At 41.9% G+C, this 72,089-nt stretch overlaps 2 protein-coding genes and 1 long non-coding RNA gene across 4 annotated transcripts; 2 read left to right on the top strand and 1 right to left on the bottom strand.

Annotated features, from left to right (window-relative positions):
* Positions 1-12,352: 12,352 nt before the first annotated feature.
* On the top strand, positions 12,353-28,057 carry MINDY4B (MINDY family member 4B). The gene is made up of 8 exons (XM_050966182.1): positions 12,353-12,361; positions 14,634-14,753; positions 17,246-17,316; position 18,122; positions 18,179-18,250; positions 20,542-20,715; positions 25,873-26,049; positions 27,986-28,057. Exons 1-8 carry the CDS (start codon positions 12,353-12,355, stop codon positions 28,055-28,057), a joined length of 696 nt encoding a protein of 231 aa, XP_050822139.1.
* Positions 28,058-44,052: 15,995 nt separating this feature from the next.
* Positions 44,053-63,256, top strand: SIAH2 (siah E3 ubiquitin protein ligase 2). Its single transcript, XM_050966111.1, has 2 exons — positions 44,053-44,893; positions 61,773-63,256. Exons 1-2 carry the CDS (start codon positions 44,492-44,494, stop codon positions 62,328-62,330), a joined length of 960 nt encoding a protein of 319 aa, XP_050822068.1. The 5' UTR covers positions 44,053-44,491; the 3' UTR covers positions 62,331-63,256.
* Positions 58,575-66,959, bottom strand: LOC127057311 (uncharacterized). 2 transcript variants are annotated; one of them, XR_007776059.1, is made up of 4 exons: positions 66,557-66,959; positions 63,446-63,557; positions 60,362-60,439; positions 58,575-59,790 (listed from the first exon to the last, which is right to left on the bottom strand). It is a non-coding gene; the product is annotated as an uncharacterized LOC127057311 (long non-coding RNA). The 2 variants fall into 2 exon arrangements; XR_007776060.1 differs by having other exon boundaries at positions 60,362-60,432.
* Between the last annotated feature and the right edge of the window lie 5,130 nt (positions 66,960-72,089).

Raw genomic sequence — 72,089 nt, 5'->3', positions numbered from 1 at the left:
AGTCCCTACCTGCAACTGCTCTGTCCATGCTCCTATACCTCTTCCAGCCAGCCAGAACATTATTTATGCTCCTACAGCTCCAGGCAGCAACTGACTTGCTCACATAAGCCCTGCAACTGCTTTTATATGGCCCTGCTGGGCCTGGATTGGCTGCTCCTTGCAGCCTCCCTCTGATTGGCTACTTCCCCCACAGCCGCGGTAGGCAGCCTGGAGGACTTCTCTACTGCTCCTTTCTGGGATGGCATGTGTAGGGCTGTAAGGGCTCCAGCAGGGGGCCTCTGGGCTTAATACATCCTGTCACATTCCCAAACAAACATTCTCATAAGGTGAACCACTTAAAGAGAGTGCTCCAGAGACCACCACCTCTCCTATTCACCGTTGTGAAGACCAACACCATTCCCATTCATAATCATACATCATCCTCATCCCCTTTACAATCACAGCAATTGTTTACTTAGAAACTATTCATGTGTTTTAGCAGTTGAAAGCACAAGTGAGATCCAGCATCATGTGACCAGCTCTTTCTTGCTATGGACCACCAGCAAGTGCTCTGCAAACCACTAGCAGTAAACAGGATTCAGATTGGGAACCTCTGCCCTATGTCATTTTGATATTCACATATTTTGTGATCAGAAAGCATGAAGCAATTGTATGATGGGGGTGAGGGAAATAGAGAAAATATTTTAAAAAGTTTCAACATCATAATTGTATTTGCCTACATGTGTGTGTGTTTGGAATGAGGTTGTAATTTTATGTATCAACATCCAGCTCTCTGGAAGCCCAAACTCTGTAGTATTAACTCCAAGACATACTCAAGATCCTAGCTCCTTGTCAGTGCCCATTGTGCAGGATGGCATTTTCATATGCTGTAGCCCTGATTTTCCTCTCACAACAGTCAGAAGTAATTGCAGTGAAGTCAATGGAGTTCTGGTGGTGTAAAATTGAAGTAAAAGTGTTAGGTTAAAATCTGTTTGTTATGGTTTCCCCATTCACCATCTTCAATTTGTTAAAACAACAACTAGGTCTCCATCTTGGACACCCTCCTTCATGGAGAGTTTGGCACCGTTTTTGCCTTTTTCAAATTAGAGCAGGAAAAGGTTAAGTCATGTAACAGCCTAGTCTGCCCAGCAACTGCAGATTATTTAAGGGTAGTGTAACCATTACTCTGGGCTGTCCATCAGAATGGCACTCAGTCTTCCCCACGAGCAGCCAAGAGGTATTGCCCAGCCAAACCAGGACTTGTTAGTGATTTCAGGTTTCATCTAGCTTCCAGCTTCAAGACTTACCTGCATGCAACCGTTACACATCTAAGAAAGAAGGGTATGCATACCACACACAGGACACCACCTTCAAGAACAGACAATAAAGGAAGAAAATATAGCTCAGTGGTTTGAGCATTGGCCTGCTAAATCCAGCATTGTAAGTTCAATTGCTGAGGGAACCATTTGGGGATTAGTCCTGCTTTGAGCAGGGGGTTGCACTAGATGACCTCCTGAGGTCCCTTCTAATTCTGATATTCTCTGATTTAAGAGGACATCAGCCACTTACCTGAGCAATCACCTATTCATGTGTTCTGGCTTCTGTTCCTGAGTTCCAGTTCCACTTCAGGGAACTGGTCATCATTGTCTTGTCACACCACGGTTCCTCCCTTGGATCAGCAAGCGAGATGGTACTATGATTGCTTTTTATTGTCCCTCAGTTTCCCCTATTGTGTAAGGGTTTGGGGGCTCTGGAATTCATGTCAACATCATCATCATCAACAATCGAACTATTATTATTTGTTTTGTATATGTTTTGGGTCCTTGTTGTTTAAATCTTGTCTAATAAACCTGTTATGTTTTCACCTTATCCTGCTTAAGTCTTTAATCACAGATTATAACCATTGCTAGATGCGGATGGGGTTGGGGTAGAACTTGCAGACTAGCCATCTTCTGTGAAGTTAGAGAAGTAAAATCCATTTAAATCTGTCTCAGGCTAATAGATTTAAAGAAGAATCAGGTGTGTCATATTCCTGGAGTACACAACACCTTCTCATGTCATTCACTTATCTGGGTAAAGTGCTTTGAGATCTTGGGAAGAAAGTTGCTATGGAAATGCAAAGTATTATCTTTATAAAATGATTCATTTTCCAATCACAATGGCCTTCTGTGAAAGCCTGGAGGTGAAAAGCCATTTCCTTGCTGGGGCAGCAGTGTTGACATTTCCACAGAAGCTGTAGAAAGAATGCTAACTGCATATCTGCCAGTCACTGCTGAGAACACTCAGAGTCAGCAGAGCTGTGCTGCGCCCCCAGGCAAGAATGCCTCCTTCCATGGGGAGGCCAGCCTGTGATAGAAAGCCTTTGTAATTTGACCTGACACTTACAGGTAAGAAAGAAGGAAGTTAAAAGGCAAAAGGGAGAGCATGACAGAGAGGAATCATCCCTGAACAGTGGCTGCAGTACATGTGTACTGGGACCTGCTGGCAACCAGCAACACCAGGTGCTAATGAGGAAGAAGCGGGACAATTATAACATTTTCAGATGCATTCAACTAATTTTGGCTGCCCAAACTGAAACACCTGATTTTCTGAGGACTCACAGCTACCACTGGAGCAGAAGAAGGTGCAACATACTATACTCTCTCTTCTTTAGCCAGCCAACTCCACAGGCCAGCATGAAGAGAGGAGCAGAGCCATAACCCCCATCTCCTCCCCACCTTCTTTGGAGTGACTAGAATGCCTCAGGATGCCAACAGGAAGCAGTCCCTGAACTCAGAAGAAAGCAATTGGGCCTAGCTCTTGCATGGGGATGCAAAAGGGAGGAAAAGGCCACTTCCCCCTTCTGCACCTCTGAAAGGGTCAACCACAATAGGGTCCTTTGTGTGACTAAGGGTATGTCAACACAGCAAAAGCTGTGCATGGGCTAGCCCACCTGAGCTAGTTCAGGCTTCAGCGCTAGTAGTACAAGCCCAGCATGGACCCTAGGTATGTTCTTGGCTTGTTTGCTTGTTCTGAAGCTCTCACTCTGCTGACTTGACTGTTATTACCCGCACTAGCTGGATTTAAGCTTGCTCAGATAGACTAGCCTATACACACAACTTTGGCTGGGTAGACATACCCAAACTATAACAGAAACAATGCAAAACCTATTTTCTGTCCCTACCATCTACAATAGAACTGACCAGTATTAAGCTTCCCAGTTAGGATCTCAGACAACCAGACCCTTCACATGGATTGAAAAAATATCCTACCTACTGAACATAAGAATGGCCATACTGGGTCAGACCAAAGGTCCATCCAGCCCAGTATCCTGTCTACTGACAGTGACCAATGCCAGGTGTCCCAGAGGGAGTGAACCTAACAGATAATTATCAAGTGATCTCTCTCCTGCCATCCATTTCCACCCTCTGACAAACAGCGGCTAGGGACACCATTTCTTAATCATCCTGGCTAATAGCCATTAATGGACTTAACCTCCGTGAATTTATCTAGTTCTCTTTTGTACTCTGACTCAGCCCCTTTCCCTGAGCCACTAGATCTGTGCCTAAATTCTACATCTCTCACCCCTGCAGACAAGGAGAAAACCCAGAAGTTGAAGGATAGCAATGAAGAGTCACTTATGGAAAAGATGAGATCTAAACCTACCAGTCACTGCTGCATATAGCATGTTGGAATTACACACACTGGACTGGCTTGTGCTGTCAATTTTTAATCCAAACTCCTCACGGAAATCAATGAGGTGCTCTGCATAGGAACAACTGGGAGAGTATAGTCCAATAAATACACTGGGCAAAGAAGTGCTAACCAGGGATTATAAAACCATATGCATTAATCATAATAGCAGGCATTCTTCCTAAATGACATGTTTTCTAGTAACTGAAGCACACTTTTAATGAAAGGTTACCCACTGAGTGATTTATAACTTGTTTCCCTATATAATGAAAGGTGATTTATTCCAAGTATCATGATACAGGGAAAAGTCCTAACTTTCCATTTATCTTCCAAGTGATTACAGTTCTTATTCTCATAAAAAATATCTACCCCGTGAGCGGAGAAACAGTTAAAAATAAAATTAATTTGCTCCTGTAGCTAACAGGAACAACTTAGCTATTACTGATTGTTATAAATAACAGATGGTGCAAGGTGGGGAAAACAGATTCCTCTTTACATTTTACTGCTGCAGACATTATGAAAAACCCTTAAAACACTAATTCATTGCTCCTGGCATCTGTTAATGTTAAAGTAGTTCTGACTTCACTAGCCAAGGTTTCTTTATTACTCTTAATAATCCACCTGCCTAGGAATTAACTCTGCAGCTTCTTAGCTGCAAAATTTCTATGATGGAAGCTTCATATTGAAACATATATATTCAAAATTAATACATACTATGGCTATATACATGGACAAGATATCCTAATAGATCTCTGCTATCTCAGTTTCAATGATTTTGTGAACTGAGCTGAACTTTTTTTAGGCACCCAATTTAAGGATGTGACTGGCACACAAAAATGTAATGACTTTCATTAGCCTGCTACATCTAAATAATTTTTCCCTTCTACCCATTGGACCATGCTGCCTTTAGAACTCTAGACCTGGAGTCAGAAGACATGCCATTGGCTCAATAAGTGATCTTGGATAGGTCGTATAACCTCTCCATCTTGAAGATGGCGAGAATGACACAGCCTTCTTTGTAAAGCATTTTAAGATCTATCTACAGATGGAATGTATTATTTTAGTGCTAATATTAGTATTAAAACAATTCAAGGCAGGCAAATTGAAAAATGTATAGCAGGATGGGGATTTTTTTAGAATAAAGAAACGTTGCGACTGAAATTCTCTAAACAACATATACTGAGGGAGGCGGGGGCAGCAATTATGCAAAATCCCCACATCTGGGCTGTGTGGTGATGTACAATATATATCATTACTCCGATAAAATGTTTTTGGTACATATTCTTTTAATGTGACAACATTTTTTAAAAATTATACAAATACTGGGCTAAATCTTGCTTAACTACACTCATATATATCTAGAATAACTCCACTGACTTCAATGGAATTACTCTGGATTTACACCAGTGTAACTGAGGACAAAATCTGGCCCAAAGTGTAAAAACACTTTAAATACACTCTTTCTCACTCCCACACAGACACGCACACACTGAAATATAGTTCCTGTTTATGTTTAGGTAAATGATTTTTTCAGAATCTTTTGACTCCTAGAGTTTGCAGATTCTGCTTGAAGAACAACATGCACAGTTCTCAGTTGACACATCGAGCTGTGTGAGCAGGTGCCTTTCACAGTATGTTCAAAACAAAGCCCGAACACTATTGCCTTACTACCATAAGAAAGTTCAGCTCATGCCATCCCCGAGTAGGGCTCCTTCCTCAGGATTGCTCAGCCCACACCCTATATTCTTCCTTTCTAAACAACCACATCCCCTATATCTAGGTGAGTGAGGAGACACCTGTTTCAGTGAATCAGCAGAACCCACTTAACTATTTGGAAAAAAAGTTCGAAATGTAGGACTAATACAGTTCCACTGAACATGAGGGTGGTTGGTGTCACAACTGGTATAAGGGCAGTAGTCAAAGCAGCACTTGGGTATCGGGAGGTCAGAGTCCGAGACAAGCCAGAGAGCAAACTGAGATTCAGACATCAGGAAGCAGGCACGATCAGGTTAGTGGTGGGTCAGAGTCCAAGAGTACATCTACACAGCAGCTAAGCACCCAGGCCTGGCCCATGTCAGCCAGCTGAGGCTCATGGAGCTCAGGCTGCAGGGCTGTTTCATTGCTGTGTAGATGTCTGGGCTTGGGCTGGAGGAGCCTGAGCTCTAGGACCCTGTGAGGTGGGAAGGTCCCAGAACTTGGGTTCCAGCCTGACCCCAGAAGTCTACACAGTAATGAAACAGACCTACAGCCTGAGCCCCAAGAACCTGAGTCAGCTGGCATGGGCCAGCCTCAGGTTTTTCTCTGCCGCATAGACGTACCCCAAGATAAGCTAGAGAGTGAAGCGAGAGTCAGGTAACAAGAGGCAGATAGGATCAGGTTACCAGGAAATCGGGGTTGGGCACCAGGTTACAGACAGCAGTTGAACAGCAAAGTTGAGGACAAACTAGGGACAAAAGTCAGAATATATCACAAGCACGGTCTGGAGCAGAGACAGGCAGGCAGTCTGTGCGGTTGCTCCGAAAGCTCCCTTCTATGGCTTCCTGGTTTAAGTACTGGTATCGCCAAAAAGGAGGCTGTCAGGGGCTGTCACTCAGGTCCTGCTGGGCGGTACTTCCTGCCAAGCCCAGCCTCCAAGGTCCTTCTTTAGGAGCCTGCCCTAAGTCTCCTGAGGTAATGTGAAGGTGTCCGTGGCCCAGAATCCCTATAATCCCAGGTTTCAGACCTGCAGGTTCTAACAGTGGGGTGTGAGGAGGGAGCCCTGGATAAGCAGAGCAGGACATTTCAGGAGCCCCATGTGTCACAAAGCACTACTTCAAACCTGAACTCTCTCTAGGGTATGGGTGGCAACCCCACAAACGACATGGATCCACTAGCCTAAAATCCTTGAGTGGAGGTGCACAATGGCTCTAGTACTAGTGAGCAAGGAGTGAGTGGCTGGATACTGGGTTGAGGTAAAGGAGTCCATGTCTCTCCATAGGTTTTTCCATACTTGGGCTTTGCCCAGAGGATCATAATCTGGCGTAAAGGGTGGTGATACTACACATAGGTGAGCTCTCCCATTCCTTCCTATGTGTCTGAATATATCATAACTACCAGTATCAAGTAAATGTTACTAACCATCCATTTCAATGGAGCAAAACATGTTCTGAACTTTGCTGGGGACATCTATACTGGCCTTTTATAAGGAAGAGATAACTAGTAAGCACATTTAGTGAAGCAATAACACTATTCTTCATTAAAAACTCCAGGCTAATGGATGATGCTCAACTTCACAACAAAACATCTAATATTTCACCAAATGTTTCGAAGCGCGTATGATGTACTCAATAGCACTTTGAATGGTGTAATGGAGAGAGTTCAGTAACAATGGCTAGTTCCTCAGAACCTAACCTTTTACAAAAGGAATCAGCTTTCAGGTGCTGGTAAAGCTTCTTCTTAGATGTCTCTACTTTAATTTTTGTTAAAATGTCTCAGGATGAGCAGTGTGTGCATTATGATGTCTAAAAAATGCCTGCATCCACTGAGCACATCCTCTCAGACAAGTTTTGATGTGTCACAAAGAGGGGTGTGTACAATATGGTGGAATGTTGTAGGGTGTCAAAGTATAATAGTCATTATAGTGCACATAAGCAGCCATTACACTTGACTGTTATGGTTCCTTGATGAAGGCTATTTTACAAACCAAGAGCAACTGTAAGAGGGGGCATATATAAAAACAAAATAACAAGAAATTTTTGTTGTAGAAACTGTTGATTAAGTGTCAATCTCTTCATACCAACATCTCTTTTACATTATTTTGATGCATTTCATTGGTCATTTAAACACTGAATAAAACCCATAACACAAATAAACTGGCCTATAACACATCCTAGAAGTGGGAAAGTCAGTCTCTAGGGCAGATCCACTTTTTATTTATTTATTAAGACCAAGGTCAATAGTGCAGATTATAGAGAAGACAAATACTAAAATGTTCACAACCTTTAGGAGGGAAGGGTTAGGATAAAAGATCATTCTGTTCCTTTACCTGATATGATCTTAGATTGTCCCTTCCTGACCAAACCCCACAGGAAAGGGTTAAGGGGGAGAAAAACTTTGCAAGGATCTCCTCACAATGTTGCTCCCAGATCGTTCGGGGGGGGGGAGCTGGCAGGGATTATTATAAATTATTATTTGTATTGCAGCAGCAATTAGAAGCCCCAGTCAGGATCAGGACTTGCTTGTGTTAGGCACTGTTCAAAGACAGAGGATGACACAAAGCAGGGGAATCCTCTTCCCTTCGCTGAATGGCCATGGGTCTTCTTCACAGAACCCTTGGAATGTGCAGCAAATGAGAGTTATCCATGTATGGCTCTTGTGCCTTTCACTAGCTGTACTGACCCATTGTTTCTGGCTTGTTAGGTAATTGCTCATATTGGACTCAGTCTTTCAAGCCCACTGTAGTTGGGGCTCCCACTGAATCCAATAGGAGTTGTGGAAATACAGACATCTCATTGGACTGGGCCCATTGTATATATCAAAACTGAAAAACAGGGGAGTCACTATTAATTTGTATGAAAAAAAATCAGCTATGGGCACAGGAAATGCCAAACCACCACCTAGAAGGATTTATGCTGTCAACAGCTGAGATTTACACAGATCTTATTACTGATGCCTTAAGCTGAAGTAATTTATTCACCTTCTTTGATTAATTATTCATTTTTTATTATGCATAGCAGACTTGGAAGGTTAAGGAGAAAGGGTGTGCACTAGGCAGTGTCAGGGCTTTGGCTCATGCTGCTGCCTGGCTTTCACAAAGCTAAATTGCATGGCCCTCTACTTACCACAGAGTGCTCAAAACACAGCAGAATCACCCCACTTCCACTGCACCAGGGACAGGCAGGGAATGTGAGGCCTACTTTGTAGCATCGAACTGTGGGGCACCTCTATAAGAGAGAAGTGGGGGGAACCTGAGGCAGAGACAGGAGCAGTTTTAGAGTTACTCTCCCAGATAGTGTCTAATTAGGGCTTGTCTTCACCACAAAATCTAGTCATGACGGAACAAGACCTTGAAGGGTCAAGCTAAAACATGCAATGCTGACACAACTTTGCAGTTGGTGTAGACGAGGGCAAGTTGTGGTGGAGGGAACATAGATTACTTTAAGCTACCTTTGCTCCTTCTAATATCGGAGAGTAGCCCCCAGTAAAATGTAAAGCAGCCTCAAGGAGTTGCACTCTGGCCACATGCCCTCTTGACATACATCTATGCTAGAGACTGCATAGGAGGACAGTGCCAGGCTGTTAGAAGTACCCCACAGTGGGGAGATGTGGTTGGGGTTTGCCATCGGAATGGTGTAAAGAGGCCAGAACATGGCCCTCCTCAGGACTGAAGATTATAATTTCCACCTTCCCAATGGCATTTTCCCACATGAAACTCTTTTACTTGGCTCCTAGAACCAAAATTGGCCTTGTGTAAGTGGCTCTCTGGTTGTATCCGTGGGACAGTTCTGCACTGTCATACTCATTCTCCCCTGCTACATAATATTATAGGATTGTAGACTCTCCGAAGTTGGGGAAATGCAACCCATTTTTTGTCTCTGAACTTGACTTTTGAGATTCTAGAAACCTCTGCATAGAGGCTAGTTTTTGTCAGACACAAGGATTATGGCTTACTTCAGCCTGTCTACCTAAACTGCCCCATTACAGCATGCTTTAAATAAGCCTCAGTATGGGCTGACAACAGAGGTCAGTTTTGGATTACTAATATCAGAAGTCTGCAGAAAAGAAAAAAGTTCCATAACAAATCATTCCTGTGGGAGAAGCCTACAATTATCAGATGCGGAGACACTATATGACCATTGCTCTTTCAACAGTCAACTCTAAACACTGGCAAGTGCGGGGCAAACAAAGACAGGGTATCAGTATTCAGCTTAAATTTTATCTTTTTTACTAGCCTGTCTCCCCCAGTAACATCACTGTGTTGAATGTGTCGGAGTTTATAGACATCTGTTTAGTAAATGCGTTCCTCAGGAAATTTATTCCAGCACCATGCATTCATTAAGGTCCAAATCGTGGTCCCTTTGTAGTCAACGGACATTTAGCCATCAACTTGAATAGAATCAAGATTTGGTCCTCAGGTAGGCTTCCCTACAGTGCTATATGAAAATAATCACTTTGATTACACTCTCTCAAGCCTAGTGCCATCAGGTTAATTATTCAGATTTCTCTGAAACAAACATGTAATTGCAGTTTGTTTTTGTATAAATCTGTGTCTTGGATTAAACATTCATGCTATATATACAGTGAGCAGAAAAAAAACAAACTATGTCCCATTCTAATAAAAGTTTAATCAGGATCTGATAGTATGAGCTAGGACACTTCATATAGGTATATGTGCCAAGAGGGTCACTTTTCTTTTAGACCCAAGGGAGTTTATATCCTGATTTTTAATGTTTGCATCCCTTACTTTAGTGCAGAGTACAGATGGACAAGTCGCGAACACAGCTTACAACAAATGGATATCCAGCAAAATTTCAAATCTAGATAAATGGAGAGAAATTTTTAGTTGCCACAGGTAAGATTTTTATTCTGCTTTGTTCTCACATATTCTTACAACCAGATAGTCTTTCATTAGGGGTTTTACAAATTTTAATGTTTTATTTCTCTGTCTGCATTCTCAAATATATTTTAAAAATGCAAGTATAATTCCTTGGTTTTAAGCTTTTTTTCCCCACTGGTCAAAGAAAATTGTACTAGGTTAATACTGTGTTTATTTTTTTAGCTGAGTTTTATTTTCACTTGCAGGGTGGAAATCAATAATACAATTCACCAGGTAACTGTTTTTCTCAAAGGTAACATTTTTGTATTAGTCTGTTCTTTTTTGTGATTGCATCACTAGGCAATCACATTTAAGAGATTACTCATGTAATATATAGCACATTAGATGCTAGTATTCTCTTCAGAAAATAATAATCAAACTGTGAAAAAGCCTGTTTTAGCAATTTCTTCTTATACATTTTTCCTTTGAGAAGGAAGCCTTCATATATTTGAAAGAGAAATGTTCATAATCAGGTTCAAAGTAACAAAAGAATCTAGGATAATGAACTTTTTTGTCTAACAGTCAAGAGTTTCTTGGTCAATTTTAAAACACAGGAAAGAAGACACAGGTGTTCAGAAATACAAAATGTATGTATTTCTAATCATTACCCAAAACCTTAAATTGGAAGATGTCAAAGTTTAGTCAGAGATTATATATTTTTGTACTGTAGTCATTAGAATGTGCTGAAGTTATTGGCAACCATTGATAAAAAAAAAGTGAGTCAGACAAGTAAACTGCATATTAAGCAATTTAAAACAATAAATATGTACATATAACTCTTTCACCTTCATTAGTATTTAGGCTAATATAATCATTTGTGGCTATAAAACCAATATATGACCTTAAATATCATGCATGTTTAAAATAAACTAACTTGAAATTAAAGGCATCACCTTTATTGACGTCTGTTCTTAAATGGCTTCCTGAACAAATTTATTCTAAAGCAGAAATAGCTCTGGAATTATTATCTTCATTATTGTTCATGTCCTAATAGGGGACAATGAAATAATTTAAATTCTTTAGAAATCCTATTCAAAACTAAGTGTATAAAGCAGAATGAAGACAAAATAAAAAAACATATTAGATAAATAACATTTTGTAGGCAGGAGGGTTGAAAAAACACTCAAAGTGCCTATGTGACAGTTTGTCTTTTTGTTTGCAATAAAGCTTCTCTTTCAGCAGTTGCCTATGACTCAGATGATTTATTCACTAGATAAGAATGACATCTTCTCCTGTTCTTTGGTAATCCAGACAGCTAGGAAGGCAGTTCTCTTGTCCAAGGTTCAGCTGTCACCGGGTAACTTCTCCTGTAACTGCTTTCATTACACTGGAAAACTATCGACATCGGTTCAAAAGTACAGCAAGTCAAAAGACGAGTAGATTCAAAGTTAAGTTATACTGAAATATTGCAGGAAGAGGTAAAGAAAAGCCAAACAGAAAGTAGCAAAGTATTTGTTGTATTCCTTGCCCAACCCCCAAAATAGAAATGCCCTACCTTGTTGGGAATTTGAGTCTTGAAAGTGATTTTGTGTGTGTGTTAGTTACCACAATGCAAAGAACGGAAAATTTTAGGAATTATGTGGCTTGAAACAGCCTTTAGAAAGATAACTGCACACAAAAATTGCACCATTTGAGCAGTGTTGCACAATTACATGTCAGTCTGTTTCTTTAAATATATTGTTGTATGATTTCAAACCTAGAACATTAGTGTACTGATCATTTTATAGTTTCCTTTTAACTATCTGGAATTATATGACAAAGAATATGTATTCTTAATCTTTTACCACTTTTTTTTAATAACTTTAACTTCATCATGTCCATGTTGTTATGAAAAAAGGACACATGGCAGGGTGGGGTGGGATGCAGGGAATAATTTAGTAGGACCTAGCATAGGAATAAGCTATCTTCTAACTGCCGCAGCTGAAAGAATATACAAGTCCTGTTCATTTTGCTCTACAGAAATACCAAGACAATCACAAATCTGACTATTACAACAAGGATGGAACTGGAGCATCTGAGTTTAGAAGTTCCAAAAAGCAGGGACAGTTTCTATCCAATATCCCTTTCTCAATCCCCAAACCGCTTACAGTCTCTTCAAACCTGGGCGGCCTGCCTATCTCCCTAGAAATGGCAATGGTAAGCATATCTTGTCCATTAAGCATGAGCTGTAATTTAACCTCACCAAATAAAGAGAGACCTGGGAACCTTATCTGCTGTTATATGAGGCTTAGATTATTATTGGATTCAAGGATGCAGTTTGTTGGTATTGATAAAAGAAGAATATAATTTTAATTATTTATTTATTATGCTTTTAAAGAACACAGCTGCTGTACAAGCCACAAAACTGATATAATACAATGTTTATTAGGTACTATGAGAAATAATAAAGGATAATGTTTCTTTGCTATTTGGCATTTTTGTTGCCTAGTGCAGTAGTGCTCAAACTTTTCCAGTCACACCGCACCCCTCCCCCCAGCAACAGAATTTGTCTACACACACACAGGCACACTGCCATTACTGCACAGCCAAATTTTCCTCAGCAGCAGAGCTTGGGCTGAAGGTGGAGCTGAGGGCACAACTGGGGATGGGAGAGGAGCTGGAGCAAGAGGCAGAGCCAGGCTGGGACCCAAGCAGAAGGCTCAGTGGAACTGCTGCTGGGCTCAGAGTTAGTCTGGGGGTAGAGCAGGGGGCGTAGTGGAGCTGTGGCTGGAGCTCACATGGGGGCAGAGAAGGAGTGAGGGTGGAGCTGGACCTGGAGGTGGAGCAGGACTGGGGGCTGAACAGGGTTGGAGGCAGAGCTGGTCCGGGGATGGAGCTCCCTCCCTGCTCCCCGTGGGGGCTGGCTCCAGCCTTATGTGCCCTCCGAACATTCCTCTCTGTTCCCCTGAGGGGCACTCCACACTTTGAGAACCACTGGCCTAGGGGGCAGAACACTGGTCATAAATTCAGGAGATTAGGCAAGTTTTTTAAGTCACTAAATATTCTGGGGCATGATCCTGCCAGTCCCTCATATGCAGAGTCTCCATTGGCTTCAATGGGATTTTTGCAGATGGGAAACTTGCAGAATTGGTCTTTGATGCCTACAGGCTGTAAGGATCAATAAAAGTCCCAGTCATCTATCAATGTACAAAACCCATGTAACATAAACCTCAGGCATTTAACATAAAGGGTAAAATTCTGACGAGATCTGCATTGGTGAACACACACAAAATAGAGAGTAAGGGTCAAGTCCTGCAAAGACTTATGTATGTGAACGACTTTGCTTACATGAGTAGTCACACTGACTTCAAATGTATCTCTCACACTGGATAAAACAGCCTGTGTGCATAAATCATTCCATCTCTGACGTGGAGTAGCTTAATCAGAGGCTGTGCACAGAGGGACCAAGATGTTTGTCCAGGACAACTCTACCCTGACTGGTATGGGGAACATGCTCTCTTTTGGATAAACCAAGCTCCTTTTTTCTATGGCACACTCTCACGAGGTGAACACCACAGGCAGGTTTTCCCATTAAATATTTTCTGACTAGAATTGCAGCACAATAAGTGATCAGTGCATAGTGGCTTTTTATCCATTTTGAATGGGCAAACGCATGTACATTGCTTCACTCATGCGAGTACGACTAAAGGGATGAAGGCATTCCATTAGTGAGAGTGAGCAGCCATGCCAGTTCTATGCTTCACCTTACACAGGAGACTTCCCAAGCAGGCAGTTAAACCAGCTGTATGGACCCTTTGCATCTCTGGTGTGAAGTCCTGGCTCCATTCAATTCAGTGGGTCCAGAATTTCATTCCTGGAATTACATAAAAGAGTAACAGCAAATCTGAAAAAGTGGATCCCTTTAAAGTAGTTGTTATAACCTAAAATTAATAATTCAGCCTAGAGCTATATTTTATTGTAATTGAGACCTGAAGTAAGTAATCATGACTAACCAAATATGTTTCCTTTCCTTTCATGTCACAGGGCCTCATTCTCATGAAGGGTACATCTATATATGAGCTGGGAAGTGCAATTCGCAGCTTGAATAGATGTACCCATGCTAGTTCTGCTCGAGCTTGCACTTAAAAATAGCAGAGTGTCATTGGTGGCATTCCCCCACTCCCCCAAGTACAATCCCACCTGGCCCTTTGGGTATGTACTCAGGCAGCTAGCCATGCCCCTGCCTCTGCCACCATGAATGCAAGCTTGCACATGTAAGCAAGCTGGGAATTACATTCCCAGCTTAAATGTAGACGTACCCTATGATCACTTTACACTGTGTTGGCAATGTGAAGGAAGATGCCTTAAAGTGAATGTAAATGTAATTTATTCCTACTTGAAGGCCCCTTTACATTGCCAAAGTGATGTAAATTGGCCTTAGTGTAAATGAGAATCGGACCTAGTCTACCTTTATTCCTCTCATTTTAAGGGGCTTCGAAAGATGTTATTTGGAAACACATTCCATATCTTCAGCTATGAATGGAAAAAATCATATTTCAAGTTCCACGCTCCATATTCTGATCTATTCTATGCTTTGGAGGCAGAAAAGGTAAATTTTTATATGTAATGACTGACCATGTATTTTCAGTATCACAGAGTGAACTGCTGGGATTTGCAAACGTACCCCAATTTTACCCGACTCTAATTCTGCGTGATCACACCTGAACACTGTGCTCTATTCCAGGTATCTAAATACCAGAAATATGGACAAATCAGAATGGGTTCAGAGGTGATAATTCTGGGTCTGGAGAGAATGATTCATGAGGCAAGATTACAAGAGTTGAATATATTGCATGACTAAGCAATGACTGAGGGGGGACAAAGCAGCCTGCAAATGTCTAAAGGCTATAGATACCCAAAAGAGAGAGGATTTATTTATAACAGTACTAGAATTAATGGGGTGAAATAGAGTTTGAGACATTTCTGCACTTTTCCCCCTTTTACGCCTTTGGCGGCCTCTTTAATTTAGAGATTTCCAATGAAGTGCTCTGTTCTTCCTCTAGGCAGTGAAACTGCACATAGGAATCTAACCATAAAGAGAACTCTTCAGTTTACTCCCCTGTCTAGCAGTGGGATTTTCCTTCCTGTTTCTTTTGTCTTGCTTCTTCAAGGTTGTGTTTTTTCTGTAATAACTGTCCAGATAGGATTACTATTGTTCTTCTTTTGTTTGTATTGTTATTTTGCACAGAATTACCAGCTCTGTTTTGCTGGTGTTCAGATCCCTCTTTTCATTTACCTTCTTCTATTTATAAAACTTGTTTCTTCAATTCAATCCCTTCAGATTTCCTCATCCAGTCCACTCTCTAGTTTTTCTCAAAATTTCTGTCATTCCCTGGTCCATAGAGTCAATCCTGAGGTCTGTATTTCCAACTTCTTTTAAACTTTTTAATCATTCATTATTTTTGTTATTTTTCTCCATAAATTGCACTGTAGAGGACTTCAAATCATATGCATGCTCCCCAATATTTTTTCTAAGGGCTATTCAAAATATGTCCTAGAAGGGAAGTCCCAACATGTTTCTAGAACAGGGGTGGGCAAACTTTTTGGCCCAAGGGCCACATCTGGGTGAGGAAATTGCATGCAGGTCCATGAATGTAGGGCTGGGGCAGGAGTGTGGGAGGGAGTGTGGGGTGTACGAGGGGGCTCAGGGCAGGGGTTGGGGTGTGGAGTGCAGGAGGAGGCTCAGGGCAGGGGGTTGGGGTGCAGGAGGGGTGCGGCAAGGTTTTGAGGTACGGGCTCTGGCCCAGCGCTGCTTACTTTGAGTGGGGCGCAGTTGGGTTAAGGCAGGCTCCCTGCCTGCCTTGGCCCAGCGCCGCTCCCGGAAAAGGCTCGCACCACGTCTCTGTGGCCCCTGGGGGAGGGGCATAGAGGGTTCTGCGTGCTGCCCTCACCTGTGGGTACTTCCCCCAAAGCTCCCATTGGCTGTGGTTCCCTGTTCCCGGCCAATGGGAGCTGCAGGGGGTAGTGCCTGCAGGCAAAGGCAGCACACAGAGCCCTCTGCCCCACCACTGCTCCGCCAGGGACTGCAGCGATGTGGTGCTGACCACTTCTGGGAGTGGTGTAGGGCCTACAGCACCATGGAGATGCCAATTCTGTGGGCCAGATCCAAAGCCCTGATCCAGTCTGTGGGCTGTAGTTTGCCCACCCCTGTTCTAGATCCACATAAGGAACAAATGTGATAACGTTTCACTTTAATCCAGGTGACATGTACCTAAATTTGAAAACATGAGCAGTCCCAATGTAACTTCAATGTAATTACTAATGTGCTTAAAGTTATACACATGCTAAGTGCTTTGCTGGGTCAGGGCTTTAAAAGAAAAGCAAGACACCTGCAGTAAGCAATTAGTGTTGTGAATGTCCACAATCCACTATTTATGTAGCAATTCTTTCTAGCAATTCCATTTAACTGCACTGAAATACTTTTAGCAAGTCCAGCCGAAACTTTCTAATCTTGAAGGATCTGTTATTGCTTAATTTACTAATTTAGGCCTCAGTTGCACTTTGCAACAAGCCCTGGATAAGGAGCTATTTGTGCTACTCTAGAAGCAGATCAGGAATCAGATTGCAATTCAGAGAATCTGGTCCCTCTGGTGCTCTGGGAGGCTGTTGGGGAGGGGGAGAAAGCATGGGATCAGGATATTCTCTACTCTATGTAATCAGGAGCTAAATTTTATGTTAATGAAAAAGTGGTTTGTAAAAATACAAAAAAAATTGTAAAGTCACTAAAATCATTTGTTAAAATCTGCATACAAAGAAAACAACAAATGGGAATGTAGTTTGTTCTGTGAAATAATAGAAATTATATGAAAAATTTCTATCACCCTTTTTGACCTGATCCTACTGTGCTTAATAAGTCAGTGGCAAAGTTCCCATTGACTGCAGTAGCAGCTCATGCATTTCGTCCAGTATTTTCATCTAATTTTCATCTAGATTGTAGCAGAAGGTGCAAGGGAAACAAATCTTAAGAGTTAACAGAGGAGACATCTCAACCAATCATGGGTAACTGCCATAATTCCTTCTTTGTTGTTGTTTTTTAATCAGTTCAAAGATGAAGGAAGCCACGGCGTGATCTTATTTCTATATAGCTTGCTTTTCTCTAGGACATTGGAAAGGTAAATTATGGCTTTTAAAAATCTTCTGTACATGTTTAGCAATATCTTATGACGTGATCTATTTCCTTATGACACTGGGAGAAATTAGGAGAGGGAAGCCAAATTACACCTGTATTGTACCAACTCTTATCACCTAGATAGTGATGATAGTGACTGAAAGTCAATGAGACTTAGACACCTAAATCACTAAGGGGTTTGTATACACTCAAAAATTATCATTTTAACTATACTAATATAGGTAAGTTGTACAACCTCTATCCCCACCCTAAGAACAGATGCAATTATATTGGTGTAAAGGTGTTTTATACTAGTACAGTTATTCCTGTGTAGGACAGGGAATAAGCTGTATTGATATAAGGCACTATTATACCAATATAGCTGCATCCACACCGGAGTTGTATCAGTATTTTAGTTTAAAAAAATTATACCCCTAACCAAAATAGATATAGCCATACAAAATAGATGTGTAGTCCAGCTTTTAGGCACTTTTCAAAATGTTACCCAGTAACATTTTGGTTCAATTCCTAAAGACAGGTATTGGAATTGTTAATAACAGTTATTAGAAAATGCTAGAGATCACCCAGAACCAAAACTTGTGAACCAAACATACATCAATTTTGGGAAGTTTGGGTCTGGGTCTAAATTTGAATTTTGCATCTCATATCCAAATCTAATAAAAGTTAAACCTGGGTGTAAAAATATAGCTAGATCACCACTGCCATGCCTGTAATAAAGGGAAACAAAAGAACCCTGAGGAACATATTGCCATTTTAATTTTTCTTGACAATCATACACTGATGTACAGAGTCATTCCTATCATGCAGCTGACACCACAATAATACTTTGTTTTTGGTTGCACAAGCTCCAAAAAGACCTAGACTTCACAACATCTCATCTGTTACAACTCAGTCTTGGAAACTTCATCTGTAGACAGGTAGGACTATGTGACTTTTTCCTAAATGGTTCTTATCAAATATGCGTAATCAGTTTACCGAACATTCACAATTGTTAGTAAGATCCATCTAAAAGTAGATGGATCCACTTCCAGATATGGTCAAAAGGTATTTCTGAAGCTTTAGAATCGTATTGACTGTCTTAACATTGGTGTATGCATTTTAGGTCAATTTCCATTATTGCTTCTAGTCTTTTCAATTTCAGGAAGAATCCATCAAGGTGTTCCCAATTACAAAAATATTTTTATTATTTCTTAATTTCAATGTAAAATATAAAAAAGGACATCTGTACACAAACTCTGGATGTCCTGGCCACAATTAAATTTGTCACAAAAAATACCACCACAAACCAAAATTCAATGAGAAATAGAACAAACCAGCCAACAGAGAGTAGATGCCATGGTTTGGCACAATAGATCAACCCATCAGGGTTGGAAGGGACCTCAGGAGGTCATCTAGTCCAACCCCCTGCTTAAAGCAGTACCAATCCCTAAGTAAATCCTCAAACCTCTAAATGGCCCCCTCAAGGTTTGAGCTCACAACCCTGGATATAGCAGGCCAATGCTCCCTCCCCCTTCAAAAGTCCATTGCCTCTGCCTCTACACATGCCCTATCAAACAGATGAGTTTTACAGTTCATGGTTCATACAACTACCATAGCTGAGTGTTGGTCTCCGAGAATTTGAATCACTAATGTTACCCAGGATGAAGATGATTTCCTACATCATTTGGTGGCTGAGGTAGAAAAACAGCCATTAACTTTTACTATGGTTTTGTTAAAAGGCAAATGTTAGGCCATAAAGTCAAATGTTATGGGCCAGATCCTCATTCAATGGACATAACATGAGTTTCCACCAGCTGAGGATCTGGCACCTATTATTTGCAGAGAAGAAAGCAGATTTACTGTGTGTTGGATGTCTATGTCCAGAAATGATAATAAGGATTGAGAGTCATCATTATGGCATTTACTGTCGTAGGGTGCTGTGTTTTATTGCCAACGGTATTGCTGGACTGTGTAAAGCTGCAGGCATTCTCCTGATATCTGCTATAGTGGCTTCATTAGTCATTTTTCTAACTCCCAAAATTATGTGGCTTTGGGGGCAAAAGATTATAAAAACAGGAAAATAAGTCTAAAACCCTGCAAAATTAGAAAGATTCACAAGGGGCTTGTTTAAGTTTGGTATTTTTTCAAAAATAGGGCCAGTTTTGGATTTTTGACAAAATGCAAAAATGCTCACATGGCAAGCATTACAAATATATCTGCAAATATTTTCCTGCCTCTCGTTGCTTGAATCAAAAGGCATCAGAAGGTACAGATCGCCTACCTGGATCGATCTTCAAGTCACGCTAAAGGATAATACAGAAGTACAAGCAGGAGTTAGGGGAAAGTGAATAGATATATGTGCTTGCACAGCATAAAATAAGCCTCAGTTATTCAGGGATGCTGAAACAGTTTTTATAGTGGAGGTGCTGAGAGCCATTGAACCAAACTGTAAACCCTGTATATGATGGAAACCACTTCAAGCCAGGGGTGTTGCAGCACCCTCTACACCCCCAGTTCCAGCACCTATGTAGTTATTTGTGGGAGACATTAGTGACAAGCAAGATTTCAGTGCCTAGAGTTCAGAATCATAGCAATTGCTTTTCCTCTCTGAGGACACTTGCAAAACAAGTGGAAATGGGAAGAGAACAGCAAGCACATCTTAGTGAAGTAATGGACGACAACCTGCTGTAAGTAGAAGTCTGAGTTTAGTTTTGCTGCCTGCCCATATTTTCATTAATTAATATAATGAATCCATCCCCACATTCCCATAGACACAATGGGGTTTTTACTCCTGATTATACAATTTTGAAACTTCCATCAACACAAGCATGGTCTAGCAAAGTGAGCACTGGGTTCAGAGACAAAGCTTCTGGTTCTAGTCCTGGCAATGCCACTGACTCACTATGTGAGCATGGGAAAGCCACTTAACCTCTCTGTATCAGTTTCTCCATCTCTAAAATTGAGTTCATAATACTTATCTTTGTCAGAGGGAAGTGTGATGTCTGGAACGCCCTATGTAATGGCAAGTATTATTGGCATGTAGATACCAGGGTGACAGGTGTCCTGGAAATGCCTAAGACAGATGTGTATGAAATCATGCTTTTGTGCCACTTATTCTATATAGAGGGGAAAAATGAGCTATAGGAAAGATGAACAACAGCAAGCAATTCTACAGCGTAGTTTCTGCTCCGCTGCCTGAAAGTGTAATTGTAGGTCATTCCCCCTCTAGGCAATTCTCAACATCATTTTAACAGGCAGAGCAAGTCCACATGTGTTTAATGTGTTCCAGAAATTTGACAGTGAAGATGGAGTGCAAGAACTATTGCATGGAGTCCTGGCCCGCAGTGATGTGGGCTATTTACACTGGAACAAGGAGGAAGTGGAGCATTACAGACCCCGCCAGGTGAAAGCATATGCAAATCACAGAGCTGCACTGACATTCCTACACTCAGATCCCCTGGCTTTAGACTGTTACTGTTAGTACACTATATATCATCAGCTTTCCCCCTGAAAATTCATTTATCCTCTGTAGACTGGTGGCTTACCTTCACTGAAGAATAAAGTGTGTTCTTAATTGAAGTTCGGTAACTCATGGTAAAATACTAATGAAGACAAGTGATGTGAAACCTGCAAACTGCCTTAGAAAGGTTCCTGTTGAGCAATATACTGAAAGCACAAGGGTTGCAGAGTGTGGGGACCACATCATGGCATTTGAAAAAGGCAGTGGAATGGAGGAATAGACAATGAGTGATGAAATAAAGAGTTTGAAGGCTGAGTAGTTACAGGATTGTTGTCTCAATGCCATTGTGCCATGTAGTTAAAATGTGCCAATAGTGACACATACAAAACAAGCATAAAAATAGATCATAGGCACATAATCCGAGTGTAGCTGGGCAGAAAGTAGGTGGAGTCAGTGGGAGGAGGGACAGGGGAAAATGAGGATCATGCAAAGAAAACATGGAAATACATTCATAGAAAGCCATCTGAACTAATGCTGACAATGTCTGCATTAAGCCAAAATGCAGCCAGGCACAGTTAGCCAGGCCCCCACACACATTCTCATCATATAAGTCACACTCCACTCACTGCCAATACAAAAGGGCAATGGATGGCCACACATGTATGGTTACTGCTGGACACAGACATACGCATTCTCAGTCTACAGCTCCCACATTTTCCCACCTGCCTCCCACACTCAATCCCCACCGCTGGGTGCCTATATGCTGAAGCTTTAAGACATACTCCTGCCCTCTCCTTGTGTCCAATCCCTGGCCTGCTGCAACACAGGAGCTTCCACGTATATGGCTAAAACAACCACACTTTGCTCAGGTGCCCATACCACGAGCAGATCCAAGGAGCTGCTGTATAGGTTCCAGTGCTTCCTATTCTTTTCCTTTGTTCCCTAAGGGTTTTTCAGCGCCCTTGTTCATGCCACAGGAGAACAACCCCAGTGCTCAACATGTGGCCTTGCAAACTCCAGGGCTTCAAAGCTACAGCCCTCAGAGTAACACATCAAACACAGTAAAAAATTGGCTGAAGAAAGTATCACTGATGAGAAGAGTGAAGACAATGAAACACTTTGATGTACATCTAAAGTGTGGTCTCATGGATAGTGTATCAGACTCAGAGTAATGATCCTCGTGGCTCTAATCCAGTTCACATACCCTGTCAGTGCCTCCATTTCCCTTTCTGTAAAATAAAGATAAGATTTACCTACCTCCCGGAGGCGTTGTGAAGTTTAGTTGGTCACTATTTGCTTTAAAGATTCAAACACACTTCTAGACCATCAATGCTGGGAAACTGCTACTTCCATCTGCTTTTTGCTTACTCCCATGGGAGTTTAAAACAACACAATCTTCCCTTTATGAAGATGGGATTTAAGCTACTTGAAGAGTCTTCTAGTGTCTTGGGACATTATTTTAAGGCCTCGAGGTACTAGGGCCCAGATTCAAATTTTGAATCCTAAATATCTTTGTGGACCTGAGCCAAGGTTTTCTTATATTAGTTCCCTTTTTAAGACTGAAATATTTTCACAGATCTATTTAATGCAGAACGAATGCAAAGATGACCCTCTGGGGTTAATTTCGCTTATCCAGAGAAGACTCAATACATGTTGTTCTTTCTTTCTTTCCATGTGTTACTGTCAGTGTCATGCTCTTGAGGCTTATGTACATCAATAGCATAGTGATCATTTGAAACGTGATTTACAAGACATTGTTGTCCAATTCACTTTTTTCAGCTGACTTGCATTACTTTCTAGATAGGATCCTTTTCCTCCTCCCCAAACAAGAGAGATTATACAATAATGCAAAACATAAAGCTTCTTTTCTTCTTTTACGTATGAGGGATTATTTACACCATCAAATGCTAGAGTTAATCTTACCTGTCTTTCCTAATAAACCACTACTGTATGGATATGTCTAGGGACCAGAGTCTATAAACTGTTTAGGGATTTCTTTCTTCTTCAGTACTTAATTCTGCCTGACAGATTTTGTTCTCAAAGTGAGGAATAACTCCGTCTCTAGATTGGTCATATCTCATTTCACCTTGGTAAATCACCTTTACACACCAGACTTACTGTTAATGGCCATTGGATGCATGCTGTTTGTTGATGAAGCACTGGTCTGAGACTGCCAAATATATATCGTATGACATCAGAGTCCAAACATAATGGAAAAACGATAAAAACAAGGTTCAAAGGCCACATCCAGAGACATGAAATTTGCATTTCCCCAAGTGACCCTCACAATAGCCTGCCAAAAGAGATAGAACACCTTTCATGAGAGGCCAATTCAACCCTGTTGTAAGCAGACACAACTCCATCTAAGTCTATAGACTTATGTTCTCTTAAACCAGGGCTGAATTTGGCCTGTTCTCTCTAACAGCAGTAGTTACTACATTTTGTACCATTTAGAGAGTACCCCCATTATTTTTCTGCTTTAAGTTATGGGGGCACATTCTGATTTCACTTATCCCTGTACAAATCCAAAGCAACTTGAGTGGTGTTACATCACTATAAAACCTATTAGGGCTGTCAAACGATTAAAAAAATTGATCGTGCAATTAATCACACTGTTAAACAATAATAGAATACCATTTATTTAACTATTTTTGGATGTTTTCTAAATTTTCAAATATATTGATTTCAATTACAACACTGAATACAAAGTGGACAGTGCTCACTATATTTATTTTTATTACAAATATCTGCATTATAAAAATAAAAGAAATAGTATAATTCAATTCACTTAATACAAGTATTGTAGTGCAAGCTCTTTATCATGAAAGTTGAACTTACAAATGTAGAATTATGTACAAAAAATAACTGCATTCAAAAATTAAACAATGTAAAACCTTAGAGTCTACAAGTCCACTCAGTCCTTCTTCTTGTTCAGACAATTGCTCAGACAAACAAGTCTGGTTACAATTTGCAGGAGATAATCCTGCCCGTTTCTTGTGAGAACAGACATTCACATGGCACTGTTGTAGATATTTACGTGCCAGATGCGTTAAACTTTCATATGTCACTACATGCTTCAACCACCATTCCAGAGGACTTGCGTACATGCTGATGACGGGTTCTGCTCAATAACGATCCAAAGCAGAGCGGTCTGACACATGTTCATTTTCATCATTGGAGTCAGATGCCACAAGCAGAAGGTTGATTTTCATTTTTGGTGGTTTGGGTTCTGTAGTTTCCGCATCGGAGTGTTACTCTTTAAGACATCGAAAAGCATGCTCCACACCTCGTCCCTCTCAGAATTTGGAAGGCACTTCAGATTCTTAAACCTTGGGTCAAGTGCTGTATCTATCTTTAGAAATCTCACATTGATACCTTCTTTGCATTTTGTCGAATCTGCCATTAAAGTGTTCTTAAAATGAACATGTGCTGGGTCAACATCTGAGATTGCTATAACATGAAATATATGGCAGAATGCGGGTAAAACAGAACAGGACACATACAATTCTCCCCCAAGGAGTTCGGTCACAAATTTAATTAATGCATTCTTTTTCTTAAGGAGCATCATCAGCATGGGCTCATGTCTCTGGAATGGTGGCCAAAGCATGAAGGGGCATATGAATGTTTAGCATATCTGGCACATAAATACCTTGCGACGGCAGCTACAAAAGTGCCATGCGAACACCTGTTCTCACTTTCAGGTGACTGTGTAAATAAGAAGCAGTCAGCAGTATCTCCCATATATGTAAACAAACTTATTTGTCCTAGCGATTGGCTGAACAAGAAGTAGGACTGAGTGGGCTTGTAGGCTCTAAAGTTTTACATTGTTTCGTTTTTGAGTGCAGTTATGTAACAAAAAAAATCTACATTTTTAAGTTACACTTTCACAATGAAGAGACTTCACTATAGTACTTGTATGAGGTGAACTGAAAAATACATTTCTGTTTATCATTTTTACAGTGCAAACATTTGTAATAAAAAATAATAATATAAAGTGAGCAGTGTACACTTTGTATTGTGTTGTAAAATAAATCAATATATTTGAAAATGTAGAAAAATATCCAAAAATATTTAATAAATTTCAATTGGTATTCTATTGTTTAATAGCGCGATTAATCGTTATTAATTTTTTTAATCGCAGTTAATTTTTTTGAGTTAACTGCGATTAATTGACAGCCCTAAAACCTAAATAAGTAAGCGAAATGAGAATTATGCCCAGGAGAGTTCCTGTGTATTTACACCAGTGTAACTGAGATGAGAACTAGCCCAGAGGACTGAGGTTGCTATGAAGAGACATTCTGAAGTAGGTCCTGGAGGATACTGCAATGCTCAGACTAACTGTAAACATACTGAACTGGGAGAGTTCACTGCTACTCGTGCAGAGAAATAGATTACATACATTTAGAAAGACTTCCTTGTTGCAGTGTTCAGCCCTTCAAACCCCGCTGAATACACCTTCCTCTCCACGGTCACGCCACATCATACCACTGTTTGTTTTCTACATTTTCAGATGCTGATGTTAGCTACTTACATTACCACACAGAACTACTGGCAGAATAGCACCAATGTTCACTAGCAATTGCACAAATGCACTTTAGAATGTACGAAGGACTGTGGAATTGGGTCTACAATTTGTTGAACTGGCCACAACCCGTTCATTATCTGACCCTTTCTTAGACCATTTGGAACCCTATTCTGTCAGTGTTATTTTTAAAAGCTGATTCCCATAAATATATTCCCAGGCTTAGGATTTACTGGAGGTTTTTTATTACACTATCCATAAAGCAAAGTGCACTTCTCAAGTTAAAACATAGGGAGTGAGATCCTCAGTGGCTGTAAATCAATAGACATGAAGGCACAGGTGAGGATTTCATCAGAGCTGGAGTTCAACTTGCGACATATATCATTCATACCACCTTGACTTATTTACTCATTTCCTGATTAAAAGGTATCTGTAGAGATATTACTAGAGGAAATGGACAGTAATACCTCACAGTAACTCTGTATTCAGAGCAGTAAAACTAATGTTCCTTTAAAGCAACACAGACATAAGTGCCTATTAATAATGAAAGTATATTTGAAATACCCTTTTCCCCCTAGGTTGGAAGCATGCTGAAGACTCCTAAATTACCCATCTGGCTGTGCAACATCAATGGAACATACAGTGTTCTTTTCAGCACAAACAGGCTGCTCTTATCTGACTGGAAAATGGAACACATCTTTGATCTCTACTTATATAATGGGCAGCCATCACAGAAGAAAACAGTACATCTAACAGTAGGTAGGCATTTAAGTTTATCAAAGGAAGGTGTTTAAATGTATATCATTGTCAGTGTCTAGTATTAGTCTGTTCGTGTTGTCTAGGGAAGATACAGTAAACAATGCATAAGAAAATGCTCAGATCAAAAGATGATTTGAAGAGACATAACCAGTTGGGTGGGAATAATATTCTTGAGCAGAAGCTTTATTATTGGGGCGATATCAAGGGTGACCAGACGTCCCGATAAAATTGTGACCATCTCGCTATTTAGGTGTTTGTCCTGCATCCCGACCAATCTTTGGTCGAGAGGCAATTTGTCCCATATTTTGCTCCACCGGCAGCACTCTTTTTTTTTTCTTTGCTCCGCCGGCAGACCCTGCCCCCCATGTGTCCCAATATTTTTGTCCTCTCATCTGGTCACCCTAGCAATATCTAAGAATATTGTCAATAGAATTGACCATTTTTGAATCTATATATGAATATCAAGAATCCTTTGAGATGCTGAGCATCCTCGATACCGACTGATATTAATAGGAATTGAGAGCACAGCACCATGCAGGACTGGGATCATATTATTATTATATGTATTACAGTAGTGTCTTGAGGCTCCAACAAAGATCAGGGCCTAACTGTACCAAGTGTTGTACAGACATCTAGTGTGAGACACCCCCTGCCCTACAGAGTTCAAATCTCAACAGACAAGGGTGGAAAAGAGGAAGTGCTATTATCCACATTTACAGATGGGAGACTGAGGCACAGAGAGATTAAATGACTTGCTCAAGGTTAGTGGCAGAGCAAGGAATTGAATCCAGATCTCCTGAGTCCCAGTCCAGTGACTTAATCACAAAACTGTCCTCCCCTAATGTAACAATGGCACAGATACATCATGAAGTTGCAAACCATGGGCCACATCATCCATTTGTGTCTAACAGGTACAGAAAGAGAGGAGTGTGCCATGACTGCCAGTCTGCTGCTACTCTACTTCACTGTACGCTGCTGAGGCCAGGTCTTTTGGGGCACAGCAGTTTAATTGGGCCAGGAACTAGATCTGCAGGAGGAGGCTCAGTGACTGCCATTCTGGTTGGATGGCCCCTAGAACTGTGACTCAAAGATTATTCTTTCATTCCATGCACTACATTGTAACCCTGCCTGCAGCCTTCCCATCATCCCATGCCCATCACTGCTATATAAAAGCCACTAGGGGAAGTTATGGCTGCTCTGATTTAATAAACTGTATATCCTGAGCTTTGCATGCTGCTGCAGGTGCAGACTTTGGTTTATTTTCAGTAACAGCCTTCTAAACAGCTAATGGCTGGCACAATAACCCATGGGAAAGCAAGACTTCATTCTGAACCGTTTCATTGAGTTCATAATCTAGTAATAACAACTGATGGGAAGGGCTTCTCCAGCCTATTTATGATCAAGGGGAAGAATTGAGAGCTCAAAGCCTTTAACATAGCTGGTCTTAAACTGCCAGGAAGTGTACCACCCAGAGATCATTACTGCTATTGTAAACTAGTGTCAGATTTTTAGGATGTGAGGTCCTTGTTCATTTTTACACCAACAGTTCATTCCAGTTGCATGCCCATATGCTTGTAATGCTCACAGACTTCAAGCCTCACTTTCTGAAATTCTGACCCCAAAAACTGAACATTTAAAATAGTTGCCTTTGAAATTATAAACTGTTGGAAAGAAATCAGTGCCAACTATGTTAAATTTAAACTGCACATTGCCATGAGTCTAGAGTTTCATCTGCAATAGCTGCATTTGCCTAGCAGTTCTAGACCAGCACTGCATTTAGAAGAGCAGAATATCAGCACACAGGCCCATTAGGCTTCTAATGTGGAATTTTAAAATCTGATGAGCAATTGAACAGAATAGCCAGTGGAGCTATAGCAATTAGACTCATGTTGCTGGGGGGTTTTCACTGAATTTGGGGCATTGCTCTTTCAGACACTCATTCTCATCATTGGGAAAAGAATCACTGTGAAGAAAGTGATCCAGAAAAGAAATTTCCTTTTGTAGAGATGGCAATCAGAACTAAGCGGGAGGGGGCAGCCATCAACTGGAATGGGGCTGTCCCATTTTTCCGAAGAATGAGACTGCACAAATGTGACATCCACTGCCCTGTGACTGGCTCTGTAAAGTACTGAAGGCCACTGAGAAAAAGAATGCTTTCTTACCATTAGAACAATCTTTGATATCTTAACAGGACCCAGCTTAGACTAATATTATGTCTACAATGAATCACTTTGCATTTAGTTATAAATTATCATTTATCACAGGATATCAGGGTTGGAAGGGACCTCATCTAGTCCAATCCCTTGCTCAAACCAGGACTAATCCCCAGACAAATTTTTACCCCAGTTCCTTAAATGGCCCCCTCAAGGCTTGAACTCACAATGCTAGATTTAGCAGGCCAATGCTCAAACCACTGAGCTATTCATCCCCCTGCATGAGACAGAAGAATTCATTTTTCAACTATTTCAATCTATACAAGACTTCTGGGAGGGAGTATAGTTTATGATACACACGCACACTTCTCACAGCTGCAGGCTCAAAAAAGAGTAAGGAGAAAAGTGGAGCATGGCAACTTTATCTGGGAGATGAAGGGGTCACACCAACACCATTTTCTCTCAGGGCAAGCAGTGATGTTAATTGAATAATAGTATCTCCTGTAGGTGCTGTACATGGTGGAAATAAAATCAGAGTCAATAAAGTGAGGATAGTATAAATGACCATTATGTTCATCTGATGTGTATGAAACACAGGCTGCTCAACATGTTTCAAATTCTTTGCATGTCTGACTTGTCACTTAATTAATGTATTTTTTTTTTAAAATCTTCTACTGTAAGTAAAGAAAGTGTCCCAGTGGAGTGAGCGTAGGATTCAAAGCCGAGAACTAGAAACAGCTCACTTTTGAGTCATTTTTGGTTGCAAGGTACAATAGTATGTGATTTTTCAAATACACTCAGCATTGGCCTAACTTTGCTCCCACTGGGAGCAAATATGAGGCAACTCTGAGCACTTACGAAAGTCCCACCCGAAGACTTTAAATGTGAGAATGTAGCCCTGCTTCAAATATTGGATGACATTCATCCCTGGAGTTTCAGAGTGGTGGGGAATAAAACTGCACTGTGCTCACTGGAGTTGTACCCTCGTGTCAGGACTCAGTTTCACACAGAGATACATCTGGCCTAGTGCAGGGGTCCCCAACGCAGTGCCTGCAGGTACCATGGTGCCTGCCGGGGCGTCTAAGTGCACCTGCGTAGTGGCTGGCAGATGAGCATTTGCTGAAATGCCGCCGACAAGCTGCGCCATCCAGAGGCATTGCTGCCAAAATGCCGCCGATTTTTGGCTGCGATGCCTCTGGATGATGCTACTTGTCAGCAGCATTTTGGCGGCAACGCCTATTGACATTGCCACTTGTCTGTGGCATTTTGGCGGCAACACCTCTTGACGTTGCTGCTTGTCGGCGGAATTTTGGCAGATGCTTGTCTGCCGCCACGGTTCTCCATGGCTCGTTGTCTGGCGCCCGCCAGACAAAAAAGGTTGGAAACCACTGGCCTAGTGATTACTACAAGGTCTTTTGTGGACAGCTGTCCCTTCCCTGTGTGCATTCCACATATAGGGCAACCATTTTTTCAAAAGACAAAAGTGGGACATATGCAGGAGCCCTGCACCTCTGCTGTGGCCCCACCTCCTGCTTCTCCTCCTCTTCCACTGAGGCCCCGCCCTCTGCTCCTCCTCTTCCCCCTCCCCCAGCCAGTGTCCCTGCCCCCCACCCTGAGGCACGCCACCCAGGACAGGTGGAGAGTCCCAGGCTCCCCCCAGCAGCCTGGGCTACCTGAGCAGCTCTTATTACTGTCTGACTCCAGCTTCTGGCCTGAAGAGGGGAAGAGGCCTTGGTGGGGGAGAAGAGGAGCAGGGGGTGAGGCCTCGTGGCAAGTTGGGAGTTAAGGCCCACCTAAGGACCACCCCGTCCCGGAAGAGGCTGGTGCCACCTCTGAGCCTTGGGCAAGTGCAGAGCAGTGCCAGAGGGATTCTGAGACAAATGCTGTCCCAGAGTCATTCAGCCTGGGACCAGGATTTGAACTCTGCATTTCAGGACTGTCCCACCCAACTCGGGAGAGGTGGTCACCCTAGCCATATACTGCACACACCAACTTAACCTGTAAGCAGAATCTCTACCACTTTGCTAGTAAAAAGTTAAACTATTACTATGGAATATCGATTTCTGGAACAACAGAGCCCTGGCAACTAACCAACTGAGTGCTACCATAATAGGTATGGAGGAAACAGAAGCTGGTAGTCCATTCAAATGAAACTGTAACAGGGAATTAATTTCCACTGTAAGTTAATTCTTACTATAAATTCTTGAAATTCCCCTTCGGACTTTTCTGACAAAACAATTTAACTAGACCAATTTATTTATAACTTTGGTGAAATATAGTGATGAGAAAAAACACACCCCTTAAAGGCAGTGGGTCTGAAGCCCTGACTGTGAGCACCAGTCCTTTAGCAGTCTGCCTCAGGAATGTGCAGCTCAAGGCACTAAAAGGTTAGTTTCATCCAACCCTTTTGAAAACTGCATTTTAATTTGAATGAGAGGAAAAACAACATCATGTCAACAAGTCAGTGGTAAGGCTCTGCTATAGAACTGGTGACTGATTCCTGCCTCAGATACCCAGACACAATGAAAAAACAAGGAATAGAGTATTCTAGTGACTGCATTTTACAATACATTTCCTCTCAGTTTTCTTGTCATTCTTTGTATCTTTTTCTCTGTACAACACATACAAATATTCTGTTTATATGTATAAGCATGTAAACGTTATGTAACATGACATACCTGAAAATCTAAAAGTAAAAAGTCATATGATATTAACTGTTCCATGAAATAAATAAAAAAATGATCTTATCAGAATGGTGTCCTTTGATTGTGTGCAGAGACAGATATACAGTACAGTATAAAAGCATAAAGAAATTGGTACTGAGAACAATTTGCATCTATTGCACACAAAAAACCCATGTAAATTAAACATTTTTAGCAATAAACAACATCTTAAAACACCTGCTCTAAATAAAATCTCTTGCATTAAATGTTATTTAAACTCTCCACAAGGTGGTGCTGCTATAGCTATTAATTTACCGTTTACTTTAGCAAAAATGGTACAAAAACTCACACAGGGGAATCTGAGTATTTTGCCAAAAGCAATCTCTTCAAATTTTTGTCAGGTGAATTCAGTGATTTTAGTGACCATGAGACTACATAATGTAGGCAAGCTCTGTGCAATATTCCCATGTAAACTTGGGCAATGCACATGACTTGTGATTTGCAAACAACTCACTACTTCCATTTTGGGCCTGGAGCACCTTCCCAAACTCTGCTCATCAAACCACCTCCTTCATCTCATTCAAATCTCCCCTGCCCCGCCACATCATCTCTGCCGTAGTACTTAAAAGAAGTAAGAAAAGGAAAAAAAAGGGAACAGAAACATCAAGATGTGCACATGCCTCATTGAGCTGGGAAACCACCTGATCTCACTGTTTCCCTTTGATTTCCTCTCTTCTGCCCCTCCCCTCCCCACATCCTTGCCTGCCGTCTGTTTATATCCCCCCCCCTCCCCCGTTGCATCATGTCTAATCTAGGCTGTACTTTCCTCTGAGCAGGGACTGTGTCTTCATTCATTTCTCTGAGGCTGCTTAATTTTTGGGTGCTCTAAAAATAACTAACAAACCACAAGATATGGTGAGACCAGTGGCTATTAGTTAAGCCTGTTTAAAAAAAAAAAAAACAGATGTGGAGATTAAACAGCTTTGACTGCTCAGGGAAATTCTGCATTCAAGAGTTTAATCACAATTAAAATAACTGTGACTTTCCACCTTTAACACAGAAATTTCTTCTCAGAAGACAGGCTCAGGCTCCAGACCTGCAGAGACTTACACACCTACTTAACTTTACCCATGAGTAGTCTAGGCAGGCCATTCTTCCATTTTTAAGCCAGACAGTCTGCTTTTCCAAGGTTTTTCCCTCTGGCCAGTACAAAGACAAAATCAGGCATGGACTTGTCTGGTGTCTGATGGGGGAGGCATTCTGAAGAGCGCACTGGGGCACCCCTGCTGGCATGATCTTGCATGCACAATGTGTGAGGTCATGCTGGCAGGGACAGGGTGGTATACTCCTCAAAACAGAGTCCCCCATGTGACATCACGCAGGGAAGGACCACTGATATTCTGGGGATGTATGAATGGCTACTCTAGAGTAGTCCCAATGACTTAATGGAAGACATGCTTACTGCAATGGGATTTCTCATGCCCTTAAAGTTAAGTAAGTGTGTAAGTCTTTGCAGGATCAGGGCCCAATTCAGTAAGTTTGAAGCCATGACAAAGTATTTCACAAATAAATCCAGTCAATGTAAACAATGAAACTCACAACTCATTTTGGTATTTCACCTGAGCCAGCCTCAATATTCAAACAATGTTTAACTCCTTGAAAACTCCTGGATGAACTGGAAAGTTTATTACTCCAAGAGCAGTCAAACAGTGATGAAGATTATTACAAAATGGCTTTCAAGAGCTGGACAGGAATTCAACTTTCTGACTACCTATGGTTGGTGGCACACCTCATGTCAGAGCCCCATACAATATGAGTGGGTACATTTTCCTGACTGTTCTTTATAAATTGTGTTTCATAATAGCAGCTAGCCACCTCACACATTGCATTTCTAGGGGATGTTGCATGGTTTAGATGAGTGAAGTCACTTGGGGTGAAATCCTGCTTCACTGAAGAGAATAGAAGTTTTGCTATTGGCTTCAATGGGACCAGGATTTTACCCCTAGCATTCAATCTGTGCTTTATTATAAAGATAGTTTACACAAGCCGAAGGAGAGGAAATAGCATCCAGAAAAGCACAACACTGGGAGTCTGGGTTTCCATCTCTGTCACAGACTTGCTCGTGGATATTTAGCATCTCCATGCCATTTGTAACATAGGGGGTAATAAATATTAGGGTGACCAGATAGCAAGTATGAAAAATCGGGACAGAGTGTTGGGGGGTAATAGGCACCTATATAAGAAAAATCCCCAAATATCGGGACTATCCCTATAAAATCAGGACATTTGGTCACCCTAGGTAATATGTCTACTTCATAAAGGTGTTGTGGGGCTAATGTTTGCTAGGAATTTTGACATCCTTGGTCAGGAGGCACTAGGGGTGTGCCAAGCACTTTTTATAGGATACCTAGCATTGTAACTTCCCACAAGCAATTCTTTTCCAATGCCCCTCCTCACACACCTACACCCACGCCTCATTAGCTTACCACACAACTCCTATTTTTAAAAAAGACTAAATGCTGCCATCTCCTCAGGCATCTTGAAAAATGAAGTAATTGTGAACAACCTTTATCAGAGGCTAGAGGAGGGAATGAACCAGAGCAGATATCTTTCCATATCACCAAGCTGTGCAGCTTCAATATCCAACAATTACCCACAGACTAGGAATAGGAAAGTAATTTAGAAAACAAGAACAGTCATCATCCAGCCGGGAGAGGTACACACATCATTAATTATTATTAATAATACAGAACTTTCACCCACACTCTCACTCTCATGTTCTACAAAGCATGAGTATCATTTTTCTCTTTTTCAGATGAGGAAATGATGTCATGGAGAAACCAAGTGATTTGCCCACAGAGTCTGAATAAGTGGCATGGCTGAGACTAGAATTCAGGCCTTCTAACGCCTACTTCTGTACCCTGTTAACTAGGCCACTGCACAACCAAAGATACAAAGATTATGGCTCAATATTAACAGCCCAGCTTTAATACATGAGAAAGTGCTAAAGCTCTTCAAAGCACAATGGACACTATCTCCTGTGTCTGTCTCTGCACATACAAGCCGACCTCCCTGCAATCTAAAACAACCACCTCCTTTTTTGGACTCTTATGTCTTTGTAAAGAAATACTAGTGGACAAAAAAGCACTTAAAGCCACAAAACAGGAGTTTGAAAGCAGTTTCAAGTACGAGGCCTCCTGCCAATTCCTGTGGTTTTATAACCAGGGTGTTGTTTTTGTTTGGTTGGGTTTTTTTGGGGGGGGGGGGGGCACTTGTTTGTTTGCTTTTTAACTATTTTTCTCTTCTCTATTGCTGTGTGAAAGATCCACACAAACAAATGGGAAACCTGACTAACTATCCATAGGAATAATAGAACTGACTAAACTGCTGTCAAATGCACAACGTAAGCAAACGGAGAAAACTTTCCCCCTTATAGTCATAGTCACATTCACTTACACTGACCTTAGGTAACAATGGCAGGTAAAAACATTCAGAGAATGGTCAATTTTTAAATTAGAAACATAGGAATTGCCTGACCAGCTCAGACCCAAGGTCCATCTAGTCCAGTATCCTGTCTCTGGCAGTGAACAGCACCAGATGCTTCAGAAGAGCCCTGCAGTAGGCAGATGTGGCATAATCTGCCCACCACATAGGCCTCATCCTTCTCTCTGATTGTTAGGCTTAAACCTGACGCACTAGGATTAATATCCATGGGTGGCGGATATAATAGGCCAGGGGCACCTCTGCCTCCCCTGGCACTTGCTGCCTGATGCCTAGTTGCAGGTTTGACAGCGTAAGCTTTTGCTTTATTATGCCCCATGCAGGTTCTGGGGTGGCTGAGGAGGGGGAGTGTGCTAGTCAGCTTCCTGGGCTCATCAGTAATCTCCCTGGACTCCAGAGAGATTACTGATGAACTGAGGAAGCTGAGTGACACATTCTGCCTCCTCAGCCACCCCAGAATCTGCATGGGGCACAGCAAAAGCTCAGATTCTCCTCCGGGAAGAGACCCTGTCATGCTGCAGCTTTTCCTGGGTGGCTTGGGGTCTGGGGACAGGAGGGGAGGGGCAGCCCGGGGCTCCTCCAGGCAGGCCCGTGGGCTCGGGGCTCTGGCCCAGAGGAGGGGCAAGGGCAGAAGAGGCAGTGCTGGGGACTAGCCTCCCCAAAGGGGGGGCTCCACCTGCCGCCCATGTTAATATCCCTTCTGAAATTTCTGCATAATTAATTATGATAATTGAAATTGATGATGTCTCTTTTAAACTCACTCATATGATCCTTCTGAGAGCCATGCTGGTCTGAAGACCCTCTACAACAGTGGTCCCCAACCTTTTCGTGGCCAGTAGCACATTCATGTTTTCAGAAGAGTGTGGCGGGCGCCAACAATTTTTCAAGGCTTATTTTGTATTTGTACATTAAATAATACGAAAAACATATTTAATATACATAATATATGAATCCATAAGATAAAAAGGGTAATTTTATATGTAAAAGGCATTAATTAAATTATTTGGCAATTACTCTTTCACCTTACCATGTGAATTTGCTCTTTTTTATCTACCTGTAAGAAAAATTAAGGAATTTTTAAAAAATAAATATCATAAACAGTTTTCATCTTATTTTAAAAAAGTTAAACATTGTTGAACTGCTGGTCCAAATATATTTATTGTTCTTACCTTAACATAGAATGAAGCCTGCAGCCCCAGAGTTCTCTGTCCGTGGCAGGTGCGGGGCCACGGCTTCTCTCCAGCTTCAAAGCCTGCCACGGACAGAGAACACCGGCACCTGCAGACCTGGAAAAGCCAGAGAGAAGCCGCAGCCCTACACCTGCCAGGGACAGAGAACTCTGGTGCCCGAGCCTGCAGCCCTGGAGTTCTCTGTGCCCGGCAGGCGTGGAGCTGCGGTTTCTCTCCAGCTTAAGCCATGGCCCCGTGCCTGCCAGGGACCGAGAACACTGGCACCCACAGCCCCAGAGTTCTCTGTCCCCGGCAGAGGCCGGGCCACAGCTTCTCTCCGGCTTCGAAGCCAGAGAGAAGCCGCAGCCTGGCGCCTGCTGGGGACAGAGAACACTGGCGCTCGCAGCCTGCAGCTACAGAGAAGCCGGAGAGAAGCCGCAGCCCCATGTCTGCCAGGGACAGAGAACACCAGCACCCACAGTCTGCAGCCCTGGAGTTCTCTGTCCTCAGCAGGCGCAAGGCCGCGGCTTCTCTTCCCTGCTGGCCACTAGGCAGGCACACATAAATACCCCGGCGGGTGCCATGGCACCCGCGGGCACCGCAATGGGGACCACTGTGATAGAGAGCTATAAAATCATGATCCGTGTGGAGAAAGTGAATAAGAAAGTGTTAAAGCAGCAAAGAATCCTGTGGCACCTTATAGACTAACAGACGTTTTGGAGCATGAGCTTTCGTGGGTGAATACCCACTTCCTCAGATGCATGTGAGGAAGTGGGTATTCACCCATGAAAGCTCATGCTCCAAAACGTCTGTTAGTCTATAAGGTGCCACAGGATTCTTTGCTGCTTTTACAGATCCAGACTAACACGGCTACCCTCTGATAAGAAAGTGTTAATTACCCCTTCACATTACACAAGAACCAGAGGTCAGCCAATGAAATTAATAGGCTGTAGGTTTAAAACAAACAAGGAAATACTTCTTCACACAACCTACAGTCAATCTGTGGAACTTGTTGCCAGGGGATGTTGTGAAGGTCAAAAATACAACTGGGTTCAAAAAAGAATTAGATGAGTTCATGGCGGAGAGATCCATCAATGGCTGTTAGGCAAGACAGTCAGGGAGGCTCTGGGTGCCCCTGTCATGGTATAATTCCCACTCTGAACCTTAGCGTCCAAAAGATGGGGTACCAGCATGAATTCCTCTAAGCTTAATTACCAGCTTAGAACCTGTAGCGCTGCCACTAACAGGAATTCCAGTGCCTGGTACACTCTGGTCCCCCCAAGACCTTGTCCAGGGAACCCCAAGACCCAGACCCTCTGGATCTTAACACAAGGAAAGTAAACCCTTTCCCTCACCGTTGCCTCTCCCAGGCTTCCCCTCCCTGGGTTACCCTGGAAGATCACTGTGATTCAAACTCCTTGAATCTTAAAACAGAGAGGAAAATCCACCTTCCCCCCCTCCTTCTCTCTTCCCCCTCCCAGACTCTCCCTGAGAGAGAGAGTAATCCTAACAATCAGGTTCTTAAACAAGAAACTTTTAATTAAAGAGGGAAAAACAGTAAAAATTATCTTTGTAAATTTAAAAAAATGGAATAGGTACAGGGTCTTTCAGCTATAGACACTGGGAATACCCTCCCCAGCCTAAGTATACAAGTACAAATTAAAATCCTTTCAGCAAAATACAAATTTGAACTCCTTCCAGCCAATACACATTTGCAAATAAAGAAAACAACCATAAGACTAACTCACTTTATCTACCTAGTACTTACTATTTTGAACTTATAAGAGCCTGTATCGGAGAGATTGGAGAGAAACCTGGTTGCATGTCTGGTCCCTCTGAGCCCCCAGAGTGAACAACAACCAAACACTAACAGCACACACAAAAACTTCCCTCCCTCAAGATTTGAAAGTATCCTGTCCTCTGATTGGTCCTCTGGTCAGGTGACAGCCAGGCTCACTGAACTTAACCTTTTCCAGGCAAAAGAGACATGAAGTACTTCTGTTCTATTAACCCTTGACTATCTGTTTATGACAGCCCCTAACCTGTGAATGCCAGAACCTGGGACTGGACAACAAGGGATGAATCACTCGATAAATTGTCTTGTTCTTTTCATTCCCTGTGAAGCATCTGGCATTGGCTACTGTTGGAAGACAGGATCCTGGGGTAGATGGACCATTGGTCTAACCCAGTAAGGCCATTCTTATGTTTTTATGTCATAGAGTTAAATAAGAAAGGATCAGGTTCCTTTTTGGAATATCTTTTGCGCCGGAACTGTTTTAAAATTAAGCATAACACTTCAGCATAATAGGAGAGCATGGGAATGCAGCTTTATGGAGTGTTCAGATGGCTTTAATTTTATATCTCAAATTAAATTTGAGCTGTAACTTTACATTTTAAGTGTCCATCCAGAAAAATGTTATATATTATAAAAGTTTGCTTGTTTTTTAGAATTCACTTGCAAAATATTTTTCATTATTTCAAAACAGTGTATTTTTGCTTGTGGTTGGATCTCTCTTCTTACCAGAATATTTTTCCTTATTTGGGTATACACACTGAATTGTTGTTGTAGAGTTGTGCCTGACTGAATTGATGTGTATTTGTTTGTTTGTGGTTTTTGCATCTTCATTTATTTTAATTTTGAATAGAAGCATTTGTTTGGAAACACCCTCATTTGTTACAAAGACACAGATTTGTGTGTGTGTATATTTGTAATGTGTGTATATGGTATATAATTTAGGGCCTACTAACCATAGCAGTGAGACTCAAGTTTTGTGGCTTTTAAATGCTTTTCTGTGCTTTCATAATCAAAACAATGCCTAGTTAGTTTATAAATTGAAATGGTCTGTGTTGCTACACTGCTATAGCTGCAGGCTGTCAACAGTGCCAGCAGTGTAAAAACATAGTTTAGCTTCTGTGCAAGTAACTCTTAAAGATTTTTAACAGGCCTTGATACTCAAGTGTGACACCCCAGGGCTGATAGGAATTAGTGTGTAATGGATCACACACTAGATAGGATTTTACAGTGTAATCAATAATAGCTGAGAAGAAAAGGTTAGTGTTGTCAGTAGTTGGCTGCCTGTGTGTTCTGTCTATGTGCTGTCCTGGCTCTGGCCAAGTTGCTGGCCAAGCAGTCCTCGATCAAACTGTCCAGAAAGATTACAGACTTGGTTCAGTGGCGAAGGCCCTCGGCCAGGTTTACTGCTGACAAAGCATGGTACCAGTACCCCATAGACTCTACAGGGAGACTAACACATGTATGCTCGTGACAGTGGACCAATTCAGTCAGTGGCAGGATCTTCCACTGCTCTTTGGTCACACAAAGACATTCCTCCTTTAACTCCTTTTATACATTGATACTAACAAGTTAATTAATACCCTTCTGATGTGGTTAGTGATCACCTGTTGGTTCAAACAAAACATCTCCATCCATTATCCTGTCCTTATCTTTAGGAGGGGTCAGTGTGTCCTTGAACCATCTTCGGGCAGTGTGTTTATACCATAACTTTGTATCGGGCTGATGGAGTACTACTCTTCCCGAATGTGTTTATGTGAATGCCTACTGCCTAGCCCACCTTAGGAGTGCCATCTTAGGAGTGCCTGTGTTTTATCCACACCAGCCATGTACTTGCCAACTCCATGTACTGGATAGTGATCTTGTAAGCAGGTGTTTGCTTTATAGCAGGGCCTAGGGCAGGGGCAGGCAAACTTTTTGGCCTGAGGGCTACATCAGGTTTCCAAAACTGAATGTAATTGTAAAGTCGTAGAGTTTTAAATGGATTGAAAAATTCGGAGAAAGAATACTAGTGTAGTCACAGACATGAAACTGCAAGATCTGGACTATTGACAGTCTTTTTTACTGTTACAGTAATGGCAAGCACTGGCATCAATGGCTTGCAGCAAAGGGACCTCTCATCTGATGGAGTCAAGCACAGTGAACTTTCAAAAGCCTTAGCCACGTATTTCAAAAACTACCTTATTTCAATTTAAATCTCACTGATCCTGTGTAATGTGAGGTTGAGTGACATTTTGAGAACATACAGACAATGATCCTTGTAAAAGGTAAAGCCTCTTGACTAAAAAAAGAGAGTGAATAATTGCTACTGCCTACCTTGCCCTCTTCGCATTCTTGAGATGATTTCACTAAAAGTATGGCTACACTATGAAGACTATACCAGAAAAACTATGCCAGCCTGGCCCTGCAGCCTACACCAATGGAAGGGGTTTTACTGTCAGTATAGCAACACCACCTCCCTGCATGACTTAAGCTACATCGACAAGGCATTCTTCCACCAACATTACCATGTCTACACTGGAAGTTATGGTGGCATATTTACGTCAGTCAGGGGTGTAATTTTTTCCCTACCCCCAACCATCATAGCTTTGCCAATATAGCTTTCAAATGAAGATCAAGCCTGAGAAAACATACATCAGAGAAACACTGTGATGATCTGAGAATGTCCTGTGGCGATTCTAGCAACCACTGACACCAAGACTAAGGCCATGTCTACACTACCACTACGCGACATTAGTTTTGCCGGCTCCAGTTATTTTACTTGTAGTACTTCAGTGTCTGAACTTTCTGTGCTGACTGCCTTTTATTTTTCTTGCTGTGCAGTAATCATCTATTCCTGATACTGTTTAAATGAAAGTTTCATAATTATCTAAATTATTCTAATATTTGGTCAGTCTTTTCTATATTTCTAATAATCAGTGGCTCACCTTAGATCATCTGTGACTATAATATAATATTAGCTATTATCTAATAATATATTGATTATTTCAGAGTTTTATCATCACAGATGCACAGGACAGAGAGGGGACAAAATACAGTAGTAAGAAAGACATTTTGTTCTCTCTTCATATACCGGGTTATTTTCCTCTCTTGTTAGCTACTGTATGGGAAGCTATGAATTTAGCCAATAAAGGCCTCAGAATCAAATCCATGACTTCTTTAGTCACTTTTACAGCCACACTTAAGAATATTCTTCAAGCTATTATACTTCTTAGAAGTTTGATTTGACTCTTTTGAGGAAAAAAAATGACTAAAAAACTGTTCAGAAAATCAATCAGGAAAATTTTGAAGCTCGGAAAAGATCTGCAAAGGCACAAATGGGAATTGGATATCCAACTTCCATTAAAATTCAGTTGGTGTTTTGATACCTGTTTCCTATTTCTGCCTTTAAAAATTTCCCCCTACATGGTTTTCCCCTATGATATTATTAATGAATGTCAGATGAAATGCAAGCTCTTTTCACTATGTCTTACTGAATTATGCATTATTGAACAGTTTACTGAAATGTTTAAAAAAGTTGTAAAGCGCTGTATTGACACTAGAAATGCATGTACTAATGCCAAAAACATGTTTTCTTCTTATCAATTATATGATGTTGTGATTTTACAGGGCAGCTCAGGATTCTCTAGGCCCATGGCAAAAAAAAATCATCTCCAATGCTTGGAACTATGACAATTTCCTTTTACTCTACGTTCTATACACACACTAACTTAATTAAGAATCTTGCTAGTGGCTAAAGTCAAGAATGAATCATGCAGCTGCTCATACCATAGCAACCTTTCTAATTATACCATTACACTGAAGGCCTACTAAAAAAAAACTCAAAAAAACAAAACAAAACAACCATGTAAGCTTCCATGAGGTAAGGAACTGTTCCTTTAAGCACAGGTAATCTCAGAGTCAAGTTACAACAACTCTCTGGAAGCTAGTCTCACTTTGCTGACAAGGCAATGCACACTAGTTATACCACTCCTTCAGAACTAACTGATTGTTATGATGGGTTATGCTGAACATGGGCACTTGTACATAGGAAGTAGTTCAGTCTTATTTTTAACCTCTACACATGGTCATTGAACAAAAAGACAAACAGACCCATCCTTAAATTTGACTCTTACTATCTATGTATTCCTTCTTTGTCCTCTATTTCACTCAAATTTTAAAGAGGCACTGTAAGATTATTTCTCCCCACAACTAACATTTCCTCACTTCTGTAATATTATTAAAACGGAAGGAATTTTGAAAATATTAAATTTGATTGTCTAACTTCACTCAGCATGGACAATGAAAACAATCAAATCAGGTCCACTTTCTGATTCTTTTGCACTATAGGAAAATATTAAACGTAAAGCAAAACAACAAAACATTGCACCATCACAAAACTCTGTTTTGTCATTAGTTCTTTTTAGATTTCATGAAAATAGGCCCCAATCCTGAAAACATTAATGTATATAAACAATCCTGTTTATATTTACACGTGAGTAATCCCATTGAAATTTGGGTTACAGCCTCATTTGATGTATTTTTAATTTATTCACACGTGGGCAGTTTTTGCTGCATCTACTCCTGAGAATGGATTTCATACAAACAATTTAATTTCAAGCATCAAAATCACAGAGATAACAGTAACAAGCTGCCTACTATATTCTTCTACTGGTGTCACAAGGTGTTGCACGCTACAGTCAATACTATACAGCATTTTTCATTCTGGTATGCAGATGATAGAAGTCTATTCTTTTTCTATCCTTCCAGGAATAGCAGCTATTGACTTCTAGAACTAGACTATAACAGACTTGTTCATTATCAGCTGATGCATTACATGGTTAATCAGAATATATAATAGAAGGATTTTAAAGTACCTTTTGCTGAATTGTGGCTTAAAGAACCAATTGATATAGCTGCAATGGCTAAATGGATACAGGAGGAAATGCAGGAGTCTGCAGCTCTCAAAATAATGGGAGAGCCTTAGCTTGTAGACAGGGAAATCTTGAGACAATCCAAAGACATCAGCAAAAGTCAATTTCTAAAAAGCACCAAAGATGCATTTCATCCTTTTTAGCATTACCGTGGCTAAGTGCTTTTAGGTCTTTACCCAGAGTTCCAGGGTAACAATAGTCCATAGCCCAGGGAATACTTAAGAGTCACTCTCCTTTAGGCAAGTAAGATCTTTTGATCCCATTTTAAAGAGAGGAGATATGCTCTGAAAGGATGCTGTGTAAACAAGATGCAATCAAATAAAATATGTGTAATTTCATTAGGCAGTCTTCTTCAGTAATGTCAGAGTCAGTTGGTTTTATGTTCACTGGTTGGACAGAACAAGCAATCTTCCAGCATTTACCTCACCACTGGATAATACTTAATTACACTTGCTTTGGCCCTGGTCCTGCAAACTCTTAGGCATGTGCATAACTTTAGTCAAGTGATTAGTATCAAAATTATGTATATATGTTAGTGTTTGCAAAATAAGGGTTTCTAACTTTCACATCCCTGATGTTAACTGCAGAAAATATTGAAAAAGCACTCTGAATTTCATATTATCTTAAAATCTGCCAAAGGAATTTTTGAAGTGATTACATCATGTGTTCTTGTAAAATTATAATATATGGTGTGACTGCTATTCATAAAAGACTTGTGTAACATGATTTGAGATTAACTTAAATTTTAAGTGTGTTAAATGTGTCAGGGTGCATAGCAACAATAATCCATTATGGGGGAGGACGCCTTTACTCTTATTTGCCCTCTCTCTCTCTCTCTCTCACACACACACACACACACACACACACACACACACACACACACACACACACACACACACACACTTGCAATTCCAGAATCATAGAGCCCATAGGTTAGAAGGGACTGCAAGGGTCATCCAGTCTAATCCCCGCCCTTCCCAAGATGCAGGATTTGTGGTGTCTAAAGCCACATGCCTCACACACGGTCGTCATCTACGAGCGAAGGGAATGCAAGGGAAACATCTAGCCTCCGCCCCCACCTACGTAGGCAGTGTGCACTCCAGCAAAGCAGTAAGACGTGGCTTTTACAGGAAGCCGGCCAGCTGATGAGTCACACGAGTGGATCTGTTGAACTGCAATCACATTTCACCTAAAAATGAATTCGATCTCCCACAACGTGCGCTCCTTAGCAGGATCAGTCTCTCTCTCTCACGCTACATGTTTCAACGCAAAGCATGGGTGGCTGAAATCATTAAAAACATGCCGTCGGACTAAATGCATCCCACAGCATGCACGAGATTCCGAAGAGACGGAGACTCGTCACAAAGAAGCCCTTATGCAGCAGGAGCTTTGGTGTATCCTTACTCCCACGGCCACGGGACATTTTTTTAGACTAACTACCATAACAGTGCGGTGCAAAAACACTAGCTCCGCCTGCCACAGTGTATCGCAATTAGTCACCCTACCCATGAACATCACCCACGTGGCTGCCCCTCCACCACCCTTTAGTCCTGCACAGTGCTATAGTGATGGATGCATAATAGATCACAGCTCCCTGGGTGAAAACTCGGTGCCTGCTGGTGCTTTCTGTGCCGTTCCCCCCACTGGATTGCCCCAGCCATGTTAGCAGCCACGCAGTCCCGTGGAGACAGGCAAAGGCGGCCCTCCCCCCACCACCCCCGGGCGGGGGAAAGGGGCCCCTCCACGTCAGACACGCCAGTGTGGGCCTGCCTCCCCCGGTGGAGTGTCAGCAAACGCCTTCCTCTTCTGCTCGTGCAACTCCTACCCCATTTCCTCGCCCACCCCCGTGCCGCCTCTGCCTTCGGCGCCGCGCCGGGCTGACCCGAGAGCACGGCAGCCTGGGCATGCGGCTGGGGCATGCTCAGTAAGAGCCGGGCGCTGGGAGCAGGCTGGGGCGCTACACCCTCTTCCTGCCTCTCTCGCTTGCGTCAGATCAATGTTGCCGACGCCTGGCTGAGGACCGCGCGTGGCGCGCTCGGCGGTTGGCGGGGCCCCTCTCGGGCTGGTGGCCGAAGCTCCCCTCAGAACGCGGGACACTTCGGAACGTCCGCGGCGTCCAATCGGCTGCTGGCGGCGGCCCGCTCCCGAGAGCGGCCCCGCAGCCGGTTTGCTGCGCGCGCGGGTCCCGCCGGGTTTCGGTGAGTGGCCACCCAGGTGCCCGCAGTTCGATGGTTGGTTCGGACCGCGATGAGCCGCCCGTCCTCCGCCGGACCCAGTGCTAACAAACCCTGCGGCAAGCAGCAGCACGCGCCGTCCCCCGCTGCTGCCCCCACCGCCGCCGCCACCATCTCGGCTGCCGGCCCCGGCTCCTCCGCGCTACCCGCCGCGGCGATCTCAGGCCCGGGAGGCGGCGGCGGCGGCGGCGGGCCGGTCTCGCCTCAGCACCACGAGCTGACCTCGCTGTTCGAGTGCCCCGTCTGCTTCGACTATGTGCTGCCCCCGATCCTGCAGTGCCAGGCCGGGCATCTGGTGTGCAATCAATGCCGGCAGAAACTGAGCTGCTGCCCCACGTGCAGGGGATCCCTGACCCCCAGCATCAGGAACCTGGCCATGGAGAAAGTGGCCTCGGCTGTCCTCTTTCCCTGCAAGGTAAGAGCATCCTCCAAGCCCCTTTCCTGCTCTGGCCGACACGGTCCCAGGGGGGACTGGATGGAGCTAAACTCCTTGCGCCTCTCTTCATGCCCGGATCGGAATGCTGCTGTCACTTCTGTAGAGCGGCAAAGCAAAGGCTCCTCCAGGAGCTGCCAGTAGGGACCCCTGTTCCCCGGGTCACTGCCCTCTCAACTCCCCAGATGTCAGAATTTTGCAGAGAGGCGAGATCGTGAAAGTTTCGCTTCTCCTTTCCAGGTTCCAGTCAACAGGAACATTCTGCACCTCCCCGCCATACCAGAGGGAGGCTCCTGTCCTAGTTATTTATATGGCTATTAAACAAATCCCTGCCTCCTTTCCCAGCAGAAACAGGAGAAGCTTCCCACATTAGTATGAGCCCGAGGAACCCTAGTAATAGCCTATCACCCATTCCAGCAGAAACACAGAGGGGCTTTCATTCCCAGCCCTGTCAGTAGACATACGGCCTCGTCTAGGAGCACAGTGCCTTTCACGAGAAGGGTGGGGGGAACATGAGCAATAAGAGTACAGAGAATATATATCCTATTGTTCTTTGTCTTAAAGATACCGACAGCGTGGCTCTTCTGCATACCTGTTTACAAATTAGTGCTGCTGCCTTGCCTTAATCCTGTTTGATAGCCCTGCTGCTCCACAGTGGCATTATGCATAACTACACCATTAAGGCTTAAACAATCAACTATTAAAATTACATAAGCATCTAATTTTTAAAAATAATATCTCACACACTTAGATTCTTGTGGAGACCTGTTTCACATTGCAGAGGGTTTAGACCATCCTACTGCGTATTCTTCATGCAATATACTTCTTTTGTAGGACAAATGCCCATCTCTAATTAAATCACTGGAAAGAAGTAGGGGGTTAAGGTTTATATAAGTAGGCCTGTGATTTAATTTGGTGACTAAGAGGGATACAATAGATCTTAAAAGTCATGATCATGGAATACATTTTCCCTATTTGTTTAGAACACTATTATAATTCCAAGAGATCAGAGAGAGAAAAAATCTGTCCTCTCATTTTCAGTTTGCTTACTTTATGCCTATAAACAGCACTTTGGTATTTAATCAGTTTCACATCTTTCCCTGGGCATGGTCCTCTGTACTTTGGGTGGGTCTTTCTTACAGTAACAAGGGTATATTTTAAAAAATAGGTAACGTGATAGACCAAGGGAATCAGGGACAGATGTAGTACCTGAGACTACTGTTCACTCACATCTGTAATTGATTACATTGCAAATTCACAGTGTTCTTTTAAATAAAGTGTTTGGGGGAGGGATAGCTCTCAGTGGTTTGGGCATTGGCCTGCTAAACCCAAGGTTGTGAGTTCAATCTGGGGCAAAAATCTGTCTGGGGATTGGTCCTGCTTTGAACAGAGGACCTCCTGAGGTCCCTTCCAACTCTGATATTCTGTGATTCTCTCCTCCAACCACAATAAGCTCCAAAGAATATTTAGAAAAGTTTCATTTGAATTTAAGAGCTTTGATTTTCTTTGATGTGGCTGTTCCTTGAAAATAGATTGTATAAAATATATCTTAAAATATTTCCTTAGGGAAATAAGCATACAAGGCATATTATACTTCGATTTTTATAAACAACCGCAGATCCTGCAGTTAGGCTGCACGCAAGCGCAGGAATTCATATTATCACATCAACTTGAAGAACTGGGGCAATAGGAAATATTACAAAAGAAATAGACCGTTTTACTCTATTGTATTAGTCTAGAGACTTGACTGGAGTTGATGCTTATAGTGAATTTTCCTTCTGGTTGGAAAACGTGACAGCAGGCGATAATGGCTGCTCATTTTCCACCACCTTTTATGTCCTGTGTTCTACAGCTAAGAGTATTTTTGCTCACTCTGATTTTCCAAAGTGAGGCTTGTTCTTAAAACTCCAGTTTGTTTTACATATTTCTTTGTAAGTATTTATTTTTCTCATGCCCTGCCATTATTTAAGGTTCTGTAGTTTTATAGGGTCACATGTCACTATCAGCCAACAGCAGCACTCCAGGAATGATATTTACCTCAGTTCTTAGTGTCTGTCATCATCTGTTTTTTAAAATATTTTATTCTTACCTAGAATTCTTACTCATTGTGCTCAAGTTCTAATGCATAATGTGTCCAATCTAAAGTATGCCACCCATCCTCCAAAAAAGTGAGAGCTTTATTAGACAAGGACCTGGGACTTGATAGCAAGGTACATAAATAAGTGTTACCGATGTTTTCTTTCTCTAGAGGAGTTAAGTCAGTGCTGGGTGGAAAGTCACTAACTCCTGTTCCACCTATTCACTGGTCTCAGTGTAAAATCTGAGGTGGATTCTGTGATCACAATCTGTTAGGGTGTGCTTAAATCCTGGTTGGGAACATTGAGGGGATATCGCCAGAACATTAGCTGTTACAGCATAAAAGTTGCCTTGTGCTGAGAATTCTTTCAGGCCAGCCTTGTTGCCTTGTGCTGAGAAGTCTTTCAGGCCAGGTCAGACCTTCTCTTGGCCAGTGTCTTGCCAGTCAATTTCAAAAAGCTATTAAACAGCTAGAGAAGCTGTGAGGAAGTTGGGATTTTCTGTAATATTTTTATGAAACGTGTACTTTGCATTGCTACCCAGAGGAGGAAAAAGAGTTAAGCCTGCTCTTGGGAGCAGCACACAGGTCATGAGGTGTGGGTGTTGCATCTCTGTCTGGGCTGCAATGAATAGGGTTGTTGAGGAACTGGTTGGATCCTGCTGAAAGCAACCCCTATTAATGCAGAGTCCAGAAGAGACAATGGAAAGCCTCAGGGGCCAGAACATTGACACCTAGGAAACAATGACCAAGAGGAAGGTTTCAGAATGGCAGCCCTGTTAGTCTGTATCCGCAAAAAGAACAGGAGTACTTATGGCATCTTAGAGACTAACTATTTGAGCATAAACTTTTGTGGTCTACAGCCCACTTCATCGGATGCATGCAGTGGAAAATACAGTAGGAAGATAGATAGATATACACACACACACACACACCACACAGAGAACATGAAACAATGGGTGTTACCATACACACTCTAACAAGAGTGATCAGTTAAGGTGAGCTATTACCATCAGAGAGAGAAACTTTTTTAAAAAAAACTTCAAAAGCAGACTCCAACGAGAGACTGCTGAATTGGAATTAACTTGCAAAATGGACATCATTAAATTAGGCTTGAATAAAGACTGGGAGTGGATGGGTCATTACACAAAGTAAAACTATTTCCCCCATGTCCCCCCCCCCTCCTCACACCTTCTTGTCAACTGCTGCACATGGACCATTTTGATTACCACTACAAAAAGTTTTTTCTCTCTCCTGCTGGTAATAGCTTACCTTAACTGATCACTCTCATTAGATAAGTGAATTTACATTAAATTCCATTGCTAGCAAGACTGAGAGACGTGATGGTTTGCAGTTATGGGAGAATTTCCAGGATTTTTCTGAGATTAATAAAAAATAAACGATGGCAAGTTTGTTTGGCAGTTTGTAGGGGCAGATGCTTTGTTGGTTTTCAACTTAAATAATATTTACTGTGAGCTTTTCTTTCTTTCAAGGCCTCCTGAAGTTGTGGGCTTCTGGCTGCTGCTCAATGCAATGCCCCAGTGTACACTAAGGAGGTGATGTAATTCTCACAGTGGATCTCCACTGCTGTACCTGTGAAGAGTCTGGTAATTGCCCTTTGTAGTACAGTGTATGTATGGCTCTGCTAAGTCTCCAGTTCGTATTTTTAAAGCTTTACAAACAGAACACGCACTGTACTAAGAAAAGGGCACTTACCTGACACTCGATAGGCCAGCTACGTGCTTCAGCAATGTGGAGTGTCATCCATCACCAGCATTAAATGAATTTCACTGAATTTTTTTTTAAATATTGATTATTGTCGTTCTAGTTTGCAGTAAATTGGATGCAGAATGTCTCTCGTTCTTAATATTTGGCACAGTCATCTGCAGTTATGAAGTTAGAAGTGTTTTGCGAGGTATCTTAGTTCTGTTTTTAAAAGAACGATTTAACCATGGGAATGGGGCATCAGTCACATCTCTTCAGCCAATTTTCTGCAGTCCTGGGGCGGGGGGGGGGGGGGGGGCGGGAAGCAGTGGGTTGAACAAGCTATCCTGTCACTAATTATAGTTGACATGTTTAGATTTAATATGGAACTTCACAGTTTTTCATGTAGGCAGATTAAATATTTAAATCTTACTGCGTTTTTAAACTTTTTTTTTTTTAATTTAGTGAACTGAAGTACATATCTTTTCCAATATAGGTTTTGGAGATGCAATTCTAATTCAATTATTCTTGAAAGTTCAGCTAGAGATCCTGTAACTCTTTATACTTCCATAATGTCTCTGACAGACAGCTAAGCCTCACAACAATACAATAATGGCTGAAGCCAATAGTGGTTGTGACACCAAAAGGTGTTGATGTGCTTTGCTGTTGAATGTAACTTCATGACAAGACCTGTGAGAGAATGCTTGATAACAGAAGCAGGCAGAACATAATGACTGAGGTTGAACAGAACACTTGTTAAAATCAGTATTCTGATGAAGGGTGCCATGGGATATTTATGGTCATTAGAAAAACAAACTGTTGAGCAATAGTCAACATGGTTTATGTAAAGGGAAATCATGTTTTACTAGAGTTCTTTGAAGGGGTCAACAAACATGTGGACAAGGGGGATCCAGTGGACATAGTGTACTTAGATTTCCAGAAAGCCTTTGACAACGTCCCTCACCAAAGGCTTTTACGTAAATTAAGCTGTCATGGGATAAAAGGCAAGATCCTTTAATGGACTGAGAACTGGTTAAAAGACAGGGAACAAAGGGTAGGAATTAATGGTAAATTCTCAGAATAGAGAGGAATAACTAGTGGTGTTCCCCAAGGGTCAATCCTCAGACCAATCCTATTCAGCGTATTCATAAATGATCTGGAGAAAGGGGTAAACAGTGAGGTGGCAAAGTTTGTAGACAATACTAAACTGCTCAAGATAGTTAAAACCAAAGCAGATTGTGAAGAACTTAAAAAAGATCTCACAAAACTAAGTGATTGGGCAACAAAATGGCAAATGAAATTTAATGTGGATAAATGTAAAGTAATGCACATTCGAAAACATAACCCCAACTATACATACAATATGATGGGGGCTAATTTAGCTACGAGTCAGGAAAAAGATCTTGGAGTCATCTTGAATAGCTCTCTGAAGATGTCAATGCAGTGTGCAGAGGCGGTCAAAAAAGCAAACAGGATGTTAGGAATCATTAAAAAGGGGACAGAATAAGACTGAGAATATATTATTGCCCTTATATAAATTGATGGTAGGCCCACATCTCGAATACTGCATACATATGTGGTCTCCTCATCTCAAAAAAGATATACTGGCACTAGAAAAGGTTCAGAAAAGGGCAACTAAAATGATTAGGGGTTTGGAGAGGGTCCCATATGAGGAAAGATTAAAGAGGCTAGGACTTTTCAGCTTGGAAAAGAGGAGACTAAGGGGGGGATATGATAGAGGTATATAAAATCATGAGTGATGTGGAGAAAGTGGATAAGGAAAAGTTATTTACTTATTCCCATAATACAAGAACTAGGGGTCACCAAATGAAATTAATAGGCAGCAGGTTCAAAGCAAATAAAAGGAAGTTCTTCTTCATGCAGTGCACAGTCAACTTGTGGAACTCCTTACTTGAGGAGGTTGTGGAGGCTAGGACTATAACAGCATTTAAAAGAGAACTGAATAAATTCATGGTAGTAAAGTCCATAAATGGCTATTAGCCAGGACGGGTAAGGAATGGTGTCCCTAGCCTCTGTTTGTCAGAGGATGGAGATGGATGGCAGGAGAGAGATCACTTGATCATTGCCTGTTAGGTTCACTCCCTCTGGGGCATCTGGCATTGGCTACTGTCAGTAGACAGGATACTGGGCTAGATGGACCTTTGGTCTGACCCGGTACGGCCATTCTTATGTTATTAATCTGTATAACTTCTGAAAGCCAGTCCATAGCTGTATAGTGCCCATAACAATCTACAAGATTCATTACTGACTCAGAGGGAAGAATGACACCTCCTGAATGAATCATCAATGCCACTTACTGCAACATTTTAAGTTCTGTGACAGTCATTGGTTGGGACACCTATTTAAGCTTGTGAACTAGATCACAGGACAAGGTGGGATGACTTTAAGTGTTTTATTGAGTTTTTAAGAACTTAGGAGTTTGTTTCTCTCTGTTCAGTTTTCAAATGAGAATTAATCTCATGATTGTAATAACATGGAATGTAGAACTAAAACACAGCTTTTCTTTTTAAATCCAATATAGGAAGAAGTTCAGAGAGTCAGATGCCTCGCTGTGATGCATTCTTGGCCTAAAAAGAACAAAACATTCCATGCATTCTTTTCAGATATGCTTGCTTGCCCAGTTCTCATTTTTTTAAAGTGTCCTGTCTTAATCTTCCATGACAGTTAGTATTTCCTAGTTGCCCTTAATGAAATCAATGCATCACCCCCCAAAGCAACTATTCTTATCACAATATTACAGTTCATTTTGTATTGAAACTGACTAGAGGTCCATCTAGGTTGAAAACCTGTCTGACAGTGGCCATTGCCAGATTGGACTTAATGCTTTATTATTATTATTGTATTTAATTTATTTATTGCTGCTTTATGATTAAAGAAGACCTGAAAGGGGTGCATGAATGTAGATGTTAAGTACTGGAAATGTCAAGCCTTGTCTTCTGTTGTTGGAGAGCATCATGGATGACTCAAAAATGGGCACAGAAAGCTTAACTGAAAGTGTGATTTTTTTTTTTTTCCCCCCAAGTTCAAAAACATTTACTTACATGTCTCCTAGCCTCACTGCTAGTGGTAGGAAATACTGATAAGCGATTACAAATCTTGATGAAAACAGCTCCCTCTACTCAGGCTTTCCTTTAATCAAGCTATTTTCTCTATTTTATAGTGATATTTTTAGCAAAACAAATACATTTAACCAGTTCACTTTACAGGATAAAACAAAAGATGGGCTTGTTGATTCTTTAACCAAGTTCTTTTCTCTCCTGTTCTTTAAATAAAAAGGTGTAACCAATAAAACCTAACAAGATTTTAAACAGTCTGAATAAAAAGCACCTCATCTCTTTCTGAGTCAAGTTTCTCCTCTGTTATATCTGTTATTAACCTATCAGTTCTCCAGTTGGCCAGAAGCTCCCAGCACAGACAAACCCTGACTGACTCATGTAAATAAAACCAAGCAGAATTTTTTTTTTTTGCACCTTCTTTAAACATCATAAAGAAGCAAGAAAATGTACACACACACCCTTCTCCACCCCACTCCCTTTTGCTGCTCAGGTATCTTGCTTTGGATAGGATTATTGGAAACATTAAGTACGTGGGCTTTAATAGTTCAATTGAAAAAAAAAAACTTTCCTGCAAACTATCACTAATTGTGAGACAGAGACAATATAAAATACGGAGTGGAAGGAAACAAGTAGAACTCTTTTTACTTTCTATTGAGCACTTATATCCTTCCCCTCTTCTCTAAAATTGTCTCCGACTTTCACTTTGGTCTATTTCTGGGCAATGAGTCCCAGCAGATCCACTGTTGATCTTCAGTGCAGATGCAAGGCAATTCAATTCACAGGAAGTTTCAACCTAATAGTTTAAGTGCTGTGTCAGTATAAATTTGGGAAGGATGCCAGCTATAGTGATTTGAGTCCACATATTCTGTAAAGTGTTTCAGTCCTTGCTTGAAACATATGTGGATGTGTAGATAGCACAAAGTTAATTACAAAGCTTAACTTTGCATTTTGGAGCCTTTACTTCTGTTGCAGTTGGGAGAACTTTGGAAAAATGTTTTCCTCAATATTACCTTTGCAATTAACTTATCTTGCTTGGTATGTTCTGACCTGCAGAGCTGCTCTGATACCATTAACACTGACTGGGGAAAGGGAGGGATGTAGCTTAGACTGGAAGATGAAATAATTGAGGGTGGGTGGGGGAGGCATGGGGACTGCATAGGTCAGAGACTTACTTGGTGATGGGATTTGGAGCTTTTCATCTCTGGCTTATGAGTTCAAATGTAGTCTGAGTGACTGAAAGCTGTTAAAGCTGATAGTTCAGTGGGAAATAGGCTGGGACCTGATCCTGCATTTCTTTATGCATCCAAATCTCCTGCAGGAGGCCTGCAGGAAACATAGAATTTGGTCATTGCCATATATATGCATCAGTTAGTACAGGGTCTGAAGAGCATGCCAGAGGTGGATACAAAAGATGGAGTGGCAAGTAATAATTGGAAATATACCAATCTCCTAGAACTGGAAGGGACCTTGAAAGGTCATCGAGCAGCCCCCTGTCTTCTCTAGCTGTTGGAGAACAGGGAGAGTGCTGGGGTTTTCCCAGGCTGATGTTTCTGCTCTTTGCATAGGAGCTCCATCCTTCGCCCCACCCTCTGGCTGGTAGGAATCTGCTAAATTGGAAATCCTACTTCCTACTAGCTATTGGAAAGTAGAAGGAGATTTCTGCCTGTGAATGATGGAAAAGGGGTGGAAGTAGTAAGAATATCTCCTACTTTCTACTCCTCTCTCAACCTCTCTTTGAATGTGGGAAAGGGGGTGTCTTTCTTTACTATGAGTAATTTCTGTGCTGCTGCACATACTTCTCCCAAAGAGCAACAAAGTGAAATTAACCAGGGTATTTTCCACTGGCATTTGTCTTCCATGCTTAGAAAGCATCTATTTACTGTTTTTACAGTGCCCCAAAGTGTACAATAGAGAAAACAGCAAGGTTTATAGGAATAGGGTCATGTGATTTCTTAGTTATGGCCTGTGCCCATCCGTATGGGTTACAAAGGCTTTTAGAAAATATATATAGCATTATATAATTATCTGCTTGCTTCTTATGGACATTATGAAAGAAGTGAGTCTTAGAGAACTTACAGTGTTAAGTCACTGAAATTTTAAAATACTTACAGAATGCTCTAGGCATGCTTTTCAAAACTTGAAAAGCACATCATCCTCTGAGTCAAAATCCTTGTTAAAGACATACTAAAATGTCATCTTGCTATCTTTCCTCTTTTAAATAAATATGGAATTGAAATGGTTAGCTGTAGAAAAGTGCTGTTTAGTCCGCAAGGCTATATTTTTTTAACTATGGATTTAGCTTCTCTTGTGGTCTCAGGTGACTTTGTAATGATGCTGTAGATTGGAGAAAATAAACCTTGTGAACTTACAGCTGTATGAATGGCTATTAAAATTATATAGTACTTGTGTAATTGCACAAGTAATTAACTATACAGTACTTGTGTGAGATTGCAGTAGTTCAGTTGCTTAGGAAGCTGAAACTTGGCAATGTGGCCTAGCTAACTGAGGGATGCAATGTGCTTTTTTAGATGAACTACTTATTCAAAAATGTGCAGTGAAATAATTAGAGTTTTAAATGCTGCTGTTTACTTTGAGCTATAAAACCACAGTGACTTCATATAATTACACGACAACCAATACTTGTGTCTTCTACAATATTTTAGCATTACCTTTCATGATAGTACTTCACAAAGTACTTCATGCCTGAGTGATTATTGCTGTGGCCATAGAAATGACATAACCCTGTGCAGAACTGCACTCCTGATAGTGTTAAAACTCATGCTACTTCCTGCTTGTGTTTTAGTTTTGATAGAATTTGCTTCAGATTTACACAGCCACAAACTTAGGGTACGTCTACACTATGGGATTTGTCCGATTTTACATAAACCGGTTTTGTAAAACAGATTGTATAAAGTCGAGTGCACACGGCCACACTAAGCACATTAATTCAGCGGTGTGCGTCCATGGTCTGAGGCTAGCGTCGATTTCTGGAGCGTTGCACTGTGGGTAGCTATTCCATAGCTATCCCATAGTTCCCGCAGTCTCCCTCGCCCCTTGGAATTCTGGGATGAGATCCCAGTGCCTGATGGGGCAAAAATCATTGTCGCAGGTGGTTCTGGGTAGATGTCAGTCATTCCTTCCTCCGGGAAAAACAACGGCAGACAATCATTTCGCGCCCTTTTTCCCCGGATTGCCCTGGCAGACGCAATAGCACGGCAACCATGGAGCCCGTTCAGCTTTTTTTTTTTACTGTCACCGTTTGTGTACTGGATGCCGCTGACAGAGGCGTTACTGCGGCGCTACACAGCAGCATTCGTTTGCTTTTGCATGATAGCAGAGATGGTTATCATTCTGTTCTGTCTGCTGCCATTGTAAATTGGCAATAAGATGACGGTTATCAGTCATTCTGTACTGTCTGCCGCTATCGTGGGTGCCCCTGGCTGAGGTCGGCTGGAGGCGCAAAGACAAAAATGGGAATGACTCCCCGAGTCAATCCCTCCTTTATGGTATCTAAAAATAGAGTCAGTCCTGCCTAGAATATGGGGCAAGTGTACAAGAGAACCAGTGTATCAGAGAGCACAGCGGCTCCATGTCAGATCCTGCAGAAATGACGAGCTGCATGTCATTCACAGGATTTGCCCCTGCAACAACCCCACCCGTTGATTCCCTCCTCCCCAACCTTCCTGGGTTACCGTGGCAGTGTCCCCCCCATTTGTGTCATGAAATTATAAAGAATGCAGGAATAAGAAACAGTGACTTGTTAGTGAGATAAAATGAGGGGGAGGCAGCCTCCCAGTGCTATGACAGTCCAGACAGGACATTAAGTGGTGCAGAGGAGAGGAGCCCAGCATCCCGCTGCTATGATAGTCCAGGCAGTACAGAATCTTTCTTTACACAGGAAAGGGAGGGGGCTGATGGAGCTCAGCCCCCAGTTGCTATGATGAGGACGGTTACCAGCCGTTCTGTACCATCTACTGGGAATGACCAGGAATCATTCCTATTTTTACCTAGGCGCCCCCGGCCAGCCTCACCTGAGGCCAGCCAGAAGCACTCACGGGCTGATGGTGACGACGGATAGCAGTCATATTGTACTGTCTGCCACCGGGGAGCGGAGAAGAGCAGATACTGCTCTTCACTGCTGCAGCATCATGTCTACCACCCACATTCAGTAGACATAGGGTGACATTGAAAAAAGTCAAGGAACGATTTCTTTCTCTTTTCTTTCACGTGGTGGGGGGAGGGAGTAAATTGACGAGCTATACCCTGAACCACGCCGGACAATGTGTTTGAACCTACAGGCCCTGGGAGCTCAGCCAAGAATGCAAATAGTTTTCGGAGACTGCTGTGGACTGTGGGAGTCCTCAGTACCCCCTACCTCCCTCCATGAGCGTCCATTTGATTCTTTGGCTTTCCGTTACACTTGTCACGCAGCACTGTGTAGCCTGGAGATTTTTTTCAAACACTTTGGCATTTCATCTTCTGTAATGGAGCTCTGATAGAACAGATTTGTCTTCCCATACAGCGATCAGATCCAGTATCTCGCGTACGGTCCATGCTGGAGCTCTTTTTGGATTTGGGACTGCATCGCCACCCGTGCTGATCAGAGCTCCATGCTGGGCAAACAGGAAATGTAATAATTCAAAAGTTCGCAGGGCTTTTCCTGTTTACCTGGCCACTGCATCCGAGTTCAGATTGCTGTCCAGAGCGGTCACAGTGGTGCACTGTGGGATACTGCCCGGAGGCCAATACCATCGATTTGTGGCCACACTAACCCTAATCCAATATGGTAATACTGATTTTAGCGCTACTCCTCTCGTTGGGAGGAGTACAGACACTGATTTAAAGAGCCCTTTATATCGATATAAAGGGCCTCGTAGTGTGGACGGGTGCGCCGTTAAATCGGTTTAACGCTGCTAAAATTGGTTTAAACGCATAATGTAGACCAGGCCTTAGTTCCCTTGTATTAGCTTTGAGGACTCCACTGGGGGGAATGTCTGGAACACATTTGTAGCAAACTTGCTAATGGGCAACTACATGGAATGGGCCCAGTTACATTTAATACGAATATATATTTGAAAACATTTTAGGATTTCCTCCCATTGCCACACGATTGGGTTCTTAGTGATTAGGATGACCAGATGTCTTGATTTTATAGGGACAGTCCAGATTTTTGGGTCTTTTTCTTATATAGGCTCCTGTTACCTCCCACTCCCATCCCAATTTTTCACATTTGCTGTCTGGTCACCCTATTAGTGATATGAGTAATTTGATTTAAGAATACATTTTGTAAATTAGGAAGGAAATAGTCAAATTTCTGTATTTTTCGTTATTGCATATATTCCAGGAGTCTCAGGGAAGTAAGTGGCTTGATTTTTTTTCAGGGGTTTTTAAACCCACATTTCCTGACATCACTGGGAATGGTGGTGCTCGGCCCTTTATGAATTTAGACCACAGGTACATTAGATATAGAGATGTGTTTCAAGAGATATGCCAGTTGCAGATCTTGCCTTCCAGCTAACTCTGCTAGATAATCTGATGCTTCTAAGCCCTCTAAAGACAAGTGTACTCATTACAACAAAACCTAATAAACTCGCAGTATTGTGTAATTAACTTTTGACTTGAGAAAAAATTTGAATTTCCCTCTGTGCTTCCTGGTTGCCTCACAACTTTATCAGAAGTTTACATAAACAAGGCAAACTAAGTCTGACTGTTAACATACATAGAAAAATTAATCTTTCATTGGTAGAAAAATATGCGACCCTTAATTTTAATTGTCCATACAAAAATAAACACATCACATAGGGAGGTAGAATGACAGCTTTCCTAGTCAGGTAAATATGCCAGCTGTTTGGCATTTCATATTTATGTGATGTATATTTACTCTCTACCTGGTGATCTAGCACGGATTCTGTGTCCCTTGACTTCAGACCTTATTTTAAATCTTTCAAAACTAGAAAGGTAAAACAAGCATTCTCTCACTCTCAAGTGCATGGTTGGCTGGTTCTTGCTCACATGCGCAGGGTCTAACTGATAAGCATATGCGGGTGAGGTCAGACAGGAATTTCCACCAGGTCAGATTGGCAGTGACCTTAGGGATGGGGGCGGGTGGGGTTGGCTTCCGCTGCAGCATGTGGGTATGGGGCACTTGCCAGGATTATCTCAATCATTTTACTGCCATTGTAGGTGTCTCAGGCAATAGTGCATGTCACTCCCTTCTATTTTCTCACTGTGCTGCATAGTACTTTAGTGTCTTGTGGGCTGTAATACTTAGGTCTAATTTCAATTGTTGAGGTAGCGTGCAGGGTGGTGTTGGTGGCCTATGATATAGATGACTTGATGGTCCCTTCTGTTCCTACGCTTTATAATTCTAATCAGAATCATAACTTATTACATTTGCCCAAGATCTAAGAAGAGTAACATCAGATTATACTTTCTAATTTTGAGGCACAACAGGTTCTTTTAAGGCTTGCAGGACACAAGGGTGTGAAAGAAGTAGATCAAGGGTAGGCAACCTATGGCACGCATGCCGAAGGCAGCACATGAGCTGATTTTCAGTGGCACTCTCACTGCCCGAGTCCTGGCCTCCAGTCCAAGGGGCTCTGCATTTTAATTTAATTTTAAATGAAGCTTCTTAAACATTTTAAAAACCTTATTTACTCTACATACAATAAAAGTTTAGTTATATATTATAGATTTATAGAAAGAGACCTTCTAAAAACGTTAATATTTATTACGGGCACGCGAAACCTTAAATGAGAGTGAATAAATGAAGACTCGGCACACCACTTCTGAAAGGTTGCCACCCCTGACGTAGATGATGATTTGACATTTTTATTAATAGTTCCAATTCTGCTTTCATTCTCTCTCTTTTCCTGATAGATGTTTATTTTCCCAGTATTTACCCTTCTGATATTTTCTTGTTCTCATGTTTTGTTTTTTAATGTGTAGACCTCCTCTCTCTAGTGAAGACCCTCCTGCATTGTTTTCACTGTGCTGAATTGACATTGATTGTTCTGAATGAAGTTACTCGCTCGGTTTTACATAAAATTGTTTTGCCTCTGCCTAGTTTAACAGTAGCAGAAAATGCAGCTTTGCTAGAGAAGCAGAGGTTTGCTAAGGGTGCTGTAGAGCTAGCTGCTTCTAACCTAAGAAGCCTGCTAATAAATGGAAGGTACTGGAGCATACAGGAGACTTGGGATTCAGGGCAGTGACACCCTATTTAACAGGCTTTGCTCACCTACGGTGAGAAAAATATCATTGTGGGTTGGGCATTGAAATCTATATTTAACTGAATGCTTCACGTGGCAGGGATGAGGTCAGAAGCTAAAGCAGCACTCTCACATACCATATAATTTTGGGCAAGGCTTATCCACATCACCAGAGCTCACACTTTTCAAATACTGAACATTCATCCAGAAACTCCTATTTAACCCTTTGGGGGACTGTCCTTAAATGACAAGTAAGAGAGTTATGCCACGAGAGCAGCTTTCCAGCAATAAAGCACAGTGTTTGAGGGCTGTTCAAAGTTGGTTTTTAAAAAAACATGGTAAGTGAGAGGCTTTGTTTTTTAAAAGAAATGTAAAGTACTTACAGTGATGGTTCTTCTAACAAAATCACTGCCCCTTCACTGGTCTCTCTCTAAAATAGTGCCTTGAATACAAATATAACTGAACTTCACTTCTCTCTTGCATTCTGTTTTGTTTTAACTTCCAAACAAGTGTGTCACTATCTTAAAGACTTATTTGCAACATGAGCCGCAATCAGGCTAAAATCTTTTCCTGGGAAGAATGCTTAGGCTAAAGACTGACTTGTTTCATGTCTGCCTGCAGCTAACACTGTGTGTCTGGAACAATCTGCTGTTTTATGTATGCGTGCGCAAACAGCAGTGCAGCAATCCTGACAAATTGCAGCATTTGGCCTCAATTGTGGCTGCGCCCTTTGATGCAAGGACCCCTTCTTTCTGTTGTCGCTGTGGTGGTGCAGAACTCATGGCTTGTCTGCTCACTGGGCACACCTAAACAAATCTGTTAGCAGAGGATTAAACAGTGGGGGGAGGGGCAGATACAGTAAATGCAGAGCTTCATTAACTGTTTAGTGACATCTGAAACAGAAGTCTGTACTCTGGTGTTCTTCCACTATACATGTTAGCAGCATGACAGATATAATAACTGAGATGACATTGAATCTAAGCCCTTGTTTCTCAGGCATTTAACCCTCGGAACTGAAATTCCTTTTGCGTGTCCTGACTCAGAAATAGCTGTTTATTTTTTAAACATTTGGAAAAACTGCATTTAACCTTGATTTTTTTTTAAACTGGTCAGATAATTATTAAGAAACAACCCTTTTTTATTTGTTCATATCACCAGAAACACTTTCCAGACGTGTTGGTATTTTTGTATTTGGTATTTAATTCAGCTTCTAGATCACTGAATTTGCCATTCTTACACCTAAAGCTGGTAGCTTACTCCTCTGTCCCATTCCTTGGGAAAGAGACTTTTGTTGTTTTTTTTTTTGCTTCATTTTGGAATCACCTCTTAACTCCAATGATCAGGAAACATTTTGGATAAAGGGTATTGTGGTAAATATTCAACTCACCTGTCCTGTTAGCATGTAAGATCTTCCAATCAACATCTAAGGTCCTCCATCAAATCTTGACATTCCTGATCCTGTTAACTTAAATAAAAATATCGTTTGGGGCCTTCTTTGTATAACGTATAAACAAAGGGTGCAAACCCAATTTAAAAAACAAACTTTTGCAGATCAGCATTAACCTTGTTCACTGTGAATGTTCTCTGATCAGCTATTTCTATTCCTTATGTGAAGTTCCTCTTACCATGTGTCTTTGAATGTATGATTTCTACAGTTCTGACTGCATAGCCAGGTATATTTTTCTCTTCCTTCTGAAGGAAGTGTAACCATTCCCCCTCCACACACACACATACAAAAACCACCCCACCAGCACATCAGTGGAAACACTAGATGATACAAAGTCAGGAAACTCCAAGATGCACTTTTCAGGAGGCCCTTACACAAGGACCAAGTACTGGTTGCTATGGGAACGGTCACTTGACATTTCCTAACTGTGTTGCATATAAACTTAATATATAACATTGTGTATCCCAGCAAAATGACTCAGCTTATTTGCTGGTAGTTGTTTTTGGACTGGTCCCTAAATAGACACTGGGAACAAAATGATTGTAAATAAATCAGTGCATGAAAAGATAAGGGATGAGGTTGAGAAAAGAAGTTTGCCTCCCCTGTTATACTCCTGTCTGAGACTTTGTTATTCATTATCCAGGTGGAGAGTGAAAACTCTTGCTTAATCCATTTTCTTTTGAATTATAGATGTATATATTGTGGAGGGCTTATGGCTGTCAGTGTAGAAAGTGTTCTGGCTTGTCTCACAGCTGTGACAATGGTGATATTCAGGTTCTTGGCTGAAGGGGAAAAGCTTTCCCATTAAGGGACTGTTGCTGTGTAAGGTTGAAGAAATATGTGCTTTGTTTAAGGAATGTTGAATTTGCTATAAGTATGCAAAGGTGCATTTTCTGGCTTAAAACAAATACATGTCCTTACCTGTGTATTAAAACAGAGAGCTTTAAACAAAAATCTCACTTATTAGGCTTTCAGTTTACTTGTATGGTGAAACTAGTTACACTCTCTTTGATTCTCATGCAGTGGCAGAGTGAGACTGCAAACATTTAAATTAAAATAAAATCTTTCATAGAATGGGACACAAATACTAGTAATGCTGCACTTTCTAAGAGTGTGTTTTAATAGAATATTCGTGTTTATCAATTCCCATTTAAAAGTATATGAAGCAGGAATCCATTTGGGGGTAAAACAAAGCTCAGCTCTGAATCCAGAGCACTTAAAAATATATAATGTAAAATTCAGAATGAAATGAGGACACTTAGTGATGCTGCATTTTGCAGTTCACAGTTGGAGCTTTAGAACATTAAATCTGGATGTATATCTTGATGGCCTGTGTTTTGTCCCCTTCCAGTATGCCACTACAGGTTGTTCCCTGACACTCCACCATACAGAAAAGCCGGAGCATGAAGACATCTGTGAATACCGTCCCTACTCCTGTCCATGTCCCGGTGCCTCCTGTAAATGGCAGGGCTCTTTGGAAGCCGTGATGTCCCACCTCATGCACGCCCACAAAAGCATTACCACCCTTCAGGGAGAAGACATAGTCTTTCTCGCCACGGACATTAACCTGCCAGGAGCTGTTGACTGGGTCATGATGCAGTCTTGCTTTGGTCACCATTTCATGCTGGTGTTGGAGAAACAGGAGAAGTATGAGGGTCACCAGCAGTTTTTTGCTATTGTATTGCTCATTGGCACTCGCAAACAAGCAGAGAACTTTGCATACCGACTGGAGCTGAATGGTAACCGGCGCAGGCTGACCTGGGAGGCAACGCCCCGCTCCATTCACGATGGGGTGGCTGCTGCCATCATGAACAGCGACTGTCTAGTTTTTGATACAGCTATAGCACATCTTTTTGCAGACAATGGAAACCTTGGCATCAATGTGACTATTTCTACGTGTTGTCCGTGATTATATGTGTTGTTAGTGAAACCTAGGGTTGTCTGGGCATAGTGCTTTACATTCTTAAGGGTTTTTTAAAATGATACTCAACTATGTCTTCATCTCTCTCTTAGGATTCCTAATTTAGCCAACATTTTGTAACAACTTTCTCTTTGGGTTTTAAGTCACGGCTAACCAGACAAGATGAGCGAGTGTCCTATCAATCATCCGAACAGGAAAAGAGTTTTTTTAGAATTCTTGGATGCTTTTTGAAGATTTTTTACCACTTTTTAAAAACAACAGAGCTTCCATTAGATATGTCTTTAATAGACTTGAGGGTCTATTTTTCTCTTTGAAGTGCCCCCAAAGCTCCCCTTAAGAGGCGTTATCCAAGGGGAAAAACAGGCACCTCTTGACTTACTCCCCTGCTGGACTTTTAAAAACAGAATAAACAAATAGCTTCAAGTGTGGTAGAGAGGAACAAAAGGTACTTTGGTATAGGTTCCCTTGCTGCTCTGATTCCCTCGTCTTTATTTAAAAAAAAAAGAAAAAAAACAAACAGTTGTGTTGGCTCACTTGCTGTGTCTTTAAAAATGAACCAGGCCTGATCCTGCAAAGTGTTGAGCATCTTCTGCTCCCATTCACTTCGTTTAAAGTTCAGTATGCCTGGAACATTTTACAGGGGCCCTGGATCAGGTGCTAGTAAAGCAAGAGGCACATATCTAATAGTTCTCAAACAGCTAGGAGTTGATCACGTAGCGATGCATTCAGGTTGTTTACATGTGGCTTCCCCTGGAGACATACTTGATTATTGATATTGTCAGAGATTGATTAGAATAATACAGTGAAAGCTTTATGGCCAGTGTCATGTCATTTGCTATTTAAGTTTTTGTTGCCATATTTACTTTAGTTTTTTAATAAATATTTTGCAAAAACAACATTGTGTGGCATCTTTAATTGATGGAGGTGCCCACATATCATTAAAGTTTAATTATGTGCATTTATGGTGGCAGCTGTTTTCAAAATGTTTTATTCTCTGTATATGTAAATTTTCACTTGTGCTACTGTGAATTGAAACTACATTCTCGCTCTTAACTGTCATTTACATCAACTTTTAATCTGAATCAAATCAAAGGAAAGGATACCATATGGCCTGATTCTGTAAGCTCTCCACATGCAGAACTTCCATAGACATCCGTGAGTTCCACATTTAGAAGGTTTGCAGGATTGGGACTACAGTTTTATTATCCAGTTAGGCTATATAGAGAAAAAACAGAAAATAAGCAGATTTAGATCTTTACACATGCTGCTTCTTCCTCCAAAAAGGGTCTGAGATCTAGCACATCACTTTTTTTAGAGAACAGTAGAAATCTGGTTTCCCTCTAATAGCGAAGCAGTGTCTGTGACCATATAGGACAATACTCGGTGCTCCAAAATGGAAGAAGAATCTGATATTCCAGGCCAAATGTTTCCTTCCTTTTGGTGATCTTGTTCATATGGGGAGGAGGGCTCCTCTACAACTTCTTGAGAACGCAAGATTGTATTCCCAAATACTTGCCCACATTATAATCTACCAGAACCAACAGTAGGAAATAGATTAGTTTGTTTTGTGGTTGAGGGTTTGTGAGATCATGCAAAGAATACCCTGGAACTATTATCTAATGACGCGCTATAGTTCAAGATCCCATTGGTGGATCTCACACTAGCATAACTCCACTGATTTCCACTGAGTGAAATCCTGATTTACACTGATGTCACAAGATCAGACTTAGGCTTTGGGTCTGCAGAAGGTAATACCTATGCTCTGCGTAGGACCAGCTAATCAAGAATTGTCAAGAACAATTCACATTCCAATAGCCTAGCAATGCTTACAATGAAAAATGACAAGTTTTCCCAATTTTGCTGCAGAAGGCCCTTCATTTAAGCATGACAGAATCACAACAATGATTTAAACAGAAGTAAAATGTAAAGTGAAAATGGAAGTCCTGGTTCATAACAGTATTCATGAATCCAGGTTACATTTCCCTAATACTGTCACACTGCACAATTCATGTTAGATGATTTAACACCTATGAAGGAGAAGTGAAGGTTCACTGGAATTAACTTTGTTATTACGACTTGGTATACCAATTTACTCACATAGTTAAGACCTGAGACAATATTTAGTTCTTGATAAATTAGTTGGGGGGGAGGCCTTCACTCTGGATTTTACAGTGCCTGGTTTTGCTGTATCTATTGCTTTAAATACAGAACATGTAGCCCCTGCTGCAGGGGCGGCTCTAGGTATTTTGCCGCTCCAAGCATGGCAGGCAGGCTGCCTTTGGCAGCTTGCCTGACGGAGGTCCCCGGTCCTGCGGATTCGACGGCACGCTTGCGGGAGGTCTGCCAAAGCGGCGGGACCAGTGGACCCTCCGTAGGCATGCCGCCGAAGGCAACCTGCTTGCTGCTCTCATGGCGACCGGCAGAGCACCCCCTGTGGCTTCCCGCTCCAGGCACGCGCTTGGCGTGCTGGTGCCTGGAGCCACCCCTGCCCTGCTGCCAAGTAGTTAGAAGTGTAATCCATTTGGACAATAAACTCAGGTAGCTGATACTTGATCCAAAAATCAGATTAACTTCTTAAGGAAGCAAACCTGAAACATACTCTTGGAGACTGTTTTAGCAGCATGACTCTCTGATGTCTATAGCTCAGGGTTACAAAAAGAACACACTAGCCATGCAGTAGTGCACCAAGGAAAAAGAAAGTAGCACAGGTGCAAGGTCATGTCCTGTTCTGGAGTATATTGGATAACCCCACGGAAGCCAAGTGAACTTTTTATTAAAGAAGTGACCGATAAGAAGAGAAGCCATGTAGTATGGGCTTGGAAACAAGTCCTAGAATCACATCTTAGGGACATCTCTGATCATACTTCTTGTCTATCCAGTATTTTGACAGCTGACAGAAATACTTTACAGACCAACAAAACTGGTCACACTTGCTTCTCTGCTATGGCATATTCTTAAAGAGTTAGTTAATTCCAGCAACAGAAGAGAATACTGGTAACAGAGTATTTATCTGCTTATGACACTTCTTTTTTCTTTTTTTCTTTAAGTTTCTTAACTCTTATCCTGCTGGCAACTCCCCCTGAAATGGAATTATTTCAGGGTTTCTCAAATGGGTCGCCGCTTCTGTAGGGAAAGCCCCTGGCGGGCCGGGCCAGTGCCTTTACCTGCCCCGTCCGCAGGTCCGTCCAGTCGTGGCTCTCACTGGCCGCAGATCACTGCTTCGGGCCAGTGGGGGCTGCTGGAAGCGGTGTGGGCCGAGTGACGTACTGGCCTCCACTTCCAGCAACTCCCATTGGCCCGGAGCCATGATCGGCCAGACCTGCGGACAGGGCAGGTAAACACACTGGCCCGGCCTGCCAGGGGCTCTCTCTACAGAAGCGGCGACCGCTGTTTGAGAAACCCAGAATTATTTCCATTTTAAAAGACAAAATGAGTTGAAAAGACTTGTTTGTAGTGGGAAGCCAATCCCTACTTGTAGAGGCTAAAGCAGTAAACAGGGAGCCGAATTCTATGGTCCATTCTTGGCTGTGCCATGGATGTGCTGTGTGCACATAGGCAAGTCATTTAGCCTCCCTGTGCCTTGGTTTCCCCATCTTTAAATAAGAATAACGCTTGCATATTTTTGTTATGGTGTTTGTAAAGCAATTGATAATTATGTGAAAGGTGCCTCCTAAAAACAAATACTGGTTACTTTTATAAATATTTAAATGCGGGGTGACCACCTGAGCCTGAGAAGGAGCCTGAATTTACCAATGTACATTGCCAAAGAGCCACAGCAATACATCAGCAGCTCCTGCTCCCAGTGCCTCCCACCCACCGGCAGCCCCGCCAATCAGTGCCTCCCCTTCTCTCCCCGCACCTCCCGATAAGCTGTTCTGTGGCATGGGAGGCTCTGGTGGGAAGCAGGGAGGAGCAAGGGCACGAGAGGGGGCGGGAATGGGTGGAGTGGGGGTAGGGCCTGTGGCAGAGCCAGGGGTTGAGCAGTGAGCAACCCTTCCCTCTCTCCTCCCCTCCCCCAGCCCATTGGAAAGTTGGTGCCTGTAGCTCCAGCCCTGGAGTCACTGCCTATATGAGGAACTGCATATTAACTTCTGAAGAGCTGCGTGTAGCTCCAGAGCCACAGGTTGGCCACCCCTGATTTAAACAGTCTTAAAATTACTTATAACTTACATTTCAAAACTGTATAATTTTAAAAGTCGTTTTCATTCACTTACTTGCCAAGTTCTGAATTCAGTTTCTTTGGTATCTCCTGTCAGAGCTGAGCCTATCGCAGCCACCTAGAACAATAGATAAAAAGATGTCAGGCATCTGTAATCAGTCAGCTCCGCACTGTCATGAATTCACCTCTTAGAGGATGAATAACAGTTAAATTCATGTAAAACTTTTCATACCGTGTTTTTATTTGTAACAAGTCAACATACATAACTTGTCTAATATTTAGCTTATATATGGGCTTGTCTTCACTGCATTGTTAGCTTGAGCTGTACATCAAGTTTTGTAGCAACCCATTTCCCATCCACACACAAATCTCTAGTTCAAGAGATTTAAGATCCAGTTGGCTGGCCTGTGGAAGAGGGGAGATTGAAACTCAAGTGCTGCTGACACTAGATAGTAATGCAATGGGGTTGCAACCGTCACTTTGTGTAGGCCAAGTGTTGTTTTGCAGTGTGATCACTCACTCCAACGAAGCTGGATCAAGTGGAGTAAGTCGAGCTAACTGACAACTGTTGCAACGAAGCTCATCATGCTGTACAAACTTTTAATCCTCAACTCTTCTCAATGTTGTATTCTGTTACTGAAGAGTTCACGAACAGTTTATTTTTTAAAGCATGGTCTTCTAAGTGCTTTTTCAGGTTGGTTAGTGGCCATTTTTACCATATCCAGGAAACTCTGATTATTTTGTGAGGAAATGCATGTTCCATTTATATTGAACCAACAATACGTTATCTGAACATGGAATTTGGCATCATTAGCAGACTGCATACTGGTAATAGTGAATTTAAGGCATTGCAGTGATTCAGTAATTATTATCAAATTGATCAAAATAATGACCCCAAGGCCATGAAGGCATCGCTAATTAGGCTGAATAAAAAGTAATTGTTTCTACTTCACTACTGTAACCATTGCTTCCAAGGAAGGAGCTCTAAATGAGCAGTGGTTTTCTAGGCCGTGCCTGTCTAGGGGGAATCTCTTGCAGGTTTGAGTCTATTTTACCTTTAAGGTTGCCTTAATGCCAATAAAGTATCAAAGTAAACTCTGTGTTAGTGACTTTATATATGGAACTTTAGGCTCTCTAATGGGATTTCCTAGTGGAATTGTCGCTACTCAATTCTCACCATAAGCAAGAGGTAAGTGTTACCTTTGCATGTACATATCAGAAAAGTACCTCCTCTCTGCTAGCACAAACTCCCCTTGCGATCCATAATTCCCCCCCATAAATGTGTGCAATTTCCAAATTGCTAGCACAGCTGCCATGCCCCCTCCAATTTTTCTCATATTCCTCCATACTACCTCATCCCTCCCTCCCAATCAGGTCTCCCCTACCCAATATCACAGTTCCTTCATCTTGAACCAATAAAATAGTCTTAATCCCAATTATAATTACCAAGTGTACCCCAGAACCTGTAATTTCTACATCTACTAAATTTACAACATACATAGCTCACCCGTTCACATAAGTTTTCCTAAACATTACAGGAAAACCACTGGCAACTGCTGTTTGCAATCTGACACCACACATCGCTGTATAGAAAAGTACAGAACACAGTAACGTCTAACCAATACACATGCTCAGAGTTAAGGCTGCATGTCTGTGTATGATGAGGATGGGCTGTGGTTGCAAGGGAGGTGTGGCAGTTTAGAAGGGGAACAAATTAATGGAGTGCAGATGGAGTTTTAAATGATGTAACTGCTTGGACATCATACCTAATGTAAAAAGCAAAGAACTAACAACCTTAACTCTAAATAAGCACAATTTTGTGTATGAATACTGGTTTAACATACACCATTTAGCACTCTCAAATTGAAGCAATACTTAGAGATCACGTAGGGCCTGTCTATCTTGGGGACATTTTCTAAGTGGTTTAAAACTAATTCTAGATACATTTGGATAAAACAGAAGAGTTCGCTCAAAGACTACTAGACCATTCCACCTAACCCTGCCTCTTCTCCCCTCCTTATTCATGTACACCTATTTTATTACTATTACCCCCACCCAACATGGCTATGTGGTGTTGTCTTACAACTTGTCAAAGCTGCAAGACCAAACTTTGTAATTCTATTAGCAACCCTGTGAAGCATGTGGTATTTGGAAACCTAGACAACCCTGTAGGTTATTTACAGTTTTGTGTTTTTCCATTGTCTGTTTCCTTATGAAAAACCAATAAAAAAATAAATAAATAAATAAAAACCACCTTATTCAGCTGCCCAGATCTGAAAGCTGGTTAGAATTGTTGTGTAGACCTTTTTATACTGAATTGGTTTTGAGACCACTAGGTTCAGTAAAAATGTGATGCTGCCTTAAACCGCCCCTCCTAAAACTGGGTCTACACGAACAAATTTTCAGAACCATATGGGAATTGGATGTCCAAATCTCCTATTGAAATTCATGGGAATTGGGCATCCTAGACAGCTTTAAAAAAATCTCAGCCTATGCCCCTAACTGGTTTTTAAATTGGGTTAGCTAAGCTAATTGCAAGTCAGGCCCTCAAGAGAAGACTGGATTTCTTTGATTTGGTTACTCGGAGTCCAACCATTAAATGGTGCTGGGTTGTAGGGGACAAGAGGTTGGGATTTGTTTTAAGGTTTTTTGGCCTCCTTTTTTATTCAGTGGGCATCCATTCCCCTGCCCCATATTTCTAATTGTTATTTATTGTTTGCATTACAATAGTATCAAGAGACTTCAGCCAGTATCAAAGCCCCACTGTACTAAGTGCAGCAAACAAAGTGCAGAACCTGCCCCAAGGCATTTACATAAGCAGAAAGAAATAGGGATCCAATTTATCTCTGACAGTACACCAGCATCACTTGTATGGTCTGTGAAGCTGTGCATAGGCCTGAAACTAGCTTTTAGAGATAGTCGTAGTTTTTGCTGTATTTACAAAAGTGGGCTTTATGGGCCTGAATTACTGGACAGGATCTTCGATCACTATATTTAAATATATTTATTTTAATTAAGTAAAGAATTTTTTTTAGTTTTGATGGTCTGGATTGTGTGAATTTTCTTCACTAGTCTTCTATCGTGGCTCTAGAGGAAGGCCTTATGCAGAGTTACTTTTCACAGCACTTCAGTCTCCAGGTGCCTCTCATCAAATCATTCTCACTGCCAACTCTGTACTCACAACCCAAATTCAGACCTCACATGAGAAGAGGGAAAATGACTGAGAAATGCCTGCTTATACCAATCCATCTAGAATATGATAGTTCAGTCCTTAGCACGTCATTTATTTGCTTTGATAAACAGTGTGCTTTTAAAACAGGAAAATGTAGATCCACTTACATAATCTGACAATACTGCTCATATTGCTCTTAACACTGTTCTGAATTGTTCACGATACAAATAGCAGAGATTGAATAGCAACTGTGCACAGCCACTAATGATTCCAAAGCAGCTGCTGTCGTCAGCCATTTCCCCCTATTTGAATGTATTATTTTACTCCTGTGTGCCTATTCGTGTGTAGTCTCTTTGTAGTACTTTGAGCATCACTGCTCTTGTACAAACACGCATTGGGTTGTTTCAAGCCCCTTCCAGCGGGTAAGACAGATACCAAGAATAGCTACTCTACATTCCAGAAGCTACCTCATTCACAGTCACACAGAATATCCTAGCAAGTGGTCCCTCTGGATTGTACCTGTCTTTCTTAATCAGTTCCCAGGATGGTGTTTCTACATCTCTGTGGGGACGCTTACACTGAGGTACCAATGGACATACATTACCTTTTGATCATATCATGGACGTTGCTCCTTTAATGACAACTGAGTGCAACCTACTACTTGGGCAAGGAATTTTGCAGCTTCCTCATCAATGACACATGTGGACGGGAATTTAAAACTATCTGAGCAGATGAGGAAAACAGCGAGGCCTACAGAGGGATTCCAAACACTTACCTCAGTGCAAGTTGTGAACCAACGGTTATTAAAGTGTCTGTTCTTGGAATGGTTCTCCCTTACCAATATTTGTTTCCCACTTGTGATTTTTCTGAAGTCCACTGTAATAAGATAGGTTATGAACTGCCCCCTTCAAACATATTCTCTGGGGCACTGTAGGAGACTGAACACTTCATTTCTCAGCGTTTATTTGGAAAAGCCTGGGGAGGGGGTCAGGGCCAGATTAAGGCAATCCAGAAGGGTTTTTCACACCATGAAATGGCCCCATGGTTCCACCTCCACTTGGAATGCCCACAATCTCCCAAAAGACAGAAATAGCATGATGCGGCCTCCTCTCCCCCTTGGAGAAATGGGGTAACAGGAGAGCAGCTTCCAAATACCCCAGCAGCTGTGGTGTAAGTATCTGCATGGGTAGGCTGTCCTGCTACACTGTCCTCCTGCTGCACAAAGTCCTGGGCTGGGGTGGTGTTGGTGGGACCTCCTGCTGCAGTGTGTCGTGTTCCTGTGCATAGTCCTGTTCATCTCTCTCAGTGCTGTCGTTTCATGCTATCTAGAACCATGCATCAGTTACATTTGGGTCACCTTTTCAAGCTTTTCTTCACAACCATGAGGAGTAGAGGGCTTACTGATTTTGAAAAATGAAAGTTAGGATTCTCATGTGATCACCTGATTCCAGGAGCAGGCACCCTACACATGGGTCTATAGTTCTGATGTCTTATTCTGACCCTCGTAGTGATGGGGAATTACCGGCAGCTTCACTGGGCAAAGGGGTGGTGGCCATCAGATACGTAGTGGCACTGTACTGAGGGTTCGTAAGCAACAGAAGGAGCCAGAGAAAGTGGGGAAATTGACAAGTGGGAGAAAGTGTGGCAAACTGGGGCAAGAAGGTTGCCAAGGCCAAGCTTATGAGAAATCAGCAGGCAGGAAATGAGCAAGGGATTGAGCAGTGTGCTGGCCAGGAGAAAGTACAGCAGCTGATCAAGGGAAGAGAATAGCTTGCAGAAGAGGAGTTGACTGGGGTGGAGTTGCACCCCAGCTGCTGTTATGAGAGTAACAGGAGAGGAACTGGAGTACTGCAACTTGTGGGGATAATAAGTCATTAAATCTAACCTTTTGATATTCCCTGTAAGGAATTCACCAGCATAAACTCTATTACTTGGGTCCAGCCAACTCATATACATACTTGCTGGATTAACTCTGACATCACTTGGTTAGTTTGCTATACTAATAAAAGGTAATGAAGTAACCCCAAAATAACACAGCTCCATTGAAGTTGCTCTTTTATGGCAATGAGCTAATATAGAGGAATACTGTGTGCTGGCGTTTAAATTCTCATTAATTTGTCAGCTAGGGCTGTACAATCATTTTTAAGCAGAAGCCAAAGGCTTCTAAATGAAAACTGATTGCATATGGTACACAGATATGAGTAAGGTGTTTGGCAATTAATAAAGCTTTCTACGGAGCAAGTGGAGTGATCACAAATGGATTTCAAGGGAGTGCTCTGCCTTAGTAATGTATGTTGTGTAATCAATGCTGTAACTCAGTTCCTAGGCCAGGCTTGACTGTGATGGAGAAATGTTAATGGAATATATCCTGGACATTTTTTGCAGTGGCAGCAACAGCCCTTGGTAAACATCCAAT

Source organism: Gopherus flavomarginatus, chromosome 8, assembly GCF_025201925.1.
Source record: "Gopherus flavomarginatus isolate rGopFla2 chromosome 8, rGopFla2.mat.asm, whole genome shotgun sequence".
Lineage (NCBI taxonomy): Eukaryota > Metazoa > Chordata > Testudines > Testudinidae > Gopherus > Gopherus flavomarginatus.
The sequence above is the reverse complement of the archived record's forward strand: the minus strand, read 5'-3'. Positions and strand labels throughout refer to the sequence as shown.

What these genes read in the sequence shown, in the direction of transcription:
- MINDY4B (XM_050966182.1), top strand. An exon ending in GAAACTTCATCTGTAGACAG is followed by an intron (nt 18,251 to 20,541) that starts GTAGGACTATGT and finishes TTCCCCCTCTAG; the next exon opens with GCAATTCTCAACATCATTTT. An exon ending in AGAAAACAGTACATCTAACA is followed by an intron (nt 26,050 to 27,985) that starts GTAGGTAGGCAT and finishes TTGCTCTTTCAG; the next exon opens with ACACTCATTCTCATCATTGG.
- SIAH2 (XM_050966111.1), top strand. Translation starts at nt 44,492, where the DNA reads ATGAGCCGCCCGTCCTCCGCCGGACCCAGTGCTAACAAACCCTGCGGC. An exon ending in CTGTCCTCTTTCCCTGCAAG is followed by an intron (nt 44,894 to 61,772) that starts GTAAGAGCATCC and finishes GTCCCCTTCCAG; the next exon opens with TATGCCACTACAGGTTGTTC.